The sequence below is a fragment of the Phyllobates terribilis genome, unplaced genomic scaffold (genome assembly GCF_046119375.1).
Source record: "Phyllobates terribilis strain yellow unplaced genomic scaffold, ASM4611937v1 Scaffold_11__3_contigs__length_659146591, whole genome shotgun sequence".
Classification (NCBI taxonomy): domain Eukaryota; kingdom Metazoa; phylum Chordata; class Amphibia; order Anura; family Dendrobatidae; genus Phyllobates; species Phyllobates terribilis.
Window position 1 is genome coordinate 614,210,052 of NW_027362771.1, and position 72,089 is coordinate 614,282,140.

Sequence of the window (72,089 nt, forward strand, 5' to 3'; positions counted from 1 at the left end):
ATATAACTACAATAATACTGCCCCCTATGTACAAGAATATAACTACTATAATACTGCCTCCTATGTACAAGAATATTACTATAATACTGCCCCCTATGTACAAGAATATAACTACTATAATACTGCCCCCTATGTACAAGAATCTAACTACTATAATACTGCCCCTATGTACAAGAATATAACTAGTATAATACTGCCCTCTATGTACAAGAATATAACTACTATAATACTGCCCCCTGTGTACAAGAATATAACTACTATAATACTGCCCCTATGTACAAGAATATAACTACTATAATACTGCCCCTATGTACAAGAATATAACTACTATAATACTGCCCCCTATGTACAAGAATATAACTACTATAATACTGCCCCTATGTACAAGAATATAACTACTATAATACTGCCCCTATGTACAAGAATATAACTACTATAATACTGCCCCTATGTACAAGAATATAACTACTATAATACTGCCCCTATGTACAAGAATATAACTACTATAATACTGCTCCTATGTACAAGAATATAACTACTATAATACTGCTCCTATGTACAAGAATATAACTACTATAATACTGCTCCCTATGTACAAGAATATAACTACTATAATACTGCCCCCTATGTACAAGAATATAACTACTATAATACTGCCCCTATGTACAAGAATATAGCTACTATAATACTGCCCCCTGTGTACAAGAATATAACTGCAGGGTAACTATTGATAGACAGTAGTTTCTGAGCTGTTGTCTTCATACAAACCTTTTTGGATTTTGTGACTATTCTGCGTTGTTCGTGGTTACCACTTTTTGAATTAGTCCCAAAACTGCTTAATAAATTCTAGGATAGGAAAAGATATTGAAGTTTACTCATTTTTGCAACAAGTCAGTATTTTGGGACATATTCAGTTTTTACAATCTTACAGGCCAGGGCCAAACTGCAGTATCTTGTATCCTGATTACAGAAGATGAAGGACCCATCGACATGCACCAGCACCATCTACCCCAAAACGTAAACTCTTCTGACACCATTGGTGGAAAATAATCCAGATGTGCTATCTGTGATGTCCGTTGGAATGACCCCCGTCCCCCCTCTACTTAGAACTATTATCAGGTCCCTTTGGATGTGATTTCAGTATTTTATGGTAAATAGTTTATAATTTGTTTTGATTATTATTTAGACATTTATATCTTTGATAATTTAGTGTTTTTAGTATTAGCTTTATAAGTGTTATTCATAAAAGCAATAGCACACAGCATTGTATATTATATAGAGGTGTCTTTGTGTTAATCTTTCCTTACTTTCTGAAAGTATAGTAAACTGGACCGAGACAGTTTCAAAGGAATTCAGCAGAATACATTATTTATTCCCAACTTAAATATCTTCTTTCTTAGGTAATGTAATGTACTAAGCCATTCCCACTTTCCTTATCTCTGTGGTTGTAATAAAGACTTGTAAGTGTGCATCTGAGATCAGACAAGCCTGGTACACAGACAGACACAGGTTGTGCGCCTCTACCTCCGATCCATCGTCTCCTTGATTTGATCAAAACTTGCGAATGTGTGAAACCTTTTGAGTTTCTTCTAAAAGTTTCCATACAGGTTTCCACATCAAGTATCACCATGGCCTGTAGAATACTGTCTGGCAGCTCTTAATCCCCTCTCTCCATTATGGTTGGATGTGTAAGAAGGGGCCAGGAGAGAGAGTGTTTGCTACCTTAGAATAAATTGTGTAGAAGTATCTTTTGCATATGACTGGTGTAGAACTGATGTGAGGACTAAAGTCTTATAGGAGAGATAGAAAAGTCTCCCAGAGAGGAAGGAGAAAGGTGTATGCTTTTGATAACTTCATGGCTCGTAAAAAATGGCCACCATAGGGTTTAACATGACCCAGTTCTTGAGCTGTCTAACATAGGAGACTTGATAAATGGTGATACATGGTCCTTGGGAAACACCACAGTTTTCACTCAAGACATTGATTCTGAAAAGGTGCCTATTTTCTAATGTCTAAGGTTGGGCCTGATGGGCTTAATGTGTTTTCATACAGACCTTTGGGATTCCCTGGATTCTGTTTGGCGATGGTATCTTTCAGTTTGCTGATGATGTCTTTCACAGTGTCTTTGAAATGTTCTAGATCCTCGTTGTCCTTTAATTCTCCCATGAAATGCTCTATGAGAAACAGATAGTGGTGATTGGATTGGTATCGTGGGGGCTCTTTGACCCTACAGTATTTCCAATATTGTAAGTGGGTACTTGAAGACTTGTTCTCGTACCTTCTGCTTGACATGTTCTAGATAACTTTTAGGTGCTTATGCTAGGCTGGGGGTATCTAGAAAGGGCAATTTTTCCATAATGGCAACATTTTCCAACATGTCAATAATCTCAGTTTGTGGCCACCCATGTTTGGTGCCATTTGCGGGATCTCAATGGATGCCCATTGTCTTCTGGAAAGATCGAGGGTTGTGAGAGGGAGATTTAATGTCTAATCTTCTGCGCTCGTCCTTCTCAGATCCAAACCATTGTCACCTTCAGTTGTGATTGCTCCAAGAAGACCAGGAAGGTCTGGAGAAAAGGACTGTACGGCTTTATGGTCAGGTGTAAAGGGATCGTTCTACATTTGACTGGACTGTTATTCTTTATTACATTTACTGATCTTCCAATTACCTTCAATGTCGCTAACGAGTCTTGGGTTAAATCTTACCCAGTTGGAAATGAGAAGCGTACGACATGTCGGAGAATCTTTGTGCTACTTTGTAAGACTTGTCGAAGGTCCCTACTTCTTCAGTTTTGGGCCTGATGTCTTCATACAGACCTTTGATTTTGTTTAGATTCTTCTGTTCGATGATGAACTTCTCCCGGGTGGCGTTTGTTCCCTTCGGTTTTGAATCATTGATGCCTTCATACAGAAGAAGGAGACAGGTGATTACTTTCTATTTGGGGTTGTTACCTCTATATTAAATACTTTATTATGGGTGTAAGTGTTTGGAGGAGGGGGGGAATAGTCTTTTTTTTATGACCTTGTGGGATGTCTTATGACAACTTAGGTCTACGTCAATCCAAGGCAATTGCCCTTAATTGGGACATTTCTCATTATCTAACATTTTCCATGCTTTCTACGTGTGGCCACCACTCTAGGTGGGATTTCCTTGGATGTCTTTCCTGAAGACTCAAGTGTTAAGATATGTGGGTAATCCGCGCTGCTGATAGTGTGTCCATAAAAGCTTCCAATAAAGGCAAAGAAGGCAACAGTGCAGTTTATTATCTATGCGTTTCCAAGTGCTCTCACTTCATTAGGAGAACCAAAAAGATTTTCTGAAGACTTGACGTCCAGGGTGCTCTCTTGATACCAACCTTCTTCACTTTCTGAAGTGGTGTTTGTCCCCCTCAGATCGGATCCATTGACCACATCGTCGTGAAATCGTCCTACAAGAGAAGACTAGGTGTATAGTTTATATTGGGGGTTTGTTACCCCTATATTCCATAATTTATTATGGATAGAAGTGTTGGAGGTGCGGGGGATAACTCGATCTCCTACATCGGCATGGTAGTCATGTTTATAAATAGTCTCACATTCAGAGCGGAATAGTCTTTTTTTACGACATTGTTGGATGTCTGAGGACGATTTAGGTTTAAGCCAATTGGGACATTTCTCATTATCTAACATTTTCCATGCTTTCTACGTGTGGCCACCACTCTAGGTGGGATTTCCTTGAACGCCTTTCCTGAAGACTCAAGTTTTATGAGATGTGCTAACCCGTGAGGCTGGTAGTTTGTCCACAAAAGAATCCAATAAAGAACCAAAAAGATTTTCTGAAGACTTGACGTCCAGGGTGCTCTCTTGATACCAACCTTCTTCACTTTCTGAAGTGGTGTTTGTCCCCCTCAGATCCGATCCATTGACCACATCGTCGTGAAATTGTCCTGCAAGAAGACTAGGTGTTTAGTTTATATTGCGGGTTGTTACCCTTGTATTCCATAATTTATTTTAGGTTTAAGTGTTGGAGGAGGGGGGAATGACTCGTTATACATCCTGCTTGGTGGTCATGTGTCGCCCTGCAGTTGGTTGCAGAAGATCTCTTTGTTTGGCGTAACAGACACCTTCTTAGCTGTCTCATTCTAGAACCCAGTGGCTACCCTTCTCTGGCTAATTGACACCCAGGCTGGGTGTTTAAATACATGCTGTTGCTAAAAGGAGGTGTTGGTGATATTCACATGACCCCTTATGAAGGCTTGGAGCAAGTCCAGTTCTTACTTCCTCTCTGGTGTTTAGAGGATGTGTGTGCAATCTCTCTGAAGTCGACTAAAGCTAATCTACTTTCCCTTGTTTGTTCCCCCTTGTTGTCTTTAGTGGTCAGTGGGGATCGACTAGTGCTCATCCATCCCTGTCCAGGGCTTAGTGCTAGGGTAATACAGGGTTTAGGTTCCTTTGCTCGATTGGTGAGGAACCAATATAGGGACATTTAGGGGAGACAGGGTGATATCAGTTCAGCCTAGGAGGTCTCCACTCCCCCTGTTCCCTAGAGTCTGGGTCCCTTTGCGTTGCACTGAGTCTTTCCCACACCTGGCGTGACATTATATATACAAATATTCTCACTTTGCAGAGCGGAATAGTCTTTTGTTTAATGACATTGAGTGGATCTCTTTGGATGACTTGGAGTAATTGCACTTAATGGGGACATTTCTCTTTATCTAACATTTTCCATGCTTTCTACGTGTGGCCACCACTCTAGGTGGGATTTCCTTGGATGCCTTTCCTGAAGACTCAAGTGTTACGATATGCGGGTAACCTGCGCTGCCGGTAGTGTATCCACGAAAGAATCCAATAAAGGCAAAGAAGGCAACAGTGCGGTTTATTATCTATGCGTTTCCAAGTGCTCTCACTCCTTCATCAGGAGAACTAAAAAGATTTTCTGAAGACTTATCGTCCAGGGTGCTCTCTTCATACCAACCTTCTTCACTTTCTGAAGTGTTTGTCCCCTTCAGATCGGATCCATTGACCACTTCGTCGTGAAATTGTCCTACAAGAAGAAGACTAGGTGTTTAGTTTATATTGGGGGGGTTGTTACCCTTATATTCCATAATTTATTTTGTGGTTATAGAAAGAAAATGATAAAGTCCGCTCCCCTATAAACTCCTTCCCGGTGTTTCCTCCTTCTCGGATAGCAGCAGGCTGCTGTATTGAACGCATCTTCAGACCAAAATCCAGCGAGTGAGGAGACTCCAGCGATGTGGTGTCATTAAAATTTCCATTTATTTGAGAAAATGCACTTACAAAAAGAGCCAATTCACACCATATGGGCAAAAAGAGTAAAAAAAAAACCCTCGGTTTAATTACACCACATCGCTGGAGTCTCCTCACTCGCTGGATTTTGGTCTGAAATCATTTATTTTGGGTATAAGTGTTGGAGGAAGGGGGAAAATGACTCGTCCAATAAAGGCATAGAGGGCAACAATGCAGGTTATTCTCACACCATCCGTATTATCAAAATGACCAAGTATGGAATGGACAAGCAAAGTGTTAGGTGGATTCATAACTGGCTTAGTGATCGGTCCATAAGAGTGGTCATAAATGGCTTCACATCCACCTGGATGAATGTCTCCAGTGGGGTACCACAGGGCTCTGTGCTGTTCAACATCTTTATCAATGATTTAGATGAAGGAATTGAGGGTAAACTGATTAAATTTGCTGATGACACAAAGCTAGGAGGGATAGCTAATACTAGAGAAGAGAGAGAGAGGATTCAAAAAGACCTAAATAAACTGGAGCAGTGGGCAGCAACCAACAGAATGGTTTATAGCAGGGATAAATGCAAAGTACTACAAGAAAAATAAAACAAGCATCTACAGAATGGGAGGAATAGAACTAAGCAACAGCACGTGTGAAGAAGACTTGTGTAAACTAATAGATCACAGACTGCACAGGAGTCAACAGTGTGATGCAGCAGCAAAAAATGGAAACAGTTCTGGGATGTATTAGGAGAAGCATAAAGTCTAGATCACGTGAAGTCATTATCCCCCTCTACTCCTCCTTGGTCAGACCTCATCTGGAATACTGTGTCCAGTTTTGGGCACCACATTTTAAAAAAGACGTTGAAAAACTGGAGCAAGTTCAGAGAAGAGCGACGAAAATGGAGACCAATTTGTATCTTGAGGTCGTTGGTTTTGCTTGTTTGCCTAGGAAGCTAGAAAAAAAAGCTCTCGTGCGGAGGTCTACCTAGGTGTACGTGATTTTCAGAAGGTTGCCTATGCGGTCAAACCTTCTGACTTGATTCCACAGCCTGTTTCCTTCACATTCCTGAACTATTGACGTCTTCATCTTGTACCTTCTTCTCACCTGGACTACCTTACCTTGGAGATGTGGAAACCACTTCTTTAGCAAGTGCCCATATCCTAAGATGAACTTCATACAGGAAGAACATACAGTCTCCACGCTGGAGGAAGCCTTGGCTCCCGCTCGCCACCATGGCTTCTTCCCTCCTATTCTCATGCTGTCCACCACTGCACTTCATCCATACTTACCACCGCCTAGATTCACCATGATTTCTTTAGTGGTGGACATGTGTGACGAATTCGAAAGGCCCTGTCCAACCTTGGCGTGTTGCATTATGGCATTATAAAGGGGTAAATGAATAGGTTGAGTAAATTCTGCCGAAAGAAAAAAAAAAATCCCATATTTGTATTATAAGGTGATCACAGCTTTCATATCAGAATCTGGATGAACGTAAGCAAACTGAAGAAGGGGGACCTCCAAACAACACCTCGACCCGTCATGTGAGGGGCCAGGAGGAATATTAGGATTTTCCCTATGGCGGTAGATTACACTATGGCCTCCTCTCGGGGTCCGGCTCTGTGAACCTCACACTTTTATCTCCTATAATCTAGGAAATGACGGTAAAGTTACAACCGTTGTGATCCCCAATGGGGACAGTGCCGATGATGTCTGTAAAGCGCTGGGGAATTAATGGCGCTATATAAGTGAGTAAAATAAATAAATATACCATACTGCAAATAAATAACACTGCCAAGCTCTGCAATAGTAATATTATATTATATTCCGTCATATGGTATATAAATAATACCCCCATAAGGTGCATAAATAATAGCATTATGTGTGTGTGTATATATATATACAGTGCCTACAAGTAGTATTCAACCCCCTGCAGATTTAGCTGGTTTGATAAGATGCAAATAAGTTAGAGCCTTCAAACTGCAAACGAGAGTAGGTTTTATGAACAGAAGCATAAATCTTACAAACCAAAAAGTTATGTTGCTCAGTTGAATTTTATTAAATTTTAAACATAAAAGTGTGGGTCAATTATTATTCAACCCCTATGTTTAATATTTTGTGGAATAACCCTTGTTTGCAATTACAGCTAATAATCGTCTTTTATAAGACCTGATCAGGCCGGCACAGGTCTGTGGAGTTATCTTGGCCCACTCCTCCATGCAGATCTTCTCCAAGTTATCTAGGTTCTTTGGGTGTCTCATGTGGACTTTATTCTTGAGCTCCTTCCACAAGTTTTCAATTGGGTTAAGGTCAGGAGACTGACTAGGCCACTCCAACACCTTGACTTTTTCCCTCTTGAACCAGGCCTTGGTTTTCTTGGCTGTGTGCTTTGGGTCGTTGTCTTGTTGGAAGATGAAATTACGACCCATCTTAAGATCCTTGATGGAGGAGCGGAGGTTCTTGGCCAAAATCTCCAGGTAGGCCGTGCTATCCATCTTCCCATGGATGCGGACCAGATGGCCAGGCCCCTTGGCTGAGAAACAGCCCCACAGCATGATGCTGCCACCACCATGCTTGACTGTAGGGATGGTATTCTTGGGGTCGTATGCAGTGCCATCCAGTCTCCAAACGTCACGTGTGTGGTTGGCACCAAAGATCTCGATCTTGGTCTCATCAGACCATAGAACCTTGAACCAGTCTGTCTCAGAGTCCTCCAAGTGATCATGAGCAAACTGTAGACGAGCCTTGACATGACGCTTTGAAAGTAAAGGTACCTTACGGGCTCGTCTGGAACGGAGACCATTGCGGTGGAGTACGTTACTTATGGTATTGACTGAAACCAATGTCCCCACTGCCATGAGATCTTCCCGGAGCTCCTTCCTTGTTGTCCTTGGGTTAGCCTTGACTCTTCGGACAAGCCTGGCCTCGGCACGGGAGGACACTTTCAAAGGCTGTCCTGGCCGTGGAAGGCTAACAGTAGTTCCATAAGCCTTCCACTTACGGATGATGCTCCCAACAGTGGAGACAGGTAGGCCCAACTCCTTGGAAAGGGTTTTGTACCCCTTGCCAGCCTTGTGACGATCTTGTCTCTGATGGCCTTGGAATGCTCCTTTGTCTTTCCCATGTTGACCATGTCTGAGTGCTGTTCACAAGTTTGGGGAGGGTCTTAAATAGTCAGAAAAGGCTGGCAAAAGAGATCTTTAATCCACACATGTGAAGCTCATTATTCTTGGTGCCTGAACTACTTCTTAATACTTTAGGGGGACCAAACAGAATTCTTGTGGTTTGAGGGGTTGAATAATAAATGACACTCTGAATTAACTTTTAACGTTTTAAAAAAAAACAAAAAAAAAAAACAAAAACAAAATTTGCTGCAGTGCATTTCCCACTTCCAGGCTGATCTACAGTACAAATGTCACAACGCCAAGTTAATTCCGCATGTGTCAACCAGCTAAATCTGCAGGGGGTTGAATACTACTTGTAGGCACTGTATATACATATATATATACACACACCAGTATGTGTATGTATGTATATATAAATAAATACCGCCATATGGTGCACACATAATATATGTGACATGAATCATACCGCCATAATGTGCATAGCTAATACATATGCAACACATGAATCATACCGCCATGTAGTGCACAGTTAATATATATGTGACACATGAATCATACCGCCATGTAGTGCACAGTTAATATATATATGTGACACATGAATCATACCGCCATGTAGTGCACAGTTAATATATATATGTGACACATGAATCATACCGCCATGTAGTGCACAGTTAATATATATATGTGACACATGAATCATACCGCCATATAGTGCACAGTTAATATATATGTGACACATGAATCATACCGCCATGTAGTGCACAGTAAATATATATGTGACACATGAATCATACCGCCATGTAGTGCACAATTAATATATATGTGACACATGAATCATACCGCCATGTAGTGCACAGTAAATATATATGTGACACATGAATCATACCGCCATGTAGTGCACAGTAAATATATATGTGACAAATGAATCATACCGCCATGTAGTGCACAGTAAATATATATGTGACACATGAATCATACCGCCATGTAGTGCACAGTTAATATATGTGACACATCAATCATACCGCAATGTAGTGCACAGATAATATATATATGTGGCAAATGAATCATACCGCCATGTAGTGCACAGTTAATATATATATATGTGACACATGAATCATACCGCCATGTAGTGCACAGTAAATATATATGTGACACATGAATCATACCGCCATGTAGTGCACAGTTAATATATATGTGACACATGAATCATACCGCCATGTAGTGCACAGATAATATATATGTGACACATGAATCATACCGCCATGTAGTGCACAGTTAATATATATGTGACACATGAATCATACCGCCATGTAGTGCACAGATAATATATATATGTGACACATGAATCATACCGCCATGTAGTGCACAGTAAATATATATGTGACACATGAATCATACCGCCATGTAGTGCACAGTAAATATATATGTGACAAATGAATCATACCGCCATGTAGTGCACAGTAAATATATATGTGACACATGAATCATACCGCCATGTAGTGCACAGTTAATATATATATGTGACACATGAATCATACCGCCATGTAGTGCACAGTTAATATATATATATGTGACACATGAATCATACCGCCATGTAGTGCACAGTTAATATATATATGTGACACATGAATCATACCGCCATGTAGTGCACAGTTAATATATATATGTGACACATGAATCATACCGCCATGTAGTGCACAGTTAATATATATATGTGACACATGAATCATACCGCCATATAGTGCACAGTTAATATATATGTGACACATGAATCATACCGCCATGTAGTGCACAGATAATATATATGTGACACATGAATCATACCGCCATGTAGTGCACAATTAATATATATGTGACACATGAATCATACCGCCATGTAGTGCACAGTAAATATATATGTGACAAATGAATCATACCGCCATGTAGTGCACAGTAAATATATATGTGACACATGAATCATACCGCCATGTAGTGCACAATTAATATATATGTGACACATGAATCATACCGCCATGTAGTGCACAGTAAATATATATGTGACACATGAATCATACCGCCATGTAGTGCACAGTAAATATATATGTGACAAATGAATCATACCGCCATGTAGTGCACAGTAAATATATATATGTGGCAAATGAATCATGCCGCCATGTAGTGCACAGTAAATATATATGTGACACATGAATCATACCGCCATGTAGTGCACAGTAAATATATATGTGACACATGAATCATACCGCCATGTAGTGCACAGTAAATATATATGTGACAAATGAATCATACCGCCATGTAGTGCACAGTAAATATATATGTGACACATGAATCATACCGCCATGTAGTGCACAATTAATATATATGTGACACATGAATCATACCGCCATGTAGTGCACAGTAAATATATATGTGACACATGAATCATACCGCCATGTAGTGCACAGTAAATATATATGTGACAAATGAATCATACCGCCATGTAGTGCACAGTAAATATATATGTGACACATGAATCATACCGCCATGTAGTGCACAGTTAATATATATATGTGGCAAATGAATCATGCCGCCATGTAGTGCACAGTTAATATATATATATGTGACACATGAATCATACCGCCATGTAGTGCACAGTAAATATATATGTGACACATGAATCATACCGCCATGTAGTGCACAGTTAATATATATGTGACACATGAATCATACCGCCATGTAGTGCACAGATAATATATATGTGACACATGAATCATACCGCCATGTAGTGCACAGTTAATATATATGTGACACATGAATCATACCGCCATGTAGTGCACAGATAATATATATATGTGACACATGAATCATACCGCCATGTAGTGCACAGTAAATATATATGTGACATATGAATCATACCGCCATGTAGTGCACAGTTAATATATGTGACACATCAATCATACCGCAATGTAGTGCACAGATAATATATATATGTGGCAAATGAATCATACCGCCATGTAGTGCACAGTTAATATATATATATGTGACACATGAATCATACCGCCATGTAGTGCACAGTAAATATATATGTGACACATGAATCATACCGCCATGTAGTGCACAGTAAATATATATGTGACACATGAATCATACCGCCATGTAGTGCACAGTTAATATATGTGACACATCAATCATACCGCCATGTAGTGCACAGATAATATATATATGTGGCAAATGAATCATACCGCCATGTAGTGCACAGTTAATATATATATATGTGACACATGAATCATACCGCCATGTAGTGCACAGATAATATATATATGTGGCACATGAATCATACCGCCATGTAGTGCACAGTTAATATATATGTGACACATGAATCATACCGCCATGTAGTGCACAGTAAATATATATGTGACACATGAATCATACCGCCATGTAGTGCACAGTTAATATATATGTGACACATGAATCATACCGCCATGTAGTGCACAGTTAATATATATGTGACACATGAATCATACCGCCATGTAGTGCACAGTTAATATATATATGACACATGAATCATACCGCCATGTAGTGCACAGTTAATATATATGTGACACATGAATCATACCGCCATGTAGTGCACAGATAATATATATATGACACATGAATCATACCGCCATGTAGTGCACAGTTAATATATATATGACACATGAATCATACCGCCATGTAGTGCACAGATAATATATATGTGACACATGAATCATACCGCCATGTAGTGCACAGATAATATATATATGACACATGAATCATACCGCCATGTAGTGCACAGTTAATATATATATGACACATGAATCATACCGCCATGTAGTGCACAGTTAATATATATGTGACACATGAATCATACCGCCATGTAGTGCACAGATAATATATATGTGACACATGAATCATACCGCCATGTAGTGCACAGATAATATATATGTGGCAAATGAATCATACCGCCATGTAGTGCACAGTTAATATATATATATGTGACACATGAATCATACCGCCATGTAGTGCACAGTAAATATATATGTGACACATGAATCATACCGCCATGTAGTGCACAGTAAATATATATGTGACACATGAATCATACCGCCATGTAGTGCACAGTTAATATATGTGACACATCAATCATACCGCCATGTAGTGCACAGATAATATATATATGTGGCAAATGAATCATACCGCCATGTAGTGCACAGTTAATATATATATATGTGACACATGAATCATACCGCCATGTAGTGCACAGATAATATATATATGTGGCACATGAATCATACCGCCATGTAGTGCACAGTTAATATATATGTGACACATGAATCATACCGCCATGTAGTGCACAGTAAATATATATGTGACACATGAATCATACCGCCATGTAGTGCACAGTTAATATATATGTGACACATGAATCATACCGCCATGTAGTGCACAGTTAATATATATGTGACACATGAATCATACCGCCATGTAGTGCACAGTTAATATATATATGACACATGAATCATACCGCCATGTAGTGCACAGTTAATATATATGTGACACATGAATCATACCGCCATGTAGTGCACAGATAATATATATATGACACATGAATCATACCGCCATGTAGTGCACAGTTAATATATATATGACACATGAATCATACCGCCATGTAGTGCACAGATAATATATATGTGACACATGAATCATACCGCCATGTAGTGCACAGATAATATATATGTGACACATGAATCATACCGCCATGTAGTGCACAGTTAATATATATATGACACATGAATCATACCGCCATGTAGTGCACAGCTAATATATATGTGACACATGAATCATACCGCCATGTAGTGCACAGATAATATATATGTGACACATGAATCATACCGCCATGTAGTGCACAGATAATATATATGTGACACATGAATCATACCGCCATGTAGTGCACAGTTAATATATATATGTGACACATGAATCATACCGCCATGTAGTGCACAGTTAATATATATGTGACACATGAATCATACCGCCATGTAGTGCACAGATAATATATATGTGACACATGAATCATATCGCCATGTAGTGCACAGTTAATATATATGTGACACATGAATCATACCGCCATGTAGTGCACAGTTAATATATATGTGACACATGAATCATATCGCCATGTAGTGCACAGATAATATATATGTGACACATGAATCATATCGCCATGTAGTGCACAGTTAATATATATGTGACACATGAATCATACCGCCATGTAGTGCACAGTTAATATATGTGACACATGAATCATACCGCCATGTAGTGCACAGTTAATATATATGTGACACATGAATCATACCGCCATGTAGTGCACAGTTAATATATATGTGACACATGAATCATACCGCCATGTAGTGCACAGTTAATAAATATGTGACACATGAATCATACCGCCATGTAGTGCACAGTTAATATATGTGACACATCAATCATACTGCCATGTAGTGCACACTTTATTTATATATAACACATGAATCATACCGCCATGTAGTGCACAGTAAATATATATGTGACACATGAATCATACCGCCAAGTAGTGCACAGTTAATATATGTGACACATGAATCATACCGCCATGTAGTGCACAGTTAATATATGTGACACATGAATCATACCGCCATGTAGTGCACACTTTATTTATATATAACACATGAATCATACCGCCATGTAGTGCACAGATAATATATATATGTGGCACATGAATCATACCGCCATGTAGTGCACAGATAATATATATATGTGGCACATGAATCATACCGCCATGTAGTGCACAGTTAATATATATGTGAGACATGAATCATACCGCCATGTAGTGCACAGATAATATATATGTGACACATGAATCATACAGCCATGTAGTGCACAGTTAATATATATGTGACACATGAATCATACCGCCATGTAGTGCACAGATAATATATATGTGACACATGAATCATACCGCCATGTAGTGCACAGTTAATATATATGTGGCACATGAATCATACCGCCATGTAGTGCACAGTTAATATATATATATATGTGACACATGAATCATACCGCCATGTAGTGCACAGTTAATATATATGTGAGACACATGAATCATACCGCCATGTAGTGCACAGTTAATATATATGTGACACTTAAATCATACCGCCATGTAGTGCACAGATAATATATATGTGACACATGAATCATACCGCCATGTAGTGCACAGATAATATATATATGTGACACATTAATCATACCGCCATGTAGTGCACAGTTAATATATATATATGTGACACATGAATCATACCGCCATCTGGTGCACAGTTAATATATATGTGACACATGAATCATACCGCCATGTAGTGCACAGTTAATATATATGACACATGAATCATACCGCCATGTAGTGCACAGTTAATATATCTGTGACACATGAATCATACCGCCATGTAGTGCACAGATAATATATATATGTGACACATGAATCATACCGCCATGTAGTGCACAGATAATATATATGTGACACATGAATCATACCGCCATGTAGTGCACAGTTAATATATATGTGACACATGAATCATACCGCCATGTAGTGCACAGATAATATATATGTGACACATGAATCATACCGCCATGTAGTGCACAGATAATATTTATGTCACACATGAATCATACCGTCAAGTAGTGCACAGTTAATATATATGTGACACATGAATCATACCGCCATGTAGTGCACAGATAATATATATGTGACACATGAATCATACCGCCATGTAGTGCACAGATAATATATATGTGACACATGAATCATACCGCCATGTAGTGCACAGATAATATATATGTGACGCATGAATCATACCGCCATGTAGTGCACAGTTAATATATATGTGACATATGAATCATACCGCCATGTAGTGCAGTTAATATATATGTGACATATGAATCATACTGCCATGTAGTGCACAGTAAATATATATGTGACACATGAATCATACCGCCATGTAGTGCACAGTTAATATATATGTGACACATGAATCATACCGCCATGCAGTGCACAGTTAATATATGTGACACATGAATCATACCGCCATGTAGTGCACAGTTAATATATGTGACACATGAATCATACCGCCATGTAGTGCACAGTTAATATATATGTAACACATGAATCATACCGCCATGTAGTGCACAGTAAATATATATATGTGGCACATGAATCATACCGCCATGTAGTGCACAGTTAATATATATATATGTGACACATGAATCATACCGCCATCTGGTGCACAGTTAATATATATGTGACACATGAATCATACCGCCATGTAGTGCACAGTTAATATATATATGACACATGAATCATACCGCCATGTAGTGCACAGTTAATATATATATATGTGACACATGAATCATACCGCCATGTAGTGCACAGATAATATATATATGTGGCACATGAATCATACCGCCATGTAGTGCACAGTTAATATATATATATGTGACACATGAATCATACCGCCATCTGGTGCACAGTTAATATATATGTGACACATGAATCATACCGCCATGTAGTGCACAGTTAATATATATATGACACATGAATCATACCGCCATGTAGTGCACAGTTAATATATATGTGACACATGAATCATACCGCCATGTAGTGCACAGTAAATATATATGTGACACATGAATCATACCGCCATGTAGTGCACAGATAATATATATGTGACACATGAATCATACCGCCATGTAGTGCACAGATAATATATATGTGACACATGAATCATACCGCCATGTAGTGCACAGTTAATATATATGTGACACATGAATCATACCACCATGTAGTGCACAGTTAATATATATGTGACACATGAATCATACCGCCATGTAGTGCACAGATAATATTTATGTCACACATGAATCATACCGTCATGTAGTGCACAGTTAATATATATGTGACACATGAATCATACCGCCATGTAGTGCACAGTTAATATATATGTGACACATGAATCATACCGCCATGTAGTGCACAGATAATATATATGTGACACATGAATCATACCGCCATGTAGTGCACAGATAATATATATGTGACGCATGTATCATACCGCCATGTAGTGCACAGTTAATATATATGTGACATATGAATCATACCGCCATGTAGTGCAGTTAATATATATGTGACATATGAATCATACCGCCATGTAGTGCACAGTAAATATATATGTGACACATGAATCATACCGCCATGTAGTGCACAGTTAATATATATGTGACGCATGTATCATACCGCCATGTAGTGCACAGTTAATATATATGTGACATATGAATCATACCGCCATGTAGTGCAGTTAATATATATGTGACATATGAATCATACCGCCATGTAGTGCACAGTAAATATATATGTGACACATGAATCATACCGCCATGTAGTGCACAGTTAATATATATGTGACACATGAATCAAACCGCCATGTAGTGCACAGTTAATATATATATGACACATGAATCATACCGCCATGTAGTGCACAGTTAATATATATGTGACACATGAATCAAACCGCCATGTAGTGCACAGAGAATATATATGTGACACATGAATCATACCACCATGTAGTGCACAGATAATATATATGTGACACATGAATCATACCGCCATGTAGTGCACAGATAATATATATGTGACGCATGTATCATACCGCCATGTAGTGCACAGTTAATATATATATGACACATGAATCATACCGCCATGTAGTGCACAGTTAATATATATGTGACATATGAATCATACCGCCATGTAGTGCAGTTAATATATATGTGACATATGAATCATACCGCCATGTAGTGCACAGTAAATATATATGTGACACATGAATCATACCGCCATGTAGTGCACAGTTAATATATATGTGACACATGAATCAAACCGCCATGTAGTGCACAGATAATATATATATGTGGCACATGAATCATACCGCCATGTAGTGCACAGTTAATATATATGTGAGACATGAATCATACCGCCATGTAGTGCACAGATAATATATATGTGACACATGAATCATACCGCCATGTAGTGCACAGTTAATATATATGTGACACATGAATCATACCGCCATGTAGTGCACAGATAATATATATGTGACACATGAATCATACCGCCATGTAGTGCACAGTTAATATATATGTGGCACATGAATCATACCGCCATGTAGTGCACAGTTAATATATATATATATGTGACACATGAATCATACCGCCATGTAGTGCACAGTTAATATATATGTGAGACACATGAATCATACCGCCATGTAGTGCACAGTTAATATATATGTGACACTTAAATCATACCGCCATGTAGTGCACAGATAATATATATGTGACACATGAATCATACCGCCATGTAGTGCACAGATAATATATATATGTGACACATTAATCATACCGCCATGTAGTGCACAGTTAATATATATATATGTGACACATGAATCATACCGCCATCTGGTGCACAGTTAATATATATGTGACACATGAATCATACCGCCATGTAGTGCACAGTTAATATATATGACACATGAATCATACCGCCATGTAGTGCACAGTTAATATATCTGTGACACATGAATCATACCGCCATGTAGTGCACAGATAATATATATATGTGACACATGAATCATACCGCCATGTAGTGCACAGATAATATATATGTGACACATGAATCATACCGCCATGTAGTGCACAGTTAATATATATGTGACACATGAATCATACCGCCATGTAGTGCACAGATAATATATATGTGACACATGAATCATACCGCCATGTAGTGCACAGATAATATTTATGTCACACATGAATCATACCGTCAAGTAGTGCACAGTTAATATATATGTGACACATGAATCATACCGCCATGTAGTGCACAGATAATATATATGTGACACATGAATCATACCGCCATGTAGTGCACAGATAATATATATGTGACACATGAATCATACCGCCATGTAGTGCACAGATAATATATATGTGACGCATGAATCATACCGCCATGTAGTGCACAGTTAATATATATGTGACATATGAATCATACCGCCATGTAGTGCAGTTAATATATATGTGACATATGAATCATACTGCCATGTAGTGCACAGTAAATATATATGTGACACATGAATCATACCGCCATGTAGTGCACAGTTAATATATATGTGACACATGAATCATACCGCCATGCAGTGCACAGTTAATATATGTGACACATGAATCATACCGCCATGTAGTGCACAGTTAATATATGTGACACATGAATCATACCGCCATGTAGTGCACAGTTAATATATATGTAACACATGAATCATACCGCCATGTAGTGCACAGTAAATATATATATGTGGCACATGAATCATACCGCCATGTAGTGCACAGTTAATATATATATATGTGACACATGAATCATACCGCCATCTGGTGCACAGTTAATATATATGTGACACATGAATCATACCGCCATGTAGTGCACAGTTAATATATATATGACACATGAATCATACCGCCATGTAGTGCACAGTTAATATATATATATGTGACACATGAATCATACCGCCATGTAGTGCACAGATAATATATATATGTGGCACATGAATCATACCGCCATGTAGTGCACAGTTAATATATATATATGTGACACATGAATCATACCGCCATCTGGTGCACAGTTAATATATATGTGACACATGAATCATACCGCCATGTAGTGCACAGTTAATATATATATGACACATGAATCATACCGCCATGTAGTGCACAGTTAATATATATGTGACACATGAATCATACCGCCATGTAGTGCACAGTAAATATATATGTGACACATGAATCATACCGCCATGTAGTGCACAGATAATATATATGTGACACATGAATCATACCGCCATGTAGTGCACAGATAATATATATGTGACACATGAATCATACCGCCATGTAGTGCACAGTTAATATATATGTGACACATGAATCATACCACCATGTAGTGCACAGTTAATATATATGTGACACATGAATCATACCGCCATGTAGTGCACAGATAATATTTATGTCACACATGAATCATACCGTCATGTAGTGCACAGTTAATATATATGTGACACATGAATCATACCGCCATGTAGTGCACAGTTAATATATATGTGACACATGAATCATACCGCCATGTAGTGCACAGATAATATATATGTGACACATGAATCATACCGCCATGTAGTGCACAGATAATATATATGTGACGCATGTATCATACCGCCATGTAGTGCACAGTTAATATATATGTGACATATGAATCATACCGCCATGTAGTGCAGTTAATATATATGTGACATATGAATCATACCGCCATGTAGTGCACAGTAAATATATATGTGACACATGAATCATACCGCCATGTAGTGCACAGTTAATATATATGTGACGCATGTATCATACCGCCATGTAGTGCACAGTTAATATATATGTGACATATGAATCATACCGCCATGTAGTGCAGTTAATATATATGTGACATATGAATCATACCGCCATGTAGTGCACAGTAAATATATATGTGACACATGAATCATACCGCCATGTAGTGCACAGTTAATATATATGTGACACATGAATCAAACCGCCATGTAGTGCACAGTTAATATATATATGACACATGAATCATACCGCCATGTAGTGCACAGTTAATATATATGTGACACATGAATCAAACCGCCATGTAGTGCACAGAGAATATATATGTGACACATGAATCATACCACCATGTAGTGCACAGATAATATATATGTGACACATGAATCATACCGCCATGTAGTGCACAGATAATATATATGTGACGCATGTATCATACCGCCATGTAGTGCACAGTTAATATATATATGACACATGAATCATACCGCCATGTAGTGCACAGTTAATATATATGTGACATATGAATCATACCGCCATGTAGTGCAGTTAATATATATGTGACATATGAATCATACCGCCATGTAGTGCACAGTAAATATATATGTGACACATGAATCATACCGCCATGTAGTGCACAGTTAATATATATGTGACACATGAATCAAACCGCCATGTAGTGCACAGATAATATATATATGTGGCACATGAATCATACCGCCATGTAGTGCACAGTTAATATATATATGACACATGAATCATACCGCCATGTAGTGCACAGTTAATATATATGTGACACATGAATCAAACCGCCATGTAGTGCACAGAGAATATATATGTGACACATGAATCATACCGCCATGTAGTGCACAGTTAATATATATGTGACACATGAATCATACCGCCATGTAGTGCACAGTTAATATATATGTGACACATGAATCATACCGCCATGTAGTGCACAGATAATATATATGTGACACATGAATCATACCGCCATGTAGTGCACAGATAATATATATGTGACACATGAATCATACCGCCATGTAGTGCACAGTAAATATATATGTGACATATGAATCATACCGCCATGTAGTGCACAGTAAATATATATGTGACACATGAATCATACCGCCATGTAGTGCACAGTTAATATATATGTGACACATGAATCATACCGCCATGTAGTGCACAGTTAATATATATGTGACACATGAATCATACCGCCATGTAGTGCACAGTTAATATATATGTGACACATGAATCATACCGCCATGTAGTGCACAGTTAATATATATGTGACACATGAATCATACCGCCATGTAGTGCACAGTTAATATATATGTGACACATGAATCATACCGCCATGTAGTGCACAGTTAATATATATGTGACACATGAATCATACCGCCATGTAGTGCACAGTAAATATATATGTGACACATGAATCATACCGCCATCTGGTGCACAGTTAATATATATGTGACACATGAATCATACCGCCATGTAGTGCACAGTTAATATATATGACACATGAATCATACCGCCATGTAGTGCACAGTTAATATATATGTGACACATGAATCATACCGCCATGTAGTGCACAGTTAATATATATGTGACACATGAATCATACCGCCATGTAGTGCACAGTAAATATATATGTGACACATGAATCATACCGCCATGTAGTGCACAGTTAATATATATGTGACACATGAATCATACCGCCATGTAGTGCACAGTAAATATATATGTGACACATGAATCATACCGCCATGTAGTGCACAGTTAATATATATGTGACACATGAATCATACCGCCATGTAGTGCACAGTTAATATATATGTGACACATGAATCATACCGCCATGTAGTGCACAGTTAATATATATGTGACACATGAATCATACCGCCATGTAGTGCACAGTAAATATATATGTGACACATGAATCATACCGCCATCTGGTGCACAGTTAATATATATGACACATGAATCATACCGCCATGTAGTGCACAGTTAATATATATGACACATGAATCATACCGCCATGTAGTGCACAGTTAATATATATGTGACACATGAATCATACCGCCATGTAGTGCACAGTTAATATATATGTCACACATGAATCATACCGCCATGTAGTGCACAGTAAATATATATGTGACACATGAATCATACCGCCATGTAGTGCACAGTTAATATATATGTGACACATGAATCATACCGCCATGTAGTGCACAGTTAATATATATGTGACACATGAATCATACCGCCATGTAGTGCACAGTTAATATATATGTGACACATGAATCATACCGCCATGTAGTGCACAGTTAATATATATGTGACACATGAATCATACCGCCATGTAGTGCACAGTTAATATATATGTGACACATGAATCATACCGCCATGTAGTGCACAGTAAATATATATGTGACACATGAATCATACCGCCATCTGGTGCACAGTTAATATATATGTGACACATGAATCATACCGCCATGTAGTGCACAGTTAATATATATGACACATGAATCATACCGCCATGTAGTGCACAGTTAATATATATGTGACACATGAATCATACTGCCATGTAGTGCACAGTAAATATATATGTGACACATGAATCATACCGCCATGTAGTGCACAGATAATATATATATGTGACACATGAATTATACCGCCATGTAGTGCACAGTTAATATATATGTGACACATGAATCATACCGCCATGTAGTGCACAGATAATATATATATGTGACACATGAATCATACCACCATGTAGTGCACAGATAATATATATATGACACATGAATCATACCGCCATGTAGTGCACAATTAATATATATGTGACACATGAATCATACCGCCAGGTAGTGCACAGTTAATATCTATGTGACACATGAATCATACCGCCATGTAGTGCACAGTTAATATATATGTGACACATGAATCATACCGCCATGTAGTGCACAGTAAATATATATATATGTGACACATGAATCATACCGCCATGTAGTGCACAGTTAATATCTATGTGACACATGAATCATACCGCCATGTAGTGCACAGTTAATATATATGTGACGCATGAATCATACCGCCATGTAGTGCACAGTAAATATATATGTGACACATGAATCATACCGCCATGTAGTGCAGTTAATATATATGTGACACATGAATCATACCGCCATGTAGTGCACAGTTAATTTATATATGACACATGAATCATACCGCCATGTAGTGCACAGATAATATATATGTGACACATGAATCATACCGCCATGTAGTGCACAGATAATATATATGTGACACATGAATCATACCGCAATGTAGTGCACAGATAATATTTATGTCACACTTGAATCATACCGTCATGTAGTGCACAGTTAATATATATGTGACACATGAATCATACCGCCATGTAGTGCACAGTTAATATATTTGTGACACATGAATCATACCGCCATGTAGTGCACAGTTAATATATATGTAACACATGAATCATACCGCCATGTAGTGCACAATTAATATATATGTGACACATGAATCATACCGCCATGTAGTGCACAGATAATATATATGTGACACATGAATCATACCGCAATGTAGTGCACAGATAATATTTATGTCACACTTGAATCATACCGTCATGTAGTGCACAGTTAATATATATGTGACACATGAATCATACCGCCATGTAGTGCACAGTTAATATATTTGTGACACATGAATCATACCGCCATGTAGTGCACAGTTAATATATATGTAACACATGAATCATACCGCCATGTAGTGCACAATTAATATATATGTGACACATGAATCATACCGCCATGTAGTGCAGTTAATATATATGTGCCATATGAATCATACCGCCATGTAGTGCACAGTAAATGTGACACATGAATCATACCGCCATGTAGTGCACAGATAATATATATGTGACACATGAATCATACCGCCATGTAGTGCACAGATTATATATATATGTGACACATGAATCATACCGCCATGTAGTGCACAGTTAATATCTATGTGACACATGAATCATACCGCCATGTAGTGCACAGATAATATATATGTGACACATGAATCATACCGCCATGTAGTGCACAGTTAATATATAGGTGACACATGAATCATACCGCCATGTAGTGCACAGATAATATATATATGTGACACATGAATCATACCGCCATGTAGTGCACAGTTAATAAATATGTGACACATGAATCATACCGCAATGTAGTGCACAGATAATATATATGTGACACATGAATCATACCGCCGTGTAGTGCACAGTTAATATATGTGACACATGAATCATACCGTCATGTACTGCACAGTTAATATATATATGTGACAAATGAATCATACTGCCATGTAGTGCACAATTAATATATATGTGACATATGAATCATACCGCCATGTAGTGCACAGTTAATATATATGTGACACATGAATCATACCGCTATGTAGTGCACAGTTAATTTATATATGACACATGAATCATACCGCCATGTAGTGCACAGTTAATATATATGTGACACATGAATCATACCGCCATGTAGTGCACAGTTAATATATGTGACACATGAATCATACCGCCATGTAGTGCACAGATAATATATATATGTGACACATGAATCATACAGCCATGTAGTTCACAAATAATATATATGTGACACATGAATCATACCGCAATGTAGTGCACAGTTAATTTATATATGACACATGAATCATACCGCCATGTAGTGCACAGTAAATATATATGTGACACATGAATCATACCGCCATGTAGTGCACAGATAATATATATATGTGACACATGAATCATACCGCCATGTAGTGCACAGTTAATATATGTGACACATGAATCATATCGCCATGTAGTGCACAGATAATATATATATGTGACACATGAATCATACCGCCATGTAGTGCACAGTTAATATATGTGACACATGAATCATACCGCCATGTAGTGCACAGTAAATATATATATGACACATGAATCATACCGCCATGTAGTGCACAGTTAATATATGTGACACATGAATCATACCGCCATGTAGTGCACAGTTAATATATATGTGACACATGAATCATACCGCCATGTAGTGCAGTTAATATATATCTGACACATGAATCATACCGCCATGTAGTGCAGTTAATATATATGTGACAAATGAATCATACCGCAATGTAATGCACAGTTAATATATATATATGTGACACATGAATCATACCGCCAAGTAGTGCACAGATAATATATATGTGGCACATGAATCATACCGCCATGTAATGCACAATTAATATATATGTGACACATGAATCATACCGCCAAGTAGTGCACAGATAATATATATGTGACACATGAATCATACCGCCATGTAATGCACAATTAATATATATGTGACACATGAATTATACCGCCATGTAGTGCACAGATAATATATATATGTGACACATGAATCATACCGCCATGTAGTGCACAGTAAATATATATATGACACATGAATCATACCGCCATGTAGTGCACAGATAATATATATATGTGACACATGAATCATACCGCCATGTAGTGCACAGTTAATATATATGTGACACATGAATCATACCGCCATGTAGTGCAATTAATATATATGTGACACATGAATCATACCGCCATGTAGTGCAGTTAATATATATGTGACACATGAATCATACCGCCATGTAGTGCAATTAATATATATGTGACACATGAATCATACCGCCATGTAGTGCAGTTAATATATATGTGACACATGAATCATACCGCCATGTAGTGCAGTTAATATATATGTGACACATGAATCATACCGCCATGTAGTGCAGTTAATATATATGTGACAAATGAATCATACCGCAATGTAGTGCACAGTTAATATATATATATGTGGCACATGAATCATACCGCCAAGTAGTGCAAAGATAATATATATGTGACACATGAATCATACCGCCATGTAATGCACAATTAATATATATGTGACACATGAATCATACCGCCATGTAGTGCAGTTAATATATATGTGACACATGAATCATACCGCCATGTAGTGCAATTAATATATATGTGACACATGAATCATACCGCCATGTAGTGCAGTTAATATATATGTGACACATGAATCATACCGCCATGTAGTGCAGTTAATATATATGTGACACATGAATCATACCGCCATGTAGTGCAGTTAATATATATGTGACAAATGAATCATACCGCAATGTAGTGCACAGTTAATATATATATATGTGGCACATGAATCATACCGCCAAGTAGTGCAAAGATAATATATATGTGACACATGAATCATACCGCCATGTAATGCACAATTAATATATATGTGACAAATGAATCATACCGCAATGTAGTGCACAGTTAATATATATATATGTGGCACATGAATCATACCGCCAAGTAGTGCAAAGATAATATATATGTGACACATGAATCATACCGCCATGTAATGCACAATTAATATATATGTGACACATGAATTATACCGCCATGTAGTGCACAGATAATATATATATGTGACACATGAATCATACCGCCATGTAGTGCACAGTAAATATATATATGACACATGAATCATACCGCCATGTAGTGCACAGATAATATATATGTGACACATGAATCATACCGCCATGTAGTGCACAGATAATATATATATGTGACACATGAATCATACCGCCATGTAGTGCACAGTAAATATATATATGACACATGAATCATACCGCCATGTAGTGCACAGTTAATATATGTGACACATGAATCATACCGCCATGTAGTGCACAGTTAATATATATGTGACACATGAATCATACCGCCATGTAGTGCAGTTAATATATATGTGACACATGAATCATACCGCCATGTAGTGCAGTTAATATATATGTGACAAATGAATCATACCGCAATGTAGTGCACAGTTAATATATATATATGTGACACATGAATCATACCGCCATGTAGTGCACAATTAATATATATGTGACACATGAATCATAATGTCAATTAGTGCACAGATAATATATATGTGACACATGAATCATACCGCCATGTAGTGCACAGATAATATATATGTGACACACGAATCATACCGCCATGTACTGCACAGTTAATATATATGTGACACATGAATCATACCGCAATGTAGTGCACAGATAATATATATGTGACACATGAATCATACCGCCATGTAGTGCACAGTTAATATATATGTGACACATGAATCATAACGCCAAGTAGTGCACAGTTAATATATATGTGACACATGAATCATAACGCCATGTAGTGCACAGTTAATATATATGTGACAAATGAATCATACCGCAATGTAGTGCACAGTTAATATATATATATGTGACACATGAATCATACCGCCATGTAGTGCACAATTAATATATATGTGACACATGAATCATAATGTCAATTAGTGCACAGATAATATATATGTGACACATGAATCATACCGCCATGTAGTGCACAGATAATATATATGTGACACACGAATCATACCGCCATGTACTGCACAGTTAATATATATGTGACACATGAATCATAACGCCAAGTAGTGCACAGATAATATATATGTGACACATGAATCATACCGCCATGTAGTGCACAGTTAATATATATGTGACACATGAATCATACCGCCATGTAGTGCACAGTTAATATATATGTGACACATGAATCATACCGCCATGTAGTGCACAGTTAATATATATGTGACACATGAATCATAACGCCAAGTAGTGCACAGATAATATATATGTGACACACGAATCATACCGCCATGTAATGCACAGATAATATATATGTGACATATGAATCATACCGCTATGTAGTGCACAGATAATATATATGTGACACATGAATCATACCGCCATGTAGTGCACAGTTAATATATATGTGACACATGAATCATAACGCCAAGTAGTGCACAGATAATATATATGTGACACATGAATCATACCGCCATGTAATGCACAGTTAATATATATGTGACACATGAATCATACCGCTATGTAGTGCACAGATAATATATATGTGACACATGAATCATACCGCCATGTAGTGCACAATTAATATATATGTGACACATGAATCATATCGCCATGTAGTGCACAGTTAATATATATGTGACACATGAATCATACCGCCATGTAGTGCACAGTTAATATATATGTGACACATGAATCATACCGCCATGTAGTGCACAGTTAATATATGTGACACATGAATCATACCGCTATGTAGTGCAGTTAATATATATGTGACACATGAATCATACTGCCATGTAGTGCACAATTAATATATATGTGACACATGAATCATATCGCCATCTACTGCACAGATAATATATATATGTGACACGTGAATCATACCGCAATGTAGTGCACAGATAATATATATACGTGACACATGAATCATACCGCCATGCAGTGCACAGATAATATATATGTGACATATGAATCATATCGCCATGTAGTGCACACATAATTTATATATATGTGACACATGAATCATACCGCCATGTAGTGCACAGATAATACATCAGACTTACCTGTATAGCATAAAAGTGCAGCCAGAATCAACAGGGAGTCTCTCATATTCCTGAAATACATGACATGTACATCTGGTATCTGCATTATGTACCTGATGACCACGGGGCGCGGAGACCTGGGGCGCAGCACAATGTCACCTTCAAACAATGGTGATGAACGTGGAAGGAGACAGGAATATTCTCCACCATGTGACCAATCGCTCAGTGGAATAAAGCGGACGGACGACTATAATACACCGAATATATAAGATCAAAGGCTCATAATATGTAAGACAGGAACTGGTCATAGGGTGGAGGAGACCACGACCTGTACAGGGTGACTGCACTGAGGGTGGAGGAGACCACGACCTGTACAGGGTGACTGCACTGAGGGTGGAGGAGACCACGACCTGTACAGGGTGACTGCACTGAGGGTGGAGGAGACCACGTCCTGTACAGGGTGACTGCACTGAGGGTGGAGGAGACCACGACCTGTACAGGGTGACTGCACTGAGGGTGGAGGAGACCACGTCCTGTACAGGGTGACTGCACTGAGGGTGGAGGAGACCACGTCCTGTACAGGGTGACTGCACTGGGGGTGGAGGAGACCACGTCCTGTACAGGGTGACTGCACTGAGGGTAGAGGAGACCACGACCTGTACAGGGTGACTGCACTGAGGGCGGAGGAGACCACGACCTGTACAGGGTGACTGCACTGAGGGCGGAGGAGACCACGACCTGTGCAGGGTGACTGCACTGAGGGTGGAGGAGACCACGACCTGTACAGGGTGACTGCACTGAGGGTGGAGGAGACCACGACCTGTACAGGGTGACTGCACTGAGGGTGGAGGAGACCACGACCTGTACAGGGTGACTGCACTGAGGGTGGAGGAGACCACGTCCTGTACAGGGTGACTGCACTGAGGGTAGAGGAGACCACGACCTGTACAGGGTGACTGCACTGAGGGTAGAGGAGACCACGACCTGTACAGGGTGACTGCACTGAGGGTGGAGGAGACCACGACCTGTACAGGGTGACTGCACTGAGGGTGGAGGAGACCGCGACCTGTACAGGGTGACTGCACTGGGGGTGGAGGAGACCACGACCTGTACAGGGTGACTGCACTGAGAGCGGAGGAGACCACGACCTGTACAGGGTGACTGCACTGAGGGTGGAGGAGACCACGACCTGTACAGGGTGACTGCACTGAGGGTGGAGGAGACCACGTCCTGTACAGGGTGACTGCACTGAGGGTGGAGGAGACCACGACCTGTACAGGGTGACTGCACTGAGGGTGGAGGAGACCACGTCCTGTACAGGGTGACTGCACTGAGGGTGGAGGAGACCACGATCTGCACAGGGTGACTGCACTGAGGGTGGAGGAGACCACGTCCTGTACAGGGTGACTGCACTGAGGGTGGAGGAGACCACGTCCTGTACAGGGTGACTGCACTGAGGGTGGAGGAGACCACGTCCTGTACAGGGTGACTGCACTGAGGGTAGAGGAGACCACGACCTGTACAGGGTGACTGCACTGAGGGTGGAGGAGACCACGACCTGTACAGGGTGACTGCACTGGGGGTGGAGGAGACCACGACCTGTACAGGGTGACTGCACTGAGAGCGGAGGAGACCACGATCTGTACAGGGTGACTGCACTGAGAGCGGAGGAGACCACGACCTGTACATGGTGAGTGCACTGAGGGTGGAGGAGACCACGACCTGTACAGGGTGACTGCACTGAGGGTGGAGGAGACCACGACCTGTACAGGGTGACTGCACTGAGGGTGGAGGAGACCATGACCTGTACAGGGTGACTGCACTGAGGGTGGAGGAGACCACGACCTGTACAGGGTGACTGCACTGAGGGTGGAGGAGACCACGTCCTGTACAGGGTGACTGCACTGAGGGTAGAGGGCACGACCTGTACAGGGTGACTGCACTGAGGGTGGAGGAGACCACGACCTGTACAGGGTGACTGCACTGGGGGTGGAGGAGACCACGACCTGTACAGGGTGACTGCACTGAGAGCGGAGGAGACCACGATCTGTACAGGGTGACTGCACTGAGAGCGGAGGAGACCACGACCTGTACAGGGTGAGTGCACTGAGGGTGGAGGAGACTACGACCTGTACAGGGTGACTGCACTGAGGGTGGAGGAGACCACGACCTGTACAGGGTGACTGCACTGAGGGTGGAGGAGACCACGACCTGTACAGGGTGACTGCACTGAGGGTGGAGGAGACCATGACCTGTACAGGGTGACTGCACTGGGGGTGGAGGAGACCACGACCTGTACAGGGTGACTGCACTGAGGGTGGAGGAGATCACGACCTGTACAGGGTGACTGCACTGAGTGTGGAAGAGACCACGACCTGTACAGGGTGACTGCACTGAGGGTGGAGGAGACCATGACCTGTACAGGGTGACTGCACTGAGTGTGGAAGAGACCACGACCTGTACAGGGTGACTGCACTGAGGGTGGAGGAGACCACGATCTGCACAGGGTGACTGCACTGAGGGTGGAGGAGACCACGACCTGTACAGGGTGACTGCACTGAGGGTGGAGGAGACCACGACCTGTACAGGGTGACTGCACTGAGGGTGGAGGAGATCACGACCTGTACAGGGTGACTGCACTGAGGGTGGAGGAGACCACGACCTGCACAGGGTGACTGCACTGAGGGTGGAGGAGACCACGACCTGTACAGGGTGACTGCACTGGGGGTGGAGGAGACCACGACCTGTACAGGGTGACTGCACTGGGGGTGGAGGAGACCACGACCTGTACAGGGTGACTGCACTGAGGGTGGAGGAGACCACGACCTGTACAGGGTGACTGCACTGAGGGTGGAGGAGACCACGACCTGTACAGGGTGACTGCAATGAGGGTGGAAGAGACCACGACCTGTACAGGGTGACTGCACTGAGGGTGGAGGAGACCACGATCTGCACAGGGTGACTGCACTGAGGGTGGAGGAGACCACGACCTGTACAGGGTGACTGCACTGGGGGTGGAGGAGACCACGACCTGTACAGGGTGACTGCACTGAGGGTGGAGGAGACCACGACCTGTACAGGGTGACTGCACTGAGGGTGGAGGAGACCACGACCTGTACAGGGTGACTGCACTGAGGGTGGAGGAGACCACGACCTGTACAGGGTGACTGCACTGAGAGCGGAGGAGACCACGACCTGTACAGGGTGAGTGCACTGAGGGTGGAGGAGACCTCGACCTGTACAGGGTGACTGCACTGAGGGTGGAGGAGACCACGACCTGTACAGGGTGACTGCACTGAGGGTGGAGGAGACCACGACCTGTACAGGGTGACTGCACTGAGGGTGGAGGAGACCACGACCTGTACAGGGTGAGTGCACTGAGGGTGGAGGAGACCACGACCTGTACAGGGTGACTGCACTGAGGGTGGAGGAGACCACGACCTGTACAGGGTGACTGCACTGAGGGTGGAGGAGACCACGACCTGTACAGGGTGACTGCACTGAGAGCGGAGGAGACCAAGATCTGTACGGGGTAACTGCACTGAGAGCGGAGGAGACCACGAACTGTACAGGGTGAGTGCACTGAGGGCGGAGGAGACCACGACCTGTACAGGGTGACTGCACTGAGGGCGGAGGAGACCACGACCTGTACAGGGTGACTGCACTGAGGGTCGAGGAGACCACGACCTGTACAGGGTGACTGCACTGAGGGTGGAGGAGACCACGACCTGTACAGGGTGACTGCACTGAGAGCGGAGGAGACCAAGATCTGTACAGGGTGACTGCACTGAGAGCGGAGGAGACCACGACCTGTACAGGGTGAGTGCACTGAGGGCGGAGGAGACCACGACCTGTACAGGGTGACTGCACTGAGGGTGGAGGAGACCACGACCTGTACAGGGTGACTGCACTGATGGTGGAGGAGACCACGACCTGTACAGGGTGACTGCACTGAGGGTGGAGGAGACCACGACCTGTACAGGGTGACTGCACTGAGGGTGGAGGAGACCATGACCTGTACAGGGTGACTGCACTGGGGGTGGAGGAGACCACGACGTGTACAGGGTGACTGCACTGGGGGTGGAGGAGATCACGACCTGTACAGGGTGACTGCACTGAGTGTGTAAGAGACCACGACCTGTACAGGGTGACTGCACTGAGGGTGGAGGAGACCACGATCTGCACAGGGTGACTGCACTGAGGGTGGAGGAGACCACGACCTGTACAGGGTGACTGCACTGGGGGTGGAGGAGACCACGACCTGTACAGGGTGACTGCACTGAGGGCGGAGGAGACCACGACCTGTACAGGGTGACTGCACTGAGGGTGGAGGAGACCACGATCTGCACAGGGTGACTGCACTGAGGGTGGAGGAGACCACGACCTGTACAGGGTGACTGCACTGAGGGCGGAGGAGACCACGACCTGTACAGGGTGACTGCACTGAGGGTGGAGGAGACCACGACCTGTACAGGGTGACTGCACTGAGGGTGGAGGAGACCACGACCTGTACAGTGTGACTGCACTGAGGGCGGAGGAGACCACGACCTGTACAGGGTGACTGCACTGAGGGTGGAGGAGACCACGACCTGTACAGGGTGACTGCACTGAGGGTGGAGGAGACCACGACCTGTACAGGGTGACTGCACTGAGGGCGGAGGAGACCACGACCTGTACAGGGTGACTGCACTGAGGGCGGAGCAGACCACGACCTGTACAGGGTGACTGCACTGAGGGTGGAGGAGACCACGACCTGTACAGGGTGACTGCACTGAGGGTGGAGGAGACCACGACCTGTACAGTGTGACGGCACTGAGGGCGGAGGAGACCACAACCTGTACAGGGTGACTGCACTGAGGGCGGAGGAGACCACAACCTGTACAGGGTGAGTGTACAGGGGGTGGAGGAGACCAAACCTGTACAGGGTGACTGCACTGAGGGCGGAGGAGACCACGACCTGTACAGCGTGACTGCACTGAGGGTGGAGGAGACCACGACCTGTACAGGGAGACTGCACTGAGAGCGGAGGAGACCACGATCTGTACAGGGTGACTGCACTGAGAACGGAGGAGACCACGACCTGTACAGGGTGAGTGCACTGAGGGTGGAGGAGACCTCGACCTGTACAGGGTGACTGCACTGAGGGTGGAGGAGACCACGACCTGTACAGGGTGACTGCACTGAGGGTGGAGGAGACCACGACCTGTACAGGGTGACTGCACTGAGAGCGGAGGAGACCACGATCTGTACAGGGTGACTGCACTGAGAGCGGAGGAGACCACGACCTGTACAGGGTGAGTGCACTGAGGGTGGAGGAGACCACGACCTGTACAGGGTGACTGCACTGAGGGTGGAGGAGACCACGACCTGTACAGGGTGACTGCACTGAGAGCGGAGGAGACCACGATCTGTACAGGGTGACTGCACTGAGAGCGGAGGAGACCACGACCTGTACAGGGTGAGTGCACTGAGGGTGGAGGAGACCACGACCTGTACAGGGTGACTGCACTGAGGGTGGAGGAGACCACGACCTGTACAGGGTGACTGCACTGAGGGTGGAGGAGACCACGACCTGTACAGGGTGACTGCACTGAGGGTGGAGGAGACCATGACCTGTACAGGGTGACTGCACTGGGGGTGGAGGAGACCACGACCTGTACAGGGTGACTGCACTGAGGGTGGAGGAGATCACGACCTGTACAGGGTGACTGCACTGAGTGTGGAAGAGACCACGACCTGTACAGGGTGACTGCACTGAGGGTGGAGGAGACCACGGTCTGCACAGGGTGACTGCACTGAGGGTGGAGGAGACCACGACCTGTACAGGGTGACTGCACTGGGGGTGGAGGAGACCACGACCTGTACAGGGTGACTGCACTGAGGGCGGAGGAGACCACGACCTGTACAGGGTGACTGCACTGAGGGCGGAGGAGACCACGACCTGTACAGGGTGACTGCACTGAGGGTGGAGGAGACCACGACCTGTACAGGGTGACTGTACTGAGGGTGGTGGAGATCACGACCTGTACAGGGAGACTGCACTGAAGGCGGAGGAGACCACGACCTGTACAGGGAGACTGCACTGAGGGTGCAGGAGACCACGTGCTGTACAGGGTGACTGCACTGAGGGTGGAGGAGACCACATCCTGTACAGGGTGACTGCACTGAGAGTGGAGGAGACCACGACTTGCACAGGGTGACTGCACTGAGGGCGGAGGAGACCACGACCTGTACAGGGTGACTGCACTGAGGGTGGAGGAGACCACGACCTGTACAGGGTGACTGCACTGAGGGTGGAGGAGACCACGACCTGTACAGGGTGACTGCACTGAGAGCGGAGGAGACCAAGATCTGTACCGGGTAACTGCACTGAGAGCGGAGGAGACCACGACCTGTACAGGGTGAGTGCACTGAGGGCGGAGGAGACCACGACCTGTGCAGGGTGACTGCACTGAGGGCGGAGGAGACCACGACCTGTACAGGGTGACTGCACTGAGGGTGGAGGAGACCACGACCTGTACAGGGTGACTGCACTGAGGGTGGAGGAGACCACGACCTGTACAGGGTGACTGCACTGAGAGCGGAGGAGACCAAGATCTGTACAGGGTGACTGCACTGAGAGCGGAGGAGACCACGACCTGTACAGGGTGAGTGCACTGAGGGCGGAGGAGACCACGACCTGTACAGGGTGACTGCACTGAGGGTGGAGGAGACCACGACCTGTACAGGGTGACTGCACTGAGGGTGGAGGAGACCACGACCTGTACAGGGTGACTGCACTGAGGGTGGAGGAGACCACGACCTGTACAGGGTGACTGCACTGAGGGTGGAGGAGACCATGACCTGTACAGGGTGACTGCACTGGGGGTGGAGGAGACCACGACCTGTACAGGGTGACTGCACTGAGGGTGGAGGAGATCACGACCTGTACAGGGTGACTGCACTAAGTGTGTAAGAGACCACGACCTGTACAGGGTGACTGCACTGAGGGTGGAGGAGACCACGATCTGCACAGGGTGACTGCACTGAGGGTGGCGGAGACCACGACCTGTACAGGGTGACTGCACTGGGGGTGGAGGAGACCACGACCTGTACAGGGTGACTGCACTGAGGGCGGAGGAGACCACGACCTGTACACGGTGACTGCACTGAGGGTGGAGGAGACCACGATCTGCACAGGGTGACTGCACTGAGGGTGGAGGAGACCACGACCTGTACAGGGTGACTGCGCTGAGGGCGGAGGAGACCACGACCTGTACAGGGTGACTGCACTGAGGGTGGAGGAGACCACGACCTGTACAGGGTGACTGCACTGAGGGTGGAGGAGACCACGACCTGTACAGTGTGACTGCACTGAGGGCGGAGGAGACCACGACCTGTACAGGGTGACTGCACTGAGGGTGGAGGAGACCACGACCTGTACAGGGTGACTGCACTGAGGGTGGAGGAGACCACGACCTGTACAGGGTGACTGCACTGAGGGCGGAGGAGACCACGACCTGTACAGGGTGACTGCACTGAGGGCGGAGCAGACCACGACCTGTACAGGGTGACTGCACTGAGGGTGGAGGAGACCACGACCTGTACAGTGTGACTGCACTGGGGGTGGAGGAGACCACGACCTGTACAGGGTGACTGCACTGAGGGTGGAGGAGATCACGACCTGTACAGGGTGACTGCACTGAGTGTGGAAGAGACCACGACCTGTACAGGGTGACTGCACTGAGGGTGGAGGAGACCACGACCTGTACAGGGTGACTGCACTGAGGGTGGAGGAGACCACGACCTGTACAGGGTGACTGCACTGAGGGTGGAGGAGACCACGACCTGTACAGGGTGACTGCACTGGGGGTGGAGGAGACCACGACCTGTACAGGGTGACTGCACTGAGGGTGGAGGAGACCACGACCTGTACAGGGTGACTGCACTGAGGGTGGAGGAGACCACGACCTGTACAGGGTGACTGCACTGGGGGTGGAGGAGACCACGACCTGTACAGGGTGACTGCACTGAGGGTGGAGGAGACCACGACCTGTACAGGGTGACTGCACTGAGGGTGGAGGAGACCACGACCTGTACAGTGTGACGGCACTGAGGGCGGAGGAGACCACAACCTGTACAGGGTGACTGCACTGAGGGCGGAGGAGACCACAACCTATACAGGGTGAGTGTACTGGGGGTGGAGGAGACCACGACCTGTACAGGGTGACTGCACTGAGGGCGGAGGAGACCACGACCTGTACAGCGTGACTGCACTGAGGGTGGAGGAGACCACGACCTGTACAGGGTGACTGCACTGAGAGCGGAGGAGACCACGATCTGTACAGGGTGACTGCACTGAGAACGGAGGAGACCACGACCTGTACAGGGTGAGTGCACTGAGGGTGGAGGAGACCTCGACCTGTACAGGGTGACTGCACTGAGGGTGGAGGAGACCACGACCTGTACAGGGTGACTGCACTGAGGGTGGAGGAGACCACGACCTGTACAGGGTGACTGCACTGAGAGCGGAGGAGACCACGATCTGTACAGGGTGACTGCACTGAGAGCGGAGGAGACCACGACCTGTACAGGGTGAGTGCACTGAGGGTGGAGGAGACCACGACCTGTACAGGGTGACTGCACTGAGGGTGGAGGAGACCACGACCTGTACAGGGTGACTGCACTGAGAGCGGAGGAGACCACGATCTGTACAGGGTGACTGCACTGAGAGCGGAGGAGACCACGACCTGTACAGGGTGAGTGCACTGAGGGTGGAGGAGACCACGACCTGTACAGGGTGACTGCACTGAGGGTGGAGGAGACCACGACCTGTACAGGGTGACTGCACTGAGGGTGGAGGAGACCACGACCTGTACAGGGTGACTGCACTGAGGGTGGAGGAGACCATGACCTGTACAGGGTGACTGCACTGGGGGTGGAGGAGACCACGACCTGTACAGGGTGACTGCACTGAGGGTGGAGGAGATCACGACCTGTACAGGGTGACTGCACTGAGTGTGGAAGAGACCACGACCTGTACAGGGTGACTGCACTGAATGTGGAGGAGACCACGATCTGCACAGGGTGACTGCACTGAGGGTGGAGGAGACCACGACCTGTACAGGGTGACTGCACTGAGGGTGGAGGAGACCACGACCTGTACAGGGTGACTGCACTGAGGGCGGAGGAGACCACGTCCTGTTCAGGGTGACTGCACTGAGGGCGGAGGAGACCACGACCTGTACAGGGTGACTGCACTGAGGGCGGAGGAGACCACGACCTGTACAGGGTGACTGCACTGAGGGTGGAGGAGACCACGACCTGTACAGGGTGACTGTACTGAGGGTGGAGGAGATCACGACCTGTACAGGGAGACTGCACTTAAGGCGGAGGAGACCACGACCTGTACAGGGAGACTGCACTGAGGGTGCAGGAGACCACGTGCTGTACAGGGTGACTGCACTGAGGGTGGAGGAGACCACGTCCTGTACAGGGTGACTGCACTGAGAGTGGAGGAGACCACGACCAGAACAGGGTGACTGCACTGAGGGTGGAGGAGACGACGACTTGCACAGGGTGACTGCACTGAGGGCGGAGGAGACCACGACCTGTACAGGGTGACTGCACTGAGGGTGGAGGAGACCACGACCTGTACAGGGTGACTGCACTGAGGGCGGAGGAGACCACGACCTGTACAGGGAGACTGCACTGAGGGTGGAGGAGACCACGACTTGTACAGGGTGACTGCACTGATGGTGGAGGAGACCACGACCTGTACAGGGTGACTGCACTGAGAGCGGAGGAGACCACGATCTGTACAGGGTGACTGCACTGAGAGCGGAGGAGACCACGACCTGTACAGGGTGAGTGCACTGAGGGTGGAGGAGACCACGACCTGTACAGGGTGACTGCACTGAGGGTGGAGGAGACCACGACCTGTACAGGGTGACTGCACTGAGGGTGGAGGAGACCACGACCTGTACAGGGTGACTGCACTGAGGGTGGAGGAGACCATGACCTGTACAGGGTGACTGCACTGGGGGTGGAGGAGACCACGACCTGTACAGGGTGACTGCACTGAGGGTGGAGGAGATCACGACCTGTACAGGGTGACTGCACTGAGTGTGGAAGAGACCACGACCTGTACAGGGTGACTGCACTGAATGTGGAGGAGACCACGATCTGCACAGGGTGACTGCACTGAGGGTGGAGGAGACCACGACCTGTACAGGGTGACTGCACTGAGGGTGGAGGAGACCACGACCTGTACAGGGTGACTGCACTGAGGGCGGAGGAGACCACGTCCTGTTCAGGGTGACTGCACTGAGGGCGGAGGAGACCACGACCTGTACAGGGTGACTGCACTGAGGGCGGAGGAGACCACGACCTGTACAGGGTGACTGCACTGAGGGTGGAGGAGACCACGACCTGTACAGGGTGACTGTACTGAGGGTGGAGGAGATCACGACCTGTACAGGGAGACTGCACTTAAGGCGGAGGAGACCACGACCTGTACAGGGAGACTGCACTGAGGGTGCAGGAGACCACGTGCTGTACAGGGTGACTGCACTGAGGGTGGAGGAGACCACGTCCTGTACAGGGTGACTGCACTGAGAGTGGAGGAGACCACGACCAGAACAGGGTGACTGCACTGAGGGTGGAGGAGACGACGACTTGCACAGGGTGACTGCACTGAGGGCGGAGGAGACCACGACCTGTACAGGGTGACTGCACTGAGGGTGGAGGAGACCACGACCTGTACAGGGTGACTGCACTGAGGGCGGAGGAGACCACGACCTGTACAGGGAGACTGCACTGAGGGTGGAGGAGACCACGACTTGTACAGGGTGACTGCACTGATGGTGGAGGAGACCACGACCTGTACAGGGTGACTGCACTGAGAGCGGAGGAGACCACGACCAGCAAACGGTGACTGCACTGAGGGTGGAGGAGACCACGACCTGTACAGAGTGACTGCACTGAGGGTGGAGGAGACCACGACCTGTACAGGGTGACTGAACTGAAGGTGGAGGAGACCACGACCTGTACAGGGTGACTGCACTGGGGGCGGATGAGACCACGACCTGCACAGGGTGACTGCACTGGGGGTGGAGGAGATCAAGACCTGCACAGGGTGACTGCACTGGGGGTGGAGGAGATCAAGACCTGCACAGGGTGACTGCACTGGGGGTGGAGGAGACCACGACCTGTACAGGGTGACTGCACTGAGGGTGGAGGAGACCACGACCTGTACAGGGTGACTGCACTGAGGGTGGAGGAGACCACGTCCTGCAAAGGGTGACTGCACTGAGGGCGGAGGAGACCACGACCTGTACAGGGTGACTGCATTGACGGTGGAGGAGACCACGTCCTGTACAGGGTGACTGCACTGAGGGTGGAGGAGACCACGTCCTGTACAGGGTGACTGCACTGAGGGTGGAGGAGACTATGACCTGTACAGGGTGACTGCACTGGGGGTGGAGGAGACAACGTCTTGTACTGGGTGACTACACTGGGGGTGGAGGAGACCACGGCCTGTACAGGGTGACTGCACTGAGGGTGGAGGAGACCACGACCTGTACAGGGTGACTGCACTGAGGGTGGAGGAGACCATGACCTGTACAGGGTGACTGCACTGAGGGTGGAGGAGACCACGGCCTGTACAGGGTGACTGCACTGGGGGTGGAGGAGACCACGACCTGTACAGGGTGACTGCACTGAGGGTGGAGGAGACCATGACCTGTACAGGGTGACTGCACTGAGGGTGGAGGAGACCACGACCTGTACAGGGTGACTGCACTGAGGGTGGAGGAGACCATGACCTGTACAGGGAGACTGCACTGAGGGTGCAGGAGACCACGTGCTGTACAGGGTGACTGCACTGAGGGTGGAGGAGACCACGTCCTGTACAGGGTGACTGCACTGAGAGTGGAGGAGACCACGACCAGAACAGGGTGACTGCACTGAGGGTGGAGGAGACGACGACTTGCACAGGGTGACTGCACTGAGGGCGGAGGAGACCACGACCTGTACAGGGTGACTGCACTGAGGGTGGAGGAGACCACGACCTGTACAGGGTGACTGCACTGAGGGCGGAGGAGACCACGACCTGTACAGGGAGACTGCACTGAGGGTGGAGGAGACCACGACTTGTACAGGGTGACTGCACTGATGGTGGAGGAGACCACGACCTGTACAGGGTGACTGCACTGAGAGCGGAGGAGACCACGACCAGCAAACGGTGACTGCACTGAGGGTGGAGGAGACCACGACCTGTACAGAGTGACTGCACTGAGGGTGGAGGAGACCACGACCTGTACAGGGTGACTGAACTGAAGGTGGAGGAGACCACGACCTGTACAGGGTGACTGCACTGGGGGCGGATGAGACCACGACCTGCACAGGGTGACTGCACTGGGGGTGGAGGAGATCAAGACCTGCACAGGGTGACTGCACTGGGGGTGGAGGAGATCAAGACCTGCACAGGGTGACTGCACTGGGGGTGGAGGAGACCACGACCTGTACAGGGTGACTGCACTGAGGGTGGAGGAGACCACGACCTGTACAGGGTGACTGCACTGAGGGTGGAGGAGACCACGTCCTGCAAAGGGTGACTGCACTGAGGGCGGAGGAGACCACGACCTGTACAGGGTGACTGCATTGACGGTGGAGGAGACCACGTCCTGTACAGGGTGACTGCACTGAGGGTGGAGGAGACCACGTCCTGTACAGGGTGACTGCACTGAGGGTGGAGGAGACTATGACCTGTACAGGGTGACTGCACTGGGGGTGGAGGAGACAACGTCTTGTACTGGGTGACTACACTGGGGGTGGAGGAGACCACGGCCTGTACAGGGTGACTGCACTGAGGGTGGAGGAGACCACGACCTGTACAGGGTGACTGCACTGAGGGTGGAGGAGACCATGACCTGTACAGGGTGACTGCACTGAGGGTGGAGGAGACCACGGCCTGTACAGGGTGACTGCACTGGGGGTGGAGGAGACCACGACCTGTACAGGGTGACTGCACTGAGGGTGGAGGAGACCATGACCTGTACAGGGTGACTGCACTGAGGGTGGAGGAGACCACGACCTGTACAGGGTGACTGCACTGAGGGTGGAGGAGACCATGACCTGTACAGGGTGACTGCACTGAGGGTGGAGGAGACCACGGCCTGTACAGGGTGACTGCACTGAGGGTGGAGGAGACCACGACCTGTACAGGGTGACTGCACTGAGGGTGGAGGAGACCATGACCTGTACAGGGTGACTGCACTGAGGGTGGAGGAGACCACGGCCTGTACAGGGTGACTGCACTGGGGGTGGATGACACGATGACCTGCACAGGGTGACTGCACTGGGGGTGGAGGAGATCAAGACCTGCACAGGGTGACTGCAGTGGGGGTGGAGGAGACCACAACCTGCACAGGGTGACTGCACTGAGGGAGGAGGAGACCACGACCTGTACAGGGTGACTGCACTGAGGGTGGAGGAGACCACAACCTGTGCAGGGTGACTGCACTGAGAGCAGAGGAGACCACGACCTGTACAGGGTGACTGCATTGAGGGTGACGGAGACCACGACCTGCACAGGGTGACTGCACTGAGGGAGGAGGAGACCACGACCTGTACAGGGTGACTGCACTGAGGGTGGAGGAGACCACGACCTGTACAGGGTGACTGCACTGAGGGTGGAGGAGACTACTACCTGTATAGCGTGACTGCACTGAGGGTGGAGGAGACCACGTCCTGTGCAGGGTGACTGCACTGAGGGTGGAGGAGACCACGACCTGTACAGGGTGACTGCACTGAGGGAGGAGGAGACCACGACCTGTACAGGGTGACTGCACTGAGGGTGGAGGAGACTACTACCTGTATAGCGTGACTGCACTGAGGGTGGAGGAGACCACGTCCTGTGCAGGGTGACTGCACTGAGGGTGGAGGAGACTCTGTCCTCACACCAGGTGCCTGTTCCTGGTTGGTGACCCTCCGTATATTATGTCACTGATCGTCGCCATCTCACCTTCCTGCACTTTCCCCCACGATTATCTAGTAATTGTGGTTAATCATTAATGATCGCACTGATCAGCGATCTCTGACCGGCAATATCCCCGATAACCAGTGCAGGAGTGATTTCAGGCCTGGATATGGTGGCGCTTGTAGTCCTCCTATTATAATGTCACAGACGTCTTCTGGAAACATGAATTCGGGGTCATGTGACCGCGGTTTGGCAGCGGCAATGTTTCAGAAGGAAATATAAGAAAATAATGTCTGTTGCCATGGAGACACAACCAACATGGCAGCACAGCATCACTGCCTCCAGTATATGGCTTTATCACCATGGAACCATGATGCAGGTTTAGAGCCGCAGTTCACACTCCTGTTTCAATGACCGCCATGTCTGCCGTAAACATAATATAAAAACAATAAAAAAATAGGTAATCACTTTCCTAAATACTTGAAATTGTAAAAATAATTTTTGAATGAAAACTTTATTGCTTTACACGTGCAGTATCCAGAATCCAAAATGGCCGCCGCTGCAGTTTGCCCTTAACCAAAATATAGGGATATTTCCTCTATAAATGCAGAATTTGGCAGCCAGTAGCTCTAAGGACGAGGTCACATCAGCTGCTTTCAAATAATACCACAAGATTGCCTTTACGTAGTGTTCTTTATTGCTTGTTTCTCCCATTTCAATGATGGCCGTCGGAGAGTAACTGCCCTCTTCCAATATGTCTGCGCGTCCTGCCGTGGTTACGTCACCAGGCAAACGCCCCCTCCCTGAGCTCGCACACCTCCCGTGTCACCTTGGGGGTCTCTCCGGTCAGTCGGTGACAAGATGGCGACAGCAAGAGGGAAAGAGAGGACCTCCCCCAAGGCCATCAAGTTCCTTTTCGGGGGTCTGGCCGGGTAATGTCTGCGATCTGGAGCGGGACCCGAATTATAGACGGAGCCCCCACTAATAATGATAATGAGTGCTCCCCTATAATTCCCCATTAATAATGGTAGCTTCCTTATAAGTAATAGGTCTAGACTGTACCATTGTGTCTGTGTAGGGGTGTGTTTCGGTACTTTTGCTGTGAGGTGTATTATAAGGTTATTTATTACAGGTGAGCCCTGATATCCTGCGCCGTCCTCGCAGCACGTTGTCTCCTCATTTATGGATTTTATTGTTAGAGTCGCTTCGATCGGTGTGTTAATATGTCATATATAATCTGGTGCATGGAAACCATCAGCAGGGAGGCTGCAGCTGCTGAGCTGTCTCCTGATTGTACTGCGGGCTGGTGAGGAGGACACCTAGACTGTCTGCTGCTATGAATGACTGATTCACTTACAGCATCCGACCTGCATGCTGATGGTTTCCATAAGGTGAAAGGGCATTATTGCTGAAAACGAGGTAAATCCGACATGACTATCAGTGGAGACCCTGGCGGTGACCTCGGGGGTCTTGTGAGAGTGTTGCGGGGGGGGAGGACAGGAGGTCGGCGACTGCTCAGTAATAGGAGAACGGCAGAAAGTGGTGGAAAGAGGGGATGATGTCTGCGGGGCGCTGAATATAGGGGGAACCGCCGCTGCTGCAGAACCTCTTTGTGTAAGAGCAGTCGGGGGTTATATCAGGCATTTATTTATCTACTGATGGCCCCGGTGCGCCCCCCACCATCACTGACGGCCGAAGTGCCCCTTCCCCCACTACCCCCCCCCCCCCCCCCCGCTATCACTGACGGGCCCCAGTTTACCCCCCCCCCCCCCCCGCTATCACTGACGGGCCCCAATTTACACCCCACCCCCTCTATCACTGACGGGCCCCAGTTTACCCCCCCGCCATCACTGACGGGCCCCAGTTTACCCCCCCGCTATCACTGACGGGCCCCAGTTTACCCCCCCCCCCCCGCTATCACTGACGGGCCCCAGTTTACCCCCCCCCCCCGCTATCACTGACGGGCCCCAATTTACCCCCACCCGCTATCACTGACGGGCCCCAGTTTACCCCCCCTCTATCACTGACGGACCCCAGTGACTCCCACATTATCACGTACAGCCATAATGCCCTTTCCTCCACCACTAACTGCCACTGTAAACCCCCCATTACCACTTAGAGGCACAATATCCTCCCACTGTCACTGACAGCCCAGCAAACCCCCCACTACTATTGACAGGCACAATATTCTCTGCTACTACTGACAGGCACAGAAACCCCCCACCACCACTGACCGCCATAGTACACCCCTCGAGGTTCCTTTGGATGTCAGTGGTAGTGGAGGTGGGATGGCCCTGACTTCAATGGTCCAGTGACAGCCATGATGCTACCTCTCTTCCTAATGAACCTCTGATACCACTGACCGATCAGGGGGCATCTCAACCCCTGTGGCCTCGGGGTCTGCGCTCCCCCTCTTGCTGCACTGATGATCTGTATCTGATCAATCTTTGGTCACTTTCCCTTTTAATCTGCATTCCTCCACTGCAGAGAAAACAAATGTTCTGATTATGAGAAGATAAGGAGGAGAAAGTCCGATCACTGAGGAGAGAGCTCCGCCGTACGGGGGAAAGTGTAATCACTGAGGAGAGAGCTCCGCCGTACAGGGAAAAGTGTAATCACTGAGGAGAGAGCTCCGCCGTACAGGGAAAAGTGTAATCACTGAGGAGAGAGCTCCGCCGTACAGGGAAAAGTGTAATCACTGAGGAGAGAGCTCCGCCGTACAGGGAAAAGTGTAATCACTGAGGAGAGAGCTCCGCCGTACAGGGAAAAGTGTAATCACTGAGGAGAGAGCTCCGCCGTACAGGGAAAAGTGTAATCACTGAGGAGAGAGCTCCGCCGTACGGGGGAAAGTGTAATCACTGAGGAGAGAGCTCCGCCGTACGGGGGAAAGTGTAATCACTGAGGAGAGAGCTCCGCCGTACAGGGGAAAGTGTAATCACTGAGGAGAGAGCTCCGCCGTACAGGGGAAAGTGTAATCACTGAGGAGAGAGCTCCGCCGTACAGGGGAAAGTGTAATCACTGAGGAGAGAGCTCCGCCGTACAGGGGAAAGTGTAATCACTGAGGAGAGAGCTCCGCCGTACAGGGGAAAGTGTAATCACTGAGGAGAGAGCTCCGCCGTACAGGGGAAAGTGTAATCACTGAGGAGAGAGCTCCGCCGTACGGGGGAAAGTGTAATCACTGAGGAGAGAGCTCCGCCGTACGGGGGAAAGTGTAATCACTGAGGAGAGAGCTCCGCCGTACGGGGGAAAGTGTAATCACTGAGGAGAGAGCTCCGTTGTGCAGCAGAAAGTGTAATCACTGAGGAGAAGGCTCCGCCGTACAGGGGAAAGTGTAATCACTGAGGAGAGAGCTCCGCCGTACAGGGGAAAGTGTAATCACTGAGGAGAGAGCTCCGCCGTACAGGGGAAAGTGAAATCACTGAGGAGAAGGCTCCGCCGTACAGGGGAAAGTGTAATCACTGAGGAGAAGGCTCCGCCGTACAGGGGAAAGTGTAATCACTGAGGAGAGAGCTCCGCCGTACAGGGGAAAGTGTAATCACTGAGGAGAGAGTTCCGCTGTACACTGGACCAGCACCTGCTGAGGGGTTGTTGCAGTGTATCAGCATAGTCCAGCTCTCTTCTGGGATTTTTTCTATAGGGGGCGCTCTCCCGGCACTAACTCCCTCTGTTCCTGCACACAGGATGGGCGCCACCGTGTTCGTGCAGCCGCTGGATCTGGTGAAGAATCGCATGCAGCTGAGCGGAGAGGGCGCCAAGACCAAGGAGTACAAGACCAGCTTCCACGCGGTGGGCAGCATCCTGAGGAACGAGGGTCTGCGGGGGATCTACACCGGGTGAGAGCCCAACTAATGATCTCGCAGCTCCCCCCTGTATCGCCCTGCAGGGGGCGGCGCCGTCTTACTTCTGTATCACCCCCTCGCCCTCAGGTTGTCCGCCGGTCTGCTGCGTCAGGCCACGTACACGACCACCCGCCTGGGGATCTACACCATTCTCTTCGAGAAGCTGACCAAGGCGGACGGGACTCCCCCCAACTTCTTCATGAAGGCCGCTATCGGGATGACGGCCGGGGCCACGGGGGCCTTCGTGGGGACTCCGGCCGAGGTGGCGCTGATCAGGATGACGGCTGATGGGAGGTAATGGGTGCAGAGAGCGCCCCCGGTGGTGCTGGCAGTGTTGTTCGCCCCTCCGCTCCATGTGACGTCTTCTCCTCGTGCAGGTTACCCCTCGACCAGAGGAGGGGATACAGCAACGTCTTCAATGCCCTGGTCAGGATGTCGCGGGAGGAGGGCGTCACCACGCTGTGGAGGGTGGGTGTAGTAGTCCATGCAGGGTGCTGGAGGTCACGGCCTCCTGCCCTGTAGTCACCCTGACCCTTCTCTCTCCTCCAGGGCTGTGTACCCACGATGGCGCGGGCCGTGGTGGTCAATGCTGCCCAGCTGGCCTCCTACTCCCAATCCAAGCAATTCCTTCTGGATTCTGGTGAGAGAACAAACCTGGCGGGTGGAGACCGTCAGCAAGGAGGTGTCTGACCGGCTGTAGGTGTGTAGGGTAGGATCAGCTCCTGATTACCTCTGCTTCTCCTGTAGGATATTTCCGGGATGACATTCTCTGCCACTTCTGTGCCAGTATGATCAGCGGCCTGGTCACCACCGCCGCCTCCATGCCCGTGGACATCGCCAAAACCAGGTGAGGTTGAGAGCTATCATCAGCTCTGTCATAGGGAAAACCATCGCTCAGCTCATCCAAGGCTGCCTGGTTCAGGCATAGCGTGCTCCAACTACTGCTGAGCCTGAGACTTAAAGGGACGGTGCCAGGCAGAGCGGTGAGGTGTGGGGGTTATAACTGCAATAACCTCTCTCCTCACCCGCAGGATACAGAACATGCGGATGATCGACGGGAAACCCGAGTATAAGAATGGACTGGTGAGTGCACGAAGGGGAGAAGAGCACGTGTGTCAGCGCGCGGGACCCCAAGTGTGACAGACTAGCAGCTGTGCAGTGTGTGAGAGAGGCATGAGCCAGGTTATCACACCCTGTATTATACCCCAGAGCTGCACTCACTATTCTGCTGGTGCAGTCACTGTGTACATACATTACATTACTGATCCTGAGTTACATCTTGTATTATACCCCAGAGCTGCACTCACTATTCTGCTTGTGCAGTCACTGTGTACATACATTACATTACTGATCCTGAGTTGCATCCTGTATTATACCCCTGAGCTGCACTCACTATTCTGCTGGTGCAGTCACTGTGTACATACATTACATTACTGATCCTGAGTTACATCCTGTACTATACCCCTGAGCTGCACTCACTATTCTGCTTGTGCAGTCACTGTGTACATACATTACATTACTGATCCTGAGTTGCATCCTGTATTATACTCCAGAGCTGCACTCACTATTCTGCTAGTGCAGTCACTGTGTACATACATTACATTACTGATCCTGAGTTACACCCTGTATTAAACCCCAGAGCTGCACTCACTATTCTGCTGGTGCAGTCACTGTGTACATACATTACATTACTGATCCTGAGTTACATCCTGTATTATACTCCAGAGCTGCACTCACTATTCTGCTGGTGCAGTCACTGTGTACATACATTACATTACTGATCCTGAGTTACATCCTGTATTATACTCCAGAGCTGCACTCACTATTCTTCTGGTGCAGTCACTGTGTACATACATTACATTACTGATCCTGAGTTACATCCTGTATTATTCTCCAGAGCTGCACTCACTATTCTGCTGGTGCAGTCACTGTGTACATACATTACATTACTGATCCTGAGTTACATCCTGTATTATACCCCAGAGCTGCACTCACTATTCTGCTGGTGGAGTCACTGTGTACATACATTACATTACTGATCCGGAGTTACATCCTGTATTATACTCCAGAGCTGCACTCACTATTCTGCTAGTGCAGTCACTGTTTACATACATTACATTACTAATCCTGAGTTACATCCTGTATTATACTCCAGAGCTGCACTCACTATTCTGCTGGTGCAGTCACTGTGCACATACATTACATTACTGATCCTGAGTTACATCCTGTTTTATACTCCAGAGCTGCACTCACTATTCTGCTGGTGCAGTCACTGTGTACATAATACATTACTGATCCTGAGTTACACCCTGTATTATACCCCAGAGCTGCACTCACTATTCTGCTGGTGCAGTCACTGTGTACATACATTACTGATCCTGTACTGATCCTGAGTTACACCCTGTATTATACTCCAGAGCTGCACTCACTATTCTGCTGGTGCAGTCACTGTGTACATACATTACTGATCCTGAGTTACATCCTGTATTATACTCCAGAGCTGCACTCACTATTTTGCTGGTGCAGTCACTGTGCACATACATTACATTACTGATCCTGAGTTACATCCTGTATTATACTCCAGAGCTGCACTCACTATTCTGCTGGTGCAGTCACTGTGCACATACATTACATTAATGATCCTGAGTTACATCCTGTATTATACCCCAGAGCTGCACTCACTATTCTGCTGGTGCAGTCACTGTGTACATACATTACATTACTGATTCTGAATTACATCCTGTATTATACTCCAGAGCTGCACTCACTATTCTGCTGGTGGAGTCACTGTGTACATACATTACATTACTGATCCTGAGTTACATCCTGTATTATACTCCAGAGCTGCACTCACTATTCTGCTGGTGCAGTCACTGTGTACATACATTACATTACTGATCCTGAGTTACATCCTGTATTATACTCCAGAGCTGCACTCACTATTCTGCTGGTGCAGTCACTGTGTACATACATTACATTACTGATCCTGAGTTACATCCTGTATTATACCCCAGAGCTGCACTCACTATTCTGCTGGTGCAGTCACTGTGTACATACATTACATTACTGATCCTGAGTTACATCCTGTATTATACTCCAGAGCTGCACTCACTATTCTGCTGGTGCAGTCACTGTGTACATACATTACATTACTGATCCTGAGTTACATCCTGTATTATACTCCAGTGCTGCACTCACTATTCTGCTGGTGCAGTCACTGTGTACATACATTACATTACTGATCCTGAGTTACATCCTGTATTATACTCCAGAGCTGCACTCACTATTCTGCTGGTGGAGTCACTGTGTACATACATTACATTACTGATCCTGAGTTACATCCTGTATTATACTCCAGAGCTGCACTCACTATTCTGCTGGTGCAGTCACTGTGTACATACATTACATTACTAATCCTGAGTTACATCCTGTATTATACTCCAGAGCTGCACTCACTATTCTGCTGGTGCAGTCACTGTGTACATACATTACATTACTGATCCTGAGTTACATCCTGTATTATACTCCAGATCTGCACTCACTATTCTGCTGGTGCAGTCACTGTGTACATACATTACATTACTGATCCTGAGTTACATCCTGTATTATACCCCAGAGCTGCACTCACTATTCTGCTGGTGCAGTCACTGTGTACATACATGCTGTTGCTTAGTTCTGTTCCTCCCATTCTGTAGGTGTCATTTTTGCCCAGATGTAGAAACTTGCATTTCTCGCTCTTGAATACCACTCTATTAGTCGCTGCCCATTGTTCAGGCTTATCTAGATCCCTCTGAATCCTTTACCTTCTCTAGTGTTCGCTATCCCTCCTAGCTTTGCATCTTCTACATATTTGATTAGTTTACCTTCAGTTCCCTTATCGAGATCATTTATAAAAATGTTGAACAACACGGGCCCAGGACAGAGCCTTGTACTACCCTACTTGAAACACTCTCCGAATTTTATGTGCAACCATTTATTACCACTCTTTGAGTACGATCACGGAGCTAGTTATGAACACACCTAACAGTTGATTTGTCAATCCCATACTTGGTCATTTTTTCAGTAAGGATAGTATGAGCTACTTTATCAAATGCTTTGATGAAGTCAAGATATAGTATATCTACTGCATTTCCCTGATCCACCCATTCAGTAATTCCATCATTGAAGGAAATTAGATTAGTCTGGCATGACTTGTTTCCTACAAACCCATGCTGGCTTTGTTTCATTACTGTATTCTCATCCAAGTACTTGCATACATGCTGTTTTAATAGTTTGTTCAAATAGCTCTCTGGCCTATTATTTCCTGGTATAGAAGTAAGGCTCACTGGCCTGTATATCCCTGGTATAGAAGTAAGGCTCACTGGCCTGTATATCCCTGGTATAGAAGGCTCACTGGCCTGTATATCCCTGGTATAGAAGGCTCACTGGCCTGTATATCCCTGGTATAGAAGTAAGGCTCACTGGCCTGTAATTACCTGGTATAGAAGTAAGGCTCACTGGCCTGTAATTACCTGGTATAGAAGTAAGGCTCACTGGCCTGTAATTACCTGGTACAGAAGTAAGGCTCACTGGCCTGTAATTACCTGGTACAGAAGTAAGGCTCACTGGCCTGTAATTACCTGGTACAGAAGTAAGGCTCACTGGCCTGTAATTACCTGGTACAGAAGTAAGGCTCACTGGCCTGTAATTAGCTGGTATAGAAGTAAGACTCACTGGCCTGTAATTTCCTAGTATAGAAGTAAGGCTCACTGGCCTGTAATTACCTGGTATAGAAGTAAGGCTCACTGGCCTGTAATTACCTGGTACAGAAGTAAGGCTTACTGGCCTGTAATTACCTGCTACAGAAATAAGGCTCACTGGCCTGTAATTTCCTGGTACAGAAGTAAGGCTCACTGGCCTGTAATTAGCTGGTATAGAAGTAAGGCTCACTGGCCTGTAATTACCTGGTATAGAAGTAAGGCTCACTGGCCTGTAATTACCTGGTACAGAAGTAAGGCTCACTGGCCTGTAATTACCTGGTACAGAAGTAAGGCTCACTGGCCTGTAATTACCTGGTACAGAAGTAAGGCTCACTGGCCTGTAATTAGCTGGTATAGAAGTAAGACTCACTGGCCTGTAATTTCCTAGTATAGAAGTAAGGCTCACTGGCCTGTAATTACCTGGTATAGAAGTAAGGCTCACTGGCCTGTAATTACCTGGTACAGAAGTAAGGCTTACTGGCCTGTAATTACCTGCTACAGAAATAAGGCTCACTGGCCTGTAATTTCCTGGTACAGAAGTAAGGCTCACTGGCCTGTAATTAGCTGGTATAGAAGTAAGGCTCACTGGCCTGTAATTTCCTAGTATAGAAGTAAGGCTCACTGGCCTGTAATTTCCTAGTATAGAAGTAAGGCTCACTGGCCTGTAATTACCTGGTATAGAAGTAAGGCTCACTGGCCTGTAATTACCTGGTACAGAAGTAAGGCTTACTGGCCTGTAATTACCTGCTACAGAAATAAGGCTCACTGGCCTGTAATTTCCTGGTACAGAAGTAAGGCTCACTGGCCTGTAATTAGCTGGTATAGAAGTAAGGCTCACTGGCCTGTAATTACCTGGTACAGAAGTAAGGCTCACTGGCCTGTAATTACCTGGTACAGAAGTAAGGCTCACTGGCCTGTAATTACCTGGTATAGAAGTAAGGCTTACTGGCCTGTAATTACCTGGTATAGAAGTAAGGCTTACTGGCCTGTAATTACCTGGTATAGAAGTAAGGCTCACTGGCCTGTAATTACCTGGTACAGAAGTAAGGCTTACTGGCCTGTAATTACCTGGTATAGAAGTAAGGCTCTCTGGCCTGTAATTTCCTGGCACAGAAGTAAGGCTCACTGGCCTGTAATTACCTGGTACAGAAGTAAGGCTCACTGGCCTGTAATTTCCTGGCACAGAAGTAAGGCTCACTGGCCTGTAATTACCTGGTACAGAAGTAAGGCTCTCTGGCCTGTAATTTCCTGGTATAGAAGTAAGGCTCACTGGCCTGTAATTTCCTGGTATAGAAGTAAGGCTCACTGGCCTGTAATTTCCTGGTATAGAAGTAAGGCTCACTGGCCTGTAATTTCCTGGTATAGAAGTAAGGCTCACTGGCCTGTAATTTCCTGGTACAGAAGTAAGGCTCACTGGCCTGTATTACCTGGTACAGAAGTAAGGCTCTCTGGCCTGTAATTACCTGGTACAGAAGTAAGGCTCACTGGCCTGTAATTTCCTGGTATAGAAGTAAGGCTCACTGGCCTGTAATTACCTGGTACAGAAGTAAGGCTCTCTGGCCTGTAATTTCCTGGTATAGAAGTAAGGCTCACTGGCCTGTAATTTCCTGGTACAGAAGTAAGGCTCACTGGCCTGTAATTACCTTGTATAGAAGTAAGGCTCACTGGCCTGTAATTTCCTGGTACAGTAGTAAGGCTCACTGGCCTGTAATTTCCTGGTACAGTAGTAAGGCTCACTGGCCTGTAATTTCCTGGTACAGAAGTAAGGCTCACTGGCCTGTAATTACCTTGTATAGAAGTAAGGCTCACTGGCCTGTAATTACCTTGTATAGAAGTAAGGCTCACTGGCCTGTAGTTTACTGGCTCCATCCTTTCCCTTTTTGAAGATGGGGACATTTACCCTTCTCCAATCTTCTGGGACTTCTGTTCTCCAGGAATTTTCAAAGATTCTGGCTAGTGGTTCTGCAAGTTCCTCTGCTATCTCATTACCCTAGGATGTAATTCATCTGGATCAGGACATAGCCAATTTACATGAATTTATAAGTATTCCCTCAGCATTTCTCTGTGTATAGATAGTGTGGATTCTTTTAGTCTTTCGAATATAGTTATCTTGACACAGCAAAAAACCAGTACAAACCAGTTGTTTTTCTACCGTGTTGGTTATGGAAACTAGCGTAGGCACATTGGAAACTTGTCTTGCCGCAAGCTGTTTTTACATCATCTTGTGATCTGATCCCTTTAATCGGTCTTTCTTATCTTGGCTATGCATGAATCACCTTAGGCACGAGCCACATCCTAGTCATTCAGTGTAAGCCTGTGACGATAATGCAGCCAAAAGCTCATCATTCAAAGACTTTACAATTAATCACAAAAAAGTCCTATAGTAGAAGGTGAACCTACGCCCCAGTCTCAAGTCTTTTGCAGCCTCTAAGAGGTTTTCCTCCAGGATTGCCCTGTACAGTATTTAGCTCCATCATATTCCCATCATCTCTGACCAGCTTCCCTGTCCCTGCTGAAGAAAAGCCTCCCCACAGCATGATGCTGCCACCACCATGTGTGACGGTGGGGATGGTGTTTTCAGGGTGATGTGCAGTGTTAGTTTTCTGCCACACATAGCATTATGCATTTTGCCCAAACAGTTCTCCTTTGGTCTCATGTGGCCAGAGCCTTTTCTTCCACATGCTCACTGTGTCCCCTACATGGCTTCTGCAAACTACAATCAAGACTTTTATGGTTTGCTTTAAAAAATGGCCTCTTCTTGCCCCTCTTCCATAAAGGCCAGACTTGTGGAGTATACTCCTAATAGTTATCCTGTGCACAGATTCTCTCGGGGGGCCTTCACAGAACAGCTGTAGTTATACTGAGGATAAATTACACCCAGGTGGACTCAATGTACTAATTATGTGACTTCTGGAGGTGGGGGGGGAGTACAAATGCACAGAACAATTCTCAAATTTATATGCACACAGTGACTGCACCAGCAGAATAGTGAGTGCAGCTCTGGAGTATAATACAGAATGTAACACAGGATCAGTACAGGATCAGTAATGTAATGTATGTACCCAGTGACTGCACCAGCAGAATAGTGAGTGCAGCTCTGGAGTATAATACAGGAGGTAACTCAGGATCAGTAATGTATGTACACAGTGACTGCACCAGCAGAATAGTGAGTGCAGCTCTGGGGTATAATACAGGATGTAACTCCGGATCAGTAATGTAATGTATGTACCCAGTGACTGCACCAGCAGAATAGTGAGTGCAGCTCTGGAGTATAATACAGGATGTAACTCAGGATCAGTAATGTAATGTATGTACACAGTGACTGCACCAGCAGAATAGTGAGTGCAGCTCTGGAGTATAATACAGGATGTAACTCAGGATCAGTAATGTAATGTATGTACACAGTGACTACACCAGCATTATAGTGAGTGCAGCTCTGGAGTATAATGCAGGATGTAACTCAGGATCAGTAATGTAATGTATGTACACAGTGACTGCACCAGCAGAATAGTGAGTGCAGCTCTGGGGTATAATACAGGATGTAACTCAGGATCAGTAATGTAATGTATGTACACAGTGACTGCACCAGCATTATAGTGAGTGCAGCTCTGGAGTATAATACAGGATGTAACTCAGGATCAGTAATGTAATGTATGTACACAGTGACTGCACCAGCATTGTAGTGAGTGCAGCTCTGGAGTATAATACAGGATGTAACTCAGGATCAGTAATGTAATGTATGTACACAGTGACTGCACCAGCAGAATAGTGAGTGCAGCTCTGGAGTATAATACAGGAGGTAACTCAGGATCAGTAATGTAATGTATGTACACAGTGACTGCACCAGCAGAATAGTGAGTGCAGCTCTGGAGTATAATACAGGAGGTAACTCAGGATCAGTAATGTATGTACACAGTGACTGCACCAGCAGAATAGTGAGTGCAGCTCTGGGGTATAATACAGGATGTAACTCCGGATCAGTAATGTAATGTATGTACACAGTGACTGCACCAGCAGAATAGTGAGTGCAGCTCTGGAGTATAATACAGGATGTAACTCAGGATCAGTAATGTAATGTATGTACACAGTGACTGCACCAGCAGAATAGTGAGTGCAGCTCTGGAGAATATTTTCCGCTTCTTTAGCCCATGTCTGTTTGTTGTAGGACGTTCTCATGAAGGTGGTCAGATACGAGGGATTCTTCAGTCTGTGGAAGGGCTTCACCCCGTACTACGCCCGGCTGGGACCTCATACGGTTTTGACTTTTATTTTCCTGGAGCAGATGAACAAGTACTATAAGCAATTCTTCCTGAGCGGATGATGGGACTGGCGCGGCTCCTGATTTATCCAACCTTACAGGCACAAACCCCTCGTACACCCCCTTGTCCAGCAGGACCACCACTCCCTGCCCCTGCAGCGCGTCACCTTTGACCTTTTGTGGTTGCGGTCCCGGGTATGAGGGCGTCCAGGGTATCTGCTTTATTTAATGCTTTTTACATTTTCAGGGCACTTCCACACAAATCTTATTTATACATAAAAGGGGATCAAGAAAAATCCTCTCTAGCTTTTCTTTTTTTATGGTCTTGAAAGTCAGGACCATAAAACTGTGTAGTCACCAAATGCAATCCTCTTTAAGCGTGGGCGGGGCTTCCTCTCAGGGATTTTAGCTCCTCCCATGAGGATCGTGCAATATACTTTTCAGTGTGAAATTGCCCTTTAAATATGTCGCTTTAATTTTTCAATGTTTTTGGTCGTGGCTTTAAATTCCTTTCATTTCTTTTGTTAAAAAATAGCAATTTATTTTTAATGTTTTTTGGATTCCCCGCCCCTCAGCGTCTTAATGAATTCTTATTTAATACAGTGCAGACTGTGCGGAGCGCGGCCCGAAGACGACCGGGATGTGGCACAACTCCGCCTCATTGTCAGTTATTCTTTTGTTATTATTGTTGTTCTGTTGCTTTAAGAGGCTTGTGGGTCGTGTGACACTGTCTGAGAACTACAAATCCCAGCAGATCAGACCCACCTAAGCTTGTTTTACAGATCATGAGCTAAAAGTACAAAAACACTTCTATTACTACAGTGCAATCGATCAACACGCCAGGGATCGTGCTGAACGCTTTATAGGGGGGGGGGGGGACATAGACTTTTTATTTGATGAGGGCCCTTTAAGCAGGGGTGAGCTGGACCCCGTCCCCCTTTTTTTTTTCTTCTTTTTCCCCTTCTCGCTTTGTTAGTTTGAGGGTCTCCCATTTCCTTTATAGGGTTACTGTTGACTTTTGCTGCCACCACCATTCATAGAAACACCTAAGTTGGCTCCACTTAGCGTTAAGTATTGGATGCCATTGTTGAGCCATCAGATTTAAAGGGGGTTTTCCTTTTTTTTTTTCCGTTTTATTTTTTCCTTAAATGCATATATTTGGGGCTAAAACGATCATTTTTGCAATTGGGTTTCATTAAACATTTTGCAGCGTTTGCCTTCTATAGTCTGTCTATTTATGATCACAGACCACATCAAAGTTGAATGTGCAGGAAAAGAAAAAGCCTGTAAAAGCCAAACGGTGTAAAATTTTTAATGAAACCCAATTACAGAAATTGATTTATACATTTATTTAAGTAGAAAACAACAACCATACCCCCCAAAGGTGGACAACCCCTTTAAGGCTTCCATTTTGTAGGATTTTTATCACACTTTAACACAAGGTGCTAAACAAGTATGACTGCCATAACATGATCTTAATGGCCATAGTTTAGGGGTCTTCTAGCCCCCTGACACTCCTACTGGGATTGGTCGCGGTATTTATTTCGAGGTGTAAATATGTGCGCCCCACCCATTTGACAGAGATGTATATTCACATACGTACATCGCCACACACATATATTTTTTTTTATCGACTTGAACGACGAAGCTCATTGGGCTACAGTAGTAATCCCCTGGTCTCCTCGGCAATCTGGCATCTCCTAAATAAAGTTTCGGAAGTCAGTAGCGACTACGTATGGGAAACGGCCGCCGCTGTCATTTTGCGGTATCGGCATCTCGTCGGCCTAACGAGGATGAAAACGTGAAAGAAAATCTGAATAAAATGTGGTTTTGGTGCAAGACTGAGACATCTTTCTTTCTGCTTTACAAAGTGTTATGCACATGCCCGGGCTGAGCGGCGTGTGCGTGTGATTGTAGTGATTCCACTGGACCATGAACCGGAGAGTGCCTGGAGGGGCGTGACTAAGTATCTGGCCGATCCGACCAAGATGGCACGACGGCATACGACGCCAGTGCACCAGGGAGAAACCGGGCAGAGGGACCAGGTGCTACTCCAGGTCAAACTCCGGACACGGGGGTTGACCCACACAGGGATTACTGGATCAGGCTGGTTAGGCTGGCGCACAGACTGGAGGGTATAGGCAGGCACGACTGGTATGCAGGCAGGCGGGTAAAGGCAAGCGCAGCTAGAGTGCAGACAGGGAGGCACTAGCAGGTAGGAACACAGGCGGGATAGGACCCAGTACACACTGGGACTCAGGAACAATACAGGCAGAGGGGTACAGGCAAGCACAGCTAGAGTGCAGACAGGGAGGCACTAGCAGGTAGGAACACAGGCGGGATAGGACCCAGTACACACTGGGACTCAGGAACAATACAGGTAGAGGGGTACAGGCAAGCACAGCTAGAGTGCAGACAGGGAGGCACTAGCAGGTAGGAACACAGGCGGGATAGGACCCAGTACACACTGGGACTCAGGAACAGGCAGGTTAGGCTGGCACAGACTGGTGGATATAAGCAAACACGGCAGGTATGCAGATGGGTGGATACAGGCGAGTATGCAGGCAGGGAGGTACTGGCCGAAAGGACGGGCTGGAGCACAGAAAGGTTAAGACCCAGTACAGACTGGGTCACAGAACCGCAGATGCGGTAGACAACCACAGCAGAGAGGGAACGCCCGAAGCGGTGGGCAAGAACAGAGCAGGACAGGGCTGCAGGAGCAGCGAGCAGAAGCAGGGCAGGACAGGACTGCCGGAGCAGCGGGCAGAAGCAGGGCAGGACAGGACTGCCGGAGCAGCGGGCAGAAGCAGGGCAGGACAGGACTGCCGGAGCAGCGGGCAGAAGCAGGGCAGGACAGGACTGCCGGAGCAGCGGGCAGAAGCAGGGCAGGACAGGACAGGACTGCCGGAGCAGCGGGCAGAAGCAGGGCAGGACAGGACAGGACTGCCGGAGCAGCGGGCAGAAGCAGGGCAGGACAGGACTGCCGGAGCAGCGGGCAGAAGCAGGGCAGGACAGGACTGCCGGAGCAGCGGGCAGAAGCAGGACAGGACTGCCGGAGCAGCGGGCAGAAGCAGGGCAGGACAGGACTGCCGGAGCAGTGAGCAAGGAGTCAGAGCAGACTAGAACCGCCGGAGCGGTAAGCAAAGGAGTCAGAGCAGACTAGAACCGCCGGAGCGGTAAGCAAAGGAGTCAGAGCAGACTAGAACCGCCGGAGCGGTAAGCAAAGGAGTCAGAGCAGACTAGAACCGCCGGAGCGGTGAGCAAAGGAGTCAGAGCAGGCTAGAACCGCCGGAGCGGTGAGCAAAGGAGTCAGAGCAGGCTAGGCTGAGTAGGGGGGACAGGGCTCTGTTCACACGGAACAGACAGGAAGGGAAAGGCAGAGCCAGACACCCACAGGGTACTTGCAGTGAAGTAGCGAGTGGACCACAAACTCACAAACGGGAGTACAGAGACAACAAGCAGGAGTTAGGTACGAGTTCAGACTCTGCAGAAAAAGGAAGGGAACGGACATAGAGGCAAAACAGGTAAAGGATAGGAGAGAGTTCAGACTGGAACTGAGTGTACGGAGGAGACCGACACTGCAGCGGAATACAGGAGCGGGTCTGGGAATACGGCCCCCAGAGAGGCAGGACGAACAGGCAAGGAGCGTGTTCAGACAGGACAGACAAGATACAGGAGCAGGTCTAGGTAATCAGCCCCTAGAAGGCGAGAGGAACAGGCTAGGAGCGTGTTCAGACAGGTCAGACAAGATACAGGAACAGGTCTAGGTAATCGGCCCCTAGAAGGCAGGAGGAACAGGCTAGGAGCGTGTTCAGACAGGTCAGACAAGATACAGGAACAGGTCTAGGTAATCGGCCCCTAGAAGGCAGGAGGAACAGGCTAGGAGCGTGTTCAGACAGGCCTGGAAATACAGCCTCCAGGATAGGCAGACAAGAGAACACAGAACGGGACCTGGCACCTTCAGAGTGCAAGCACACACTGAAAGAAACACTATGCTCAGGCAGGGATTGATTGGAGCAGCTGAGCTATATACCAGGTGACAGACAGCAATAGGCTGAGGACGCACAAGAGGTGTGACCCACAGCAGGTACAAAAAGCAGGAAGTGATCGGGCGTCGCCCTTAAGCAGCAGAAACAGACAAACAGACAGCAAGGAGGGAAGCCAGAGAGACATTCTGGACTGGAGATCAAGTGCGCGCTCTTGCACAGTGGGAGATGGACCACTATGCAAGGACGCCGCCAGGTATGTTACAGTACCCCCCCCCTTACGCCCCCTCTTCTTCAGGCCTGCCAGAATCTTCCGCAGGGAATTCGAGGGCCAATTCTTCACTTCGAAGAGATCACTTCCACTGTCCACCGGAAAAACTGATCTCATCTGGTTAGCTAGGATGCTACCTCCCATCCAGCCACCCTTAGCAACAGACGAAACGGGTGGAGTACCAGGAACAGCACACAAGGAAGTCTCTCTCCACATATTTTCAGGTGGCACCCCAGAGGGTACAGGAGACAACTGGAAGTCCTCCACCGGGTTGGAGGGGGACAGAGACTTGGGGGTAATCTCTGCTTCGAGGTACATCTTGTCAAGCTCACAGGAAGAAATAGACGGGTTATCAGGTACATAATGAGGAAAAGTCACTGTCTCTTTGTTTTCTGGTGGTACCCCGGAGGATTCAGGAAACAACTGGAGGTCCTCCGCCGGGTCAGAAGAGTGCAGAGGCTCAGAGAAAACATCTGCTTCAGAGTACACTAGGTCGGACTCACTGGACGAAGTAGGCGAGGTATCGGGTACCGAGTATAGGAAAGTCTCTGTCCATTCTCCACCAGGTGGCACCCCGAAGGGTTCTGGAGACAACTGGCGGTCCTCCGCCTGGTCAGAGGGGTGTAGAGACTCACGGGTAACCTCTGCTTCAGAGTACACTAGGTCGGACTCACTGGACGAAGCAAGCGAGGTATCAGATCCAGGATATAGGAAAGTCTCTGTCCATTTACCACCAGGTGGCACCCCGAAGGGTTCTGGAGACAACTGGAGGTCCTCCGCCTGGTCAGAGGAGTGTAGAGACTCGGGAGTAACCACTGCTTCAGAGTACACTAGGTTGGACTCACTGGACGAAGCGAGCGAGGTATCAGGTACAGAGTATAGGAGAGTCTCTGTCCTTTCGCTACCAGGTAGCACCCCGAAGGGTTCAGGAGACAACTGGAGGTCCTCCGCCTGGTCGGAGGGGTGTAGAGACTCGGGAGTAACCTCTGCTTCGGAGTACACTAGGTTGGACTCACTGGACGAAGCGAGCGAGGTATCAGGTACAGAGTATAGGAGAGTCTCTGTCCTTTCGCTACCAGGTAGCACCCCGAAGGGTTCAGGAGACAACTGGAGGTCCTCCGCCTGGTCGGAGGGGTGTAGAGACTCGGGGGTAACTACCACTTTGGGGTACCCATTGTCAGGCTCACAGGACGAAGCGGACAAAGTATCGAGTACCGGGTGTAGAGAATTCTCTCTCCATTTGTCATCGAGTGGTATCCCGGAGGATTCAGGAGGCAACAGGGGGTCCTCCGCCAGGTAGTAGAGGTGCACAGACTCTGAGGTAACCACAGCTTTGGAGCATCCTTGGACATGCACACCGGTTAAAGTGGGTGAAGCATCTGATGCCGGGTGCAGGAAGTTCTCCTGTGTGGAGTCTGGATGGGCAGAAGTCTCTTCGGGCAGGAGAACTGGTGCACTACCCACGCACATTACCCGTTGGGGCTTCTCCGGGATACAGGGAGATGAAGCTTCAGTAGGGACTTCAAGGTTGGGGTCAGGAGGTCTCAGGGAGGACAGACCCTGGCGTGACGGCTTGCCTCTACGTCTAGCACGTCTGGACTGCCTCTTGAGGTTGGGAGAAGTATTCCGGAAAGCGTAGTCACCCTGTGAGGATTCTGGGTGGGCAGTAGTCTCATTGGGCTGGAGGACTATTGCGCTACCCACACACATTACCCATTGGGGCTGCTCCGGGATATTGGGAAGTGAAGCTTCAGCAGGAGCCTCCGGGTTAGGATCATCGAAGACCATTAGAAAGGCCACCAGGAAGGCCATTAGGTCCAGGAGGATCGGATCCTGTGTTTCATATAGGGGGTTGATCCATTCCAAGGCATCACCCGCCAGGTAAGACATAATGAATGCCACCTTAACCCGATCGGTGGGAAAACATAGAGGGTAGAACTTGAAGTGTAGCATGCATTGCTCCACAAATGCACGACTTTGTCTAGGATCCCCATAATAACGTAGCGGATCCGCGGGAACGAGAGCAGATAGATCCATCTGGACGGGTGCGTAATTTGCCTGGAACTCAGCTAAAGGAAAAAAAAAATATTTATTTATTTATTTTAATGCATGTATTCGCTGGAAAACTTCTCAGAGAGCGAAGGCCGTGGGGCTCAACGGGAACCATGGCCTGAGCATGCTGTTATGCACACGCCCGGGCTGAGCGGCGTGTGCGTGTGATTGTAGTGATTCCACTGGACCATGAACCGGAGAGTGCCTGGAGGGGCGTGACTAAGTATCTGGCCGATCCGACCAAGATGGCACGACGGCATACGACGCCAGTGCACCAGGGAGAAACCGGGCAGAGGGACCAGGTGCTACTCCAGGTCAAACTCCGGACACGGGGGTTGACCCACACAGGGATTACTGGATCAGGCTGGTTAGGCTGGCGCACAGACTGGAGGGTATAGGCAGGCACGACTGGTATGCAGGCAGGCGGGTAAAGGCAAGCGCAGCTAGAGTGCAGACAGGGAGGCACTAGCAGGTAGGAACACAGGCGGGATAGGACCCAGTACACACTGGGACTCAGGAACAATACAGGTAGAGGGGTACAGGCAAGCACAGCTAGAGTGCAGACAGGGAGGCACTAGCAGGTAGGAACACAGGCAGGATAGGACCCAGTACACACTGGGACTCAGGAACAGGCAGGTTAGGCTGGCACAGACTGGTGGATATAAGCAAACACGGCAGGTATGCAGATGGGTGGATACAGGCGAGTATGCAGGCAGGGAGGTACTGGCCGAAAGGACGGGCTGGAGCACAGAAAGGTTAAGACCCAGTACAGACTGGGTCACAGAACCGCAGATGCGGTAGACAACCACAGCAGAGAGGGAACGCCCGAAGCGGTGGGCAAGAACAGAGCAGGACAGGGCTGCAGGAGCAGCGAGCAGAAGCAGGGCAGGACAGGACTGCCGGAGCAGCGGGCAGAAGCAGGGCAGGACAGGACTGCCGGAGCAGCGGGCAGAAGCAGGGCAGGACAGGACAGGACTGCCGGAGCAGCGGGCAGAAGCAGGGCAGGACAGGACAGGACTGCCGGAGCAGCGGGCAGAAGCAGGGCAGGACAGGACTGCCGGAGCAGCGGGCAGAAGCAGGGCAGGACAGGACTGCCGGAGCAGTGAGCAAGGAGTCAGAGCAGACTAGAACCGCCGGAGCGGTAAGCAAAGGAGTCAGAGCAGACTAGAACCGCCGGAGCGGTGAGCAAAGGAGTCAGAGCAGACTAGAACCGCCGGAGCGGTGAGCAAAGGAGTCAGAGCAGGCTAGGCTGAGTAGGGGGGACAGGGCTCTGTTCACACGGAACAGACAGGAAGGGAAAGGCAGAGCCAGACACCCACAGGGTACTTGCAGTGAAGTAGCGAGTGGACCACAAACTCACAAACGGGAGTACAGAGACAACAAGCAGGAGTTAGGTACGAGTTCAGACTCTGCAGAAAAAGGAAGGGAACGGACATAGAGGCAAAACAGGTAAAGGATAGGAGAGAGTTCAGACTGGAACTGAGTGTACGGAGGAGACCGACACTGCAGCGGGATACAGGAGTGGGTCTGGGAATACTGCCCCCAGAGAGGCAGGACGAACAGGCAAGGAGCGTGTTCAGACAGGACAGACAAGATACAGGAGCAGGTCTAGGTAATCAGCCCCTAGAAGGCGAGAGGAACAGGCTAGGAGCGTGTTCAGACAGGTCAGACAAGATACAGGAACAGGTCTAGGTAATCGGCCCCTAGAAGGCAGGAGGAACAGGCTAGGAGCGTGTTCAGACAGGTCAGACAAGATACAGGAACAGGTCTAGGTAATCGGCCCCTAGAAGGCAGGAGGAACAGGCTAGGAGCGTGTTCAGACAGGCCTGGAAATACAGCCTCCAGGATAGGCAGACAAGAGAACACAGAACGGGACCTGGCACCTTCAGAGTGCAAGCACACACTGAAAGAAACACTATGCTCAGGCAGGGATAGATGGCGCAGCTGAGCTATATACCAGGTGACAGACAGCAATAGGCTGAGGACGCACAAGGGGTGTGACCCACAGCAGGTACAAAAAGCAGGAAGTGATCGGGCGCCGCCCTTAAGCAGCAGAAACAGACAAACAGACAGCAAGGAGGGAAGCCAGAGAGACATTCTGGACTGGAGATCAAGTGCGCCCTCTTGCACAGTGGGAGATGGACCACTATGCAAGGACGCCGCCAGGTATATTACACAAAGTGTGAACAACACAACCTAATAAATGCTGGATCAGTCGGTGACTACCTGCGATACACAGCTGAAGCCACACCCACTTCTTAAAGGAAGTGACCATCGTCTATACCAGTGTTTCTCAACTCCAGTTCTCAGGACCCCCCCAACAGATCAGGTTTTCAGGATCTCCTTAGTATTGAACAGGTGAGAGAACCTGGGGCATTTTTTGATGACTTGATAATAATTCCATCACCTGATGCCATACTAAGGAAATCCTGAAAGTTTGATCTGCTGGCGGGTCCAGAGGGCTGGAGTTGAGAAACACTGTTCTATACAATATTATTTCTACAACCTTTAGTCAGGCTGTATATGGGAGGCTGTGTGTGGGCTCAGGCTGTATATGGGAGGCTACGTGGGTGCTCAGTCTGTATATGGGAGGCTGTGTGTGGGCTCAGGCTGTATATGGGAGGCTACGTGGGTGCTCAGGCTGTATATGGGAGGCTGTGTGTGGGCTCAGGCTGTATATGGGAGGCTGTGTGTGGGCTCAGGCTGTATATGGGAGGCTACGTGGGTGCTTAGGCTGTATATGGGAGGCTGTGCGTGGGCTCAGGCTGTATATGGGAGGCTGTGCGGGGGCTCAGGCTGTATATGGGAGGCTGTGTGGGTGCTCAGGCTGTATATGGGAGGCTGTGTGTGGGCTCAGGCTGTATATGGGAGGCTGTGCGGGTGCTTAGGCTGTATATGGGAGGCTGTGTGTGGGCTCAGGCTGTACATGGGAGGCTGTGCAGGGGCTCAGGCTGTATATGGGAGGCTGTGTGTGGGCTCAGGCTGTATATGGGAGGCTGTGTGTGGGCTCAGGCTGTATATGGGAGGCTGTGCTGGTGCTCAGGCTGTATATGGGAGGATGTGTGTGGGCTCAGGCTGTATATGGGAGGCTGTGTGGGGGCTCAGGCTGTATATGGGAGGCTGTGTGGGGGCTCAGGCTGTATATGGGAGGCTGTGTGGGGGCTCAGGCTGTATATGGGAGGCTGTGTGTGGGCTCAGGCTGTATATGGGAGGCTGTGTGTAGGCTCAGGCTGTATATGGGAGGCTACGTGGGTGCTCAGGCTATATATGGGAGGCTGTGTGTGGGCTCAGGCTGTATATGGGAGGCTACGTGGGTGCTCAGGCTGTATATGGGAGGCTGTGCGGGGGCTCAGGCTGTATATGGGAGGCTGTGTGGGTGCTCAGGCTGTATATGGGAGGCTGTGTGTGGGCTCAGGCTGTATATGGGAGGCTGTGCGGGTGCTCAGGCTATATATGGGAGGCTGTGCGGGTGCTTAGGCTGTATATGGGAGGCTGTGTGTGGGCTCAGGCTGTATATGGGAGGCTGTGCAGGGGCTCAGGCTGTATATGGGAGGCTGTGTGGGGGCTCAGGCTGTATATGGGAGGCTGTGTGGGGGCTCAGGCTGTATATGGGAGGCTGTGTGGGGGCTCAGGCTGTATATGGGAGGCTGTGTGGGGGCTCAGGCTGTATATGGGAGGCTGTGTGTGGGCTCAGGCTGTATATGGGAGGCTGTGTGGGGGCTCAGGCTGTATATGGGAGGCTGTGTGGGGGCTCAGGCTGTATATGGGAGGCTGTGTGGGGGCTCAGGCTGTATATGGGAGGCTGTGTGTGGGCTCAGGCTGTATATGGGAGGCTGTGTGTGGGCTCAGGCTGTATATGGGAGGCTGTGTGTGGGCTCAGGCTGTATATGGGAGGCTACGTGGGTGCTCAGGCTGTATATGGGAGGCTGTGTGTGGGCTCAGGCTGTATATGGGAGGCTGTGTGGGGGCTCAGACTGTATATGGGAGGCTGTGCGGGTGCTCAGGCTGTATATGGGAGGCTGTGTGTGGGCTCAGGCTGTATATGGGAGGCTGTGCGGGCGCTCAGGCTGTATATGGGTGGCTGTGTGAGGGCTCAGGCTGTATATGGGAGGCTGTGTGGGGGCTCAGGCTGTATATGGGAGGCTGTGTGTGGGCTCAGGCTGTATATGGGAGGCTGTGCGGGTGCTCAGGCTGTATATGGGAGGCTGTGCGTGGGCTCAGGCTGTATATGGGAGGCTGTGTGTGGGCTCAGGCTGTATATGGGAGGCTGTGTGTGGGCTCAGGCTGTATATGGGAGGCTGTGTGTGGGCTCAGGCTGTATATGGGAGGCTGTGTGTGGGCTCAGGCTGTATATGGGAGGCTGCGTGGGGGCTCATGCTGTATATGGGAGGCTGCGTGGGGGCTCATGCTGTATATGGGAGGCTGCGTGGGGGCTCATGCTGTATATGGGAGGCTGCGTGGGGGCTCAGGCTGTATATGGGAGGCTGCGTGGGGGCTCAGGCTGTATATGGGAGGCTGCGTGGGGGCTCAGGCTGTATATGGGAGGCTGCGTGGGGGCTCAGGCTGTATATGGGAGGCTGCGTGGGGGCTCAGGCTGTATATGGGAGGCTGTGTGTGGGCTCAGGCTGTATATGGGCTCAGGCTGTATAAGGGCTCAGGCTGTATATGGGAGGCTGTGTGGGGGCTCAGGCTGTATATGGGAGGCTGTGTGGGGGCTCAGGCTGTATATGGGAGGCTGTGTGGGGGCTCAGGCTGTATATGGGAGGCTGTGTGTGGGCTCAGGCTGTATATGGGAGGCTGTGTGTGGGCTCAGGCTGTATATGGGAGGCTACGTGGGTGCTCAGGCTGTATATGGGAGGCTGTGTGTGGGCTCAGGCTGTATATGGGAGGCTACGTGGGTGCTCAGGCTGTATATGGGAGGCTGTGTGTGGGCTCAGGCTGTATATGGGAGGCTGTGCGGGGGCTCAGGCTGTATATGGGAGGCTGTGTGGGTGCTCAGGCTGTATATGGGAGGCTGTGTGTGGGCTCAGGCTGTATATGGGAGGCTGTGCGGGTGCTCAGGCTGTATATGGGAGGCTGTGCGGGTGCTTAGGCTGTATATGGGAGGCTGTGTGTGGGCTCAGGCTGTATATGGGAGGCTGTGCAGGGGCTCAGGCTGTATATGGGAGGCTGTGTGTGGGCTCAGTCTGTATATGGGAGGCTGTGTGTGGGCTCAGGCTGTATATGGGAGGCTGTGCGGGTGCTCAGGCTGTATATGGGAGGATGTGTGTGGGCTCAGGCTGTATATGGGCTCAGGCTGTATATGGGAGGCTGTGTGGGGGCTCAGGCTGTATATGGGAGGCTGTATGGGGGCTCAGGCTGTATATGGGAGGCTGTGTGGGGGCTCAGGCTGTATATGGGAGGCTGTGTGTGGGCTCAGGCTGTATATGGGAGGCTGTGTGTGGGCTCAGGCTGTATATAGGAGGCTACGTGGGTGCTCAGGCTGTATATGGGAGGCTGTGTGTGGGCTCAGGCTGTATATGGGAGGCTACGTGGGTGCTCAGGCTGTATATGGGAGGATGTGTGTGGGCTCAGGCTGTGTGTGGGCTCAGGCTGTATATGGGAGGCTGTGCGGGGGCTCAGGCTGTATATGGGAGGCTGTGCGGGGGCTCAGGCTGTATATGGGAGGCTGTGTGGGTGCTCAGGCTGTATATGGGAGGCTGTGTGTGGGCTCAGGCTGTATATGGGAGGCTGTGTGTGGGCTCAGGCTGTATATGGGAGGCTGTGTGTGGGCTCAGGCTGTATATGGGAGGCTGTGTGGGGGCTCAGGCTGTTTATGGGAGGCTGCGTGGGGGCTCATGCTGTTTATGGGAGGCTGCGTGGGGGCTCATGCTGTATATGGGAGGCTGCGTGGGGGCTCATGCTGTATATGGGAGGCTGCGTGGGGGCTCATGCTGTATATGGGAGGCTGCGTGGGGGCTCATGCTGTATATGGGAGGCTGCGTGGGGGCTCATGCTGTATATGGGAGGCTGCGTGGGGGCTCATGCTGTATATGGGAGGCTGCGTGGGGGCTCATGCTGTATATGGGAGGCTGCGTGGGGGCTCATGCTGTATATGGGAGGCTGCGTGGGGGCTCATGCTGTATATGGGAGACTACGTGGGGGCTCATGCTGTATATGGGAGGCTGCGTGGGGGCTCAGGCTGTATATGGGAGGCTGCGTGGGGGCTCAGGCTGTATATGGGAGGCTGCGTTGGGGCTCAGGCTGTATATGGGAGGCTGCGTTGGGGCTCAGGCTGTATTTGGGAGGCTGCGTGGGGGCTCAGGCTGTATATGGGAGGCTGCGTGGGGGCTCAGGCTGTATATGGGAGGCTGCGTGGGGGCTCAGGCTGTATATGGGAGGCTGCGTGGGGGCTCATGCTGTATATGGGAGGCTGCGTGGGGGCTCAGGCTGTATGTGGGAGGCTGCGTGGGGGCTCAGGCTGTATATGGGAGGCTGCGTGGGGGCTCAGGCTGTATATGGGAGGCTGCGTGGGGGCTCAGGCTGTATATGGGAGGCTGCGTGGGGGCTCATGCTGTATATGGGAGGCTGCGTGGGGGCTCATGCTGTATATGGGAGACTACGTGGAGGCTCAGGCTGTATATGGGAGGCTGTGTTGGTGCTCAGGCTGTATATGGGAGGCTGCGTGGGGGCTCAGGCTGTATATGGGAGGCTGCGTGGGGGCTCAGGCTGTATATGGGAGGCTGCGTGGGGGCTCAGGCTGTATATGGGAGGCTGCGTGGGGGCTCATGCTGTATATGGGAGGCTGCGTGGGGGCTCATGCTGTATATGGGAGACTACGTGGAGGCTCATGCTGTATATGGGAGGCTGTGTTGGTGCTCAGGCTGTATATGGGAGGCTGCGTGGGGGCTCAGGCTGTATATGGTAGGCTGCGTGGATGCTCAGGCTGTATATGGGAGGCTGCGTTGGGGCTCAGGCTGTATATGGGAGGCTGCGTTGGGGCTCAGGCTGTATATGGGAGGCTGCGTTGGGGCTCAGGCTGTATATGGGAGGCTGCGTGGGGGCTCAGGCTGTATATGGGAGGCTGCGTGGGGGCTCAGGCTGTATATGGGAGGCTGTGTGGCGGCTCAGGCTGTATATGGGAGGCTGTGTGGGGGCTCATGCTGTATATGGGAGACTACGTGGAGGCTCATGCTGTGTATGGGAGGCTGTGCGGGTGCTCAGGCTGTATATGGGAGGCTGTGTGTGGGCTCAGGCTGTATATGGGAGGCTGTGCGGGTGCTCGGGCTGTATATGGGAGGCTGCGTTGGGGCTCGGGCTGTATATGGGAGGTTGCGTGGGGGCTCAGGCTGTATATGGGAGACTACGTGGGGGCTCAGGCTGTATATGGGAGGCTGTGTGCGGGCTCAGGCTGTATATGGGAGTCTGCGTGGGGGCTCAGGCTGTATATAGGAGGCTGCGTGGGGGCTCAGGCTGTATATAGGAGGCTGCGTGGGGGCTCATGCTGTTTATGGGAGGCTGTGTGGATGCTCAGGCTGTATAGGGGAGGCTGTGCGGGGGCTCGCGCTGTATAGGGGAGGCTGCGCGGGGGCTCGCGCTGTATAGGGGAGGCTGCGCGGGGGCTCGCGCTGTATAGGGGAGGCTGGGCGGGCGCTCGTTCTGTATATAGGGGACATGCGCGGAGGCTCGTGCGGCATATAGGGAGCATGCGCGGGGGCTCGTGCTGGATATGGGAGGCTGTGTGGGTGCTCAGGCTGTATATGGGAGGCTGTGCGGGTGCTTAGGCTGTATATGGGAGGCTGTGCGGGTGCTTAGGCTGTATATGGGAGGCTGTGTGTGGGCTCATGCTGTATATGGGAGGCTGCGTGGGGGCTCAGGCTGTATAGGGGAGGCTGCGTGGGGGCTCAGGCTGTATAGGGGAGGCTGCGTGGGGGCTCAGGCTGTATAGGGGAGGCTGCGTGGGGGCTCAGGCTGTATAGGGGAGGCTGCGTGGGGGCTCAGGCTGTATAGGGGAGGCTGCGCGGGGGCTCGCGCTGTATAGGGGAGGCTGCGCGGGGGCTCGTCCTGTATATAGGGGACATGCGCGGGGGCTCGTGCGGCATATAGGGAGCCTGCGCGGGGGCTCGTTCTGGATATGGGAGGCTGCGTGGGGGCTCGTGCTGTATATGGGAGACTACGTGGGGGCTCATGCTGTATATGGAAGGCTGTGTGGGGGCTCATGTGTGGCACCCCAGGGGTCTGGTTTCCACAGTAACAGCAATGTTATGTCTGAGAGCAGGTGGGAGGTCTCTTGGTCAGGAATCCTATGCATGCCACACCTCCTGCCCAGTCCTGGGAGGGGAAGAACTTCCCCTATATAAACCTGGGGCTGAGGCAGGGTTAGAGAGTTCAGAGGGAGAGTTCAGCCAGGAGGGCTGACAGGGAGCTGTGGCTCCGGCTGGGCCCAGCTCCTGGGCCATGCCAGAAGTAGAGACAGAGAAGAGAAGCAGCTATGGGAAGAAACAACAGGAGCTCTGTGGGAGCAGTGTTACAAGGAGTCAGGGGCTGGCAGCTGCAGAGCTCGCCCTGACTGAGAAGATTTCTTACCGGACCCGGAGTCCGAGGCTGTGGGGACTAACTCCTACCCAGCAGCAGAATCCGTCAGGCAGGGGATTTCAGGTCCTCTGGCCAAGAAACCCGAAGGCACGGTCACACGCATGGGACCAGCACCGCCGTCGTGGAGCGGAAGCTACTAGAAGGCCCCGAGTCACCGGCCATACGGGTGAGCACCACACGGTACACTCAGGGACGTGGGCTACTTATACCCGCCTCTAGCAAGGTAGCCAGAAGAGTACAGTTAGTTTGGGAGGCCTACAACTCCGCCTGGCCAGGGGAGATCCCATCTGCTCAAGGACTGACCCGGCCCCAATCGCTAGCCAGTACTCCGGGAGGGTCTATCTTTGTCACCAGTAAAGACCCTGAACTACACCGTACCGTCTCCGAGTGGTTCCTGCTACCCCCATCATCCACGTCGGCTGACCTGAGGCCATACCCCTCCCGTTGGGGGTTATACTATCACGCTGCACAATCCTACCACCGGCCTCAGCGGTCTGCCCTGCAGCAGCAGCTCCTTAGCTGTACTCAACGGGTGGCGTAGTCGTCCAACATCTACCGCTGATACAGCGCCACTTAGTCTGACTCCCTGGGCACGGACCGGATCACCGCCACGAGACTACAACCCTCAAAAGATCCGGCTCCGGGTAAGCTCCCGCGTGCGCAGCGCAGCGCGACACAGGCCCAGGGGCGCGTCAACTTTTGGCGTAGTCGGCAGGATTTCGTGCCCGCAACCACCGGGTACTGCGTGCCTGAAAAAGAGAGTTTTAAACTAACCTGTGGTGAAGATTCCCGCCATCCGGCGCCATCTTCAGCCTTCTTCCCGCCATCCGTGAAGTTTTCCCGCCATCCGGCGCCATTTTCAGCCTTCTTCCCGCCTTCCGTGGAGTTTTCCCGCCGTTGGACGCCATCTTGAAGACGCCGCGCGGGAAGAAGAGGGGCGTGGACTCCGAAGGCGCGCGAGAACTGAAGCCCCGCCTCACGTCCGGACGTTGCGTAAGGTCCTGGAAGGAGCCCAGCAGACGCCGACGTCACAGGAGCGCGACGGAAGGTCCTCAACCCTGACGATCCACTGCGGAGCCGCGGCCTACGGAAGAGGATCATCGCAAGGTAGGCCACGGTCCACTAGGGGGGAGAAGGATGCCGGATACGGAGGAGAGCTTCACCGCTTCAACCCCCGCCAGCGCCACCGCTGTTGCGGTCATGCCTTTCACCATGCCCTATATCCCGGGGGCAGCCTGGCTACCCCAGTACTCAGGGGAGTCACATACCCTGCATGACTTTAGAGAAAAGCTGGATAGCCTCTTCCAGGTGTACCCCCTCACAGAGGAGCTGCAGTACTACCAATACGAGGAAAGCCAAGAGGACCCGGACGGGTCTGAGGACTACCCTCAGGAGGGAGCACAAAGAGGACATAGCTACTGAAGGGAAGTAGTGTGAATAAAGAGCTGTAAATAGTTACCCGTAAGGGTACAAGGACTGCTGCTAATTAAAATATGGTCCCCGTTGGGATTAGTGAATTGTTCCCCATGTGCCCCTATCTTAAACCAGGCTGAGGACTGAGAGCAGCCATATCCTGTAAATAATTATGTGTTGCTAGTAATTTATGGGAGTCTTTGGTGGATTTACCGGGAATCCTTTGTACATGGTTGGAGCGTAACCCAGGAATGGACTAAAGACTGTTAAGGACTCGGGGCAGGACAGACCCCTACCTGGTTACGTCTCCCTGTTTTGGTGAAATGGACACCTTGCTTTTCTTCAAAACTGCACCCGGTTGCGGACACGCCGTAACCATCTTTATATGTTTTTCTTATTGTACTATTATTGTTTATACCTTGTTATGTTTAAAAATATGTTTAGTCCCGGAGTACTAAATTTCACTAGGGGGGAATGTGGCACCCCAGGGGTCTGGTTTCCACAGTAACAGCAATGTTATGTCTGAGAGCAGGTGGGAGGTCTCTTGGTCAGGAATCCTATGCATGCC

At 48.2% G+C, this 72,089-nt stretch overlaps 2 protein-coding genes across 3 annotated transcripts; one reads left to right on the forward strand and one right to left on the reverse strand.

The window, feature by feature from the left end:
• Window positions 1–774: 774 nt before the first annotated feature.
• On the reverse strand, window positions 775–42,240 carry LOC141165406 (uncharacterized). Its single transcript, XM_073651006.1, has 9 exons — window positions 42,120–42,240; window positions 28,451–28,500; window positions 6,525–6,650; window positions 4,955–5,023; window positions 3,855–3,926; window positions 3,357–3,428; window positions 2,818–2,901; window positions 2,055–2,174; window positions 775–846 (listed from the first exon to the last, which is right to left on the reverse strand). Exons 2-9 carry the CDS (start codon window positions 28,494–28,496, stop codon window positions 821–823), a joined length of 615 nt encoding a protein of 204 aa, XP_073507107.1. The 5' UTR covers window positions 28,497–28,500; window positions 42,120–42,240; the 3' UTR covers window positions 775–820.
• Window positions 42,241–43,147: 907 nt separating this feature from the next.
• On the forward strand, window positions 43,148–57,064 carry SLC25A11 (solute carrier family 25 member 11). 2 transcript variants are annotated; one of them, XM_073654485.1, is made up of 8 exons: window positions 43,148–43,321; window positions 46,070–46,222; window positions 46,316–46,522; window positions 46,606–46,696; window positions 46,778–46,868; window positions 46,976–47,075; window positions 47,260–47,311; window positions 55,133–57,064. In XM_073654485.1, exons 1-8 carry the CDS (start codon window positions 43,251–43,253, stop codon window positions 55,286–55,288), a joined length of 921 nt encoding a protein of 306 aa, XP_073510586.1. In that variant the 5' UTR covers window positions 43,148–43,250; the 3' UTR covers window positions 55,289–57,064. The 2 variants fall into 2 exon arrangements, with proteins under 2 accessions (XP_073510586.1, XP_073510587.1); XM_073654486.1 differs by lacking the exon at window positions 43,148–43,321 and adding an exon at window positions 43,671–43,808.
• Window positions 57,065–72,089: the final 15,025 nt, after the last annotated feature.

Bases quoted from the DNA above. Each gene is read 5' to 3' on its own strand.
- LOC141165406 (XM_073651006.1), bottom strand. From the start codon at position 28,496: ATGAGAGACTCCCTGTTGATTCTGGCTGCACTTTTATGCTATACAG. The intron at 3,429-3,854 runs GTTGGTATCAAG...CTTCTCTTGTAG, and splicing joins CACTTCAGAAAGTGAAGAAG to GACGATTTCACGACGATGTG. The intron at 2,175-2,817 runs GTCTGTATGAAG...TGTTTCTCATAG, and splicing joins GAATCTAAACAAAATCAAAG to AGCATTTCATGGGAGAATTA.
- SLC25A11 (XM_073654485.1), top strand. From the start codon at position 43,251: ATGGCGACAGCAAGAGGGAAAGAGAGGACCTCCCCCAAGGCCATCAAG. The intron at 43,322-46,069 runs GTAATGTCTGCG...TCCTGCACACAG, and splicing joins CTTTTCGGGGGTCTGGCCGG to GATGGGCGCCACCGTGTTCG. The intron at 46,697-46,777 runs GTGGGTGTAGTA...TCTCTCCTCCAG, and splicing joins GCGTCACCACGCTGTGGAGG to GGCTGTGTACCCACGATGGC.